Genomic DNA, 71,136 nt, shown 5'->3' on the forward strand with positions numbered 1-71,136 from the left:
GATGGGTCATGAAGAAGCCTCTTCATCAAGCAAAGGCAAAGCTCTCACATGTGATGAGCACAAGAAGATGAAGTGCAAGAAAGTTGAGACAAGTTCAAGCTCCTCAAGTGAAGAAGAAGAAGATGAGGATGATGATGATGATGATGAATCAAGTGATGATCAATCTTCCTCCTCTACCTCTAACCTTGATGAAGAATCAATCAAACTTATCAACAAGGTGGAGAAGATAATCCAAAGGCTCAATGTCAAGGGTGTGCCCATCCAAATTCCATATTTCATCTTCACTAATCAAAGAACTGAGCAAAGAAAGAAAGGATGCTATGGATGCAACGAGTTGGGGCACTTCGTAGAAGTTAGTCCAAACAAGCCCACAACGAAGACAAAGAAGAAGGCATGTGAACAGTCCTAATATGGCTAGAGGGGGTGAATAGCCTATTTTAAAAATTCTACAAAGGACTAAAGCAATTGATTAGTACGACAAACGGCTTAATGAAATTTTGCTCTAGCTCTACAAGGGTTGCAAGCCACCTATCCCAACAATTCTAGTTTCTATAATCACTAGGCACACAACAAGCTAGGTCACTATTCACTAAGCTAGTGTGCTCTCAAAGACTAACTAAAGAGATACACTAACCAAACTAACAAGCTCTCAAAGACTAACTACACTAAAGAGCTTGACAACTAGTTTGTAAGGAATGTAAAGGAGTGAGTAGGGTGATTATACCAATGTGTCGAGGAATAAACCAATCACTATTTGATGACAACCAATCACAGGGAGAAATCCAATCACAAGAATGACACATGATTTTTCTCTCGAGGTTCACGTGCTTGCCGGCACGCTAGTCCCTATTGTGTCGACCAACACTTGGTGGTTCGGCAGCTAAGAGGTGTTGCACAAACCTCATCCAACAAATGGACACCATAAGAACCTATACACAAGTGAGGTAACTCAATGACATGAGGAATCCACTAGAGTTACCTTTTGGCTCTCCACCGGGGAAGGTACAAGACCCCTCACAATCACTGGAGCCAGTCACTAACAATCACCAACACGTGCCAAAGCTCCTCCGCTGCTCCAAGCCATCTAAGTGGTAGCAACCACCAAGAGTAACAAGAACTCCATAGCCACAATGATCCCCAAGTGCCACTAGATGCAATCACTCAAGCAAATGCACTTAGAATCACTCCCAATCTCACTATGATGATGAATTAATGATTGAGATGAGTGGGAGGTGTTTGCTTAGGCTCACAAGGTTGTCAAGTATGTCAAAGTGCCAAAAGAGTGAGCCCCAAGCTGGTACCTTCCTATTTATAAAGCCCTAAAGCTCAGAGAGCCATTAGGAGCTCTCGGGCTGACCAGACGCACTGACTGGACAACCCAGTGCCCAGTCGGCTAGTGTCTGATCGCCTTTGGCTGTCCACATGTCAGAACTTTGAACCTTAGCCGCCAGATTCCAATGGTCAAATCTTAGAGCTAGCGTTGTTAAAGATCGACCAGACGCGCTGCTCAAACCAACCTGACATGGCTCAACGTAGAGTCCGGTCAGGAACAGAAACTACCCCATGAGGTATTTCTATGATCAGACGCTTCCACTCGTGGTTGACTAGAGTCAAGCCAGAGTTCGGTCCTCTCTATCTCACGTGTTGAGATGCTGATGCCAGCATACGTCAGCGTGGACCTGACTCACCCCCTGTGCGTCTGGTCACGCGCTGCTGCTAGCGTCCGATCACCAATCCAAGCTACTCCTTCTCTAGAACCACTAACCAAACCCATGCCCTATGTCCGGTCCCAGCATCCGGTCAAGCCAGCGTGGCTGACCGAGACCTAGGGTTAGGCATCGGACATGCAGGTCCACCTCAAAGCTTGTGTCCGGTCCTACCCCAACTCCACCTTTTCTTTTTCTAACCCCTCAACCTCTTCACCCTTGCTTCCAAGTTGCTAACCACAAAGTGTAGAACTTATGTGCTCATGTGTTAGCATTTTTCAAAGCATTTTATAAGTGTCAAGGTTAGCACACTAGGTTCCTAAATGCATATGCAAGAATCATGTCACCTAGTGGCACTCGATAAACCATTTAGCCAAAGAATTCCCCTCTTTATAGTACGGCTATCGATCCTAAATGCACTTACACCCTTTATGGTGTCTTAAGTGCCAAAACAAAAACCTATCTTATACCTTTGCCTTGATCTCCTTGGTTTTTGTTTTTCTCTTTTTTCTTTTCCAAGTTGGAGCCCTTGATCTTCAAGTTTGGTCTTCACCATCACCATGACCATCATCTAGCTCCACCACTTGGCATAGGACCATCCTTTTGTGTCTACACACTTAGTACAAGGATTACTCTCTAGGTTTCATCAATTATCCAAAACCAAACTAGGGCTTTCAATCTCCTTATTTTTGGTAATTGATGACAACCCTTCACAAAGATATTTAATAAAATCTTTTTGGATTCATGTTGCTTGCCCAAGCATATTACCATGTGTAAAGGTTATGGACAAGTTTCATAAACCCAACTTGGTAGCATTAGCTCCCCCTATATATGTGCTAAGAGTTTGGATTTGAAAGCTTGCACATATGTATGGATTGGAAAGTGTGGGGAAGTAATGTCTACCAAATGATGCTAAGGTGTAAAGACACCTTTGAAGTGTGATACCAATCGGAGTTGCCATTTGAACACCATCCTTAGCACCCTGATTTGCTAGATATCACTTGAAAACTACAACCACTAGATACCTCGTGAGATCAACATTAGAAAGAACACTACTACACTTGCACCTTTCACAGCCATGTCGTAACCCCCATCGCAGTCCAATTTTGGCCTCGGTAGTAAGCTGTCGATAATGATAGTCATAGTCATCACCATCCCTATCTAAGACCATCTACGGTGTACACCCACACCGCCGTATTGGCTTGTGATCCATCTGTGATAAGGTCCTTACTTCCGTCGCATTGGAGCACGACCTGACTATGTTGGTATACACTAACACCGCCATGTTGGCTTATGATCCTCCATGATAGGTCATTGTTTTTGTCATGTTGTACCATGGCCCGCCTGTGTGGGTGTACACTAACACTGCCGTTTTGACCAATGATCAGGATCACAGTTGGCTTGCACAATGACCTGATTGTGTGTAGTGCGTGTTCACCGTCGCTTTGGCGCCCGACGTGTCTGTGTCGAGGTGGACATCATCGTCACTTTAGCGTATGAACCGTCTAATCATTGAAAATGGTCACCATCGCATTGTAGTACATTTTGGTGGTGATACACTATTGACCCCTACCGCATGAGATGAATAGCGACGGTGTTGGTCGTCTGCTTCACCAACGGTGAGTGTTACGGCGGTGATGACAAAACAGTCAATGGCCCTTACATCTGATGGTGATAGAATTACATCCGGTTTTCAGAATTTATTTACTAATTTAGATGGGTCATAATAACTTACTGAACACACACCATACAAATATAATCATTACACACCATTCATCATGTCCACAACAAAGAGTACTTTTTATAATAGGAAGCAACACTAATATTACAACTGTTTCAACTCAAGAATTAACACAAGTGGTACATAGATAGGAGAATAAAGGTTTTGCTCCCTATAGACTTACATAACAAAAATGAGGTAGATGTGCTCCCCTCCATTAGATTGGCACTCCTGCTTGCAAGGCAAAGCTTCCTTCAGCTTGGTAGCCAGTGCACCATGGAACCCCCCTTATTCCTCCCTTAGCCATTACAAGAAAATCATTCAAATGCACTCAGACTCCACAACCTACACAAAGTAGCAACATTAATAATATTCAACATACAATTGCTTTAGTTACCAAGGCAAAATTGGACTATATATAGAATCAAAACAACTCCCTACCTAAAGAAAGAACAGCATATGCAACTTTACTGTTCTCCTACAGACTCCATGAACAAGGGAACATAAGGAAGATAGTGAGGTCCCTCTAGACATAGCCTCCAGGTAGGTCTATGATACCATATGACCTGGGTAGGGAGGACAAGAACTTTTCTAAGGTTCATGTCATATGCGATCAGTTTTTTGTCCTCGCCCACAAGGAAAATCAAATTCCATTCCAGGTGAACTACAATCACTCTATAGTCCACATCACAAACATCATAACCAAAATGAATATTGTCCCATCCAAATATCTCCAGCGTGGTCACCGTATGCTTTAGTGTCCAGTTATCAATACCATAGTCTTCTAGGATTCAGAATGAAAGTTGATACTTCCTGAACATACTAGCAGTACATAAACACAACTGATCCTAAGCTTCATGGATGGAGATTGCTTCACCACGTGGCCTATGAATTTTCCTCCATGTCTTTCCCTATATATCAACAACAACTATCTAGGATAACTCCATCCAGTGCATAGAACCATTAAGAAACACACTTGTCGAATATGTGCATACAACACCCTTGCCCCATTCAGATTTCTTAAACATCCATGCTGCACTCTTAGATGAGTAGATGCTCACACCTACAGACTCACCTGCCCTCTTCTTCCCATATTCAATCACATGGAAGTGCGAGGAGACTATCAGATCAAACCCCAAGCGAGCTAAACCAAAAGAATGGTTGTTATCCGGCAGTAACCACCATTTGTTAGTCACCGGATTGCAGACAACATAGTAAAACCCAACGCACCAGCATAGGATGAGCCCACGGCAGCAATCTAAGATCACAACATCCTTAATGGGGAAGGGCAAGGAGGTCAAGGAGGGGTATTCACCATTGATGCTGATGAACTTGCGTTTGCCTTTCCAGCTACGATAGAAGAATCTGGCAACAATCTGGGGCAGCTCCTTACGGTACTCGGATTCGGAGATGAGGCAGTTCCAGGAGTGATAGACACACTTGTAGCTACACAAGGTGTGGGCGGTGAGGCATTGGATGATGAGGATGAAGACATGGTCTATGAGGATGGCCACTTCGTTCCTCTTGTTGGGGGCCTCCTCCTCCATCTTTAGTTCTTGACTAGGATCTGGTGGAGCGAGGCTAGCAATGGAAGTGGTTGCACTGTCACCTAAATCAGAGAAGGAGCGCCTACGGAGATTGGATTGTGAGCTCCTTAGTAAACAAATGGAAGCTTGTTTCATACTCAAATGAGTGAAGAGGGGAATAAAAATCTAAGAAAGATGGATGGAAGTGCGAAAGAATTACCATTGCCTTTGGATCTTGCAGGATTGGCAGCCACGGTGGTGACGAGTAACAACCTGATCACCGATGGATCCTTATGGACCTTGCCAGTAAGGCATACCGTCGTGGCATACTAGCTTGTCGGTGGTGAGTGGCGGCTTGCACCCCGCTGAGTAGGGACGGTCGCTCAGTTCAGCACTAGGGAGCAAGGAGCGGCGGTGAGTGGCGGCTTGCACCACGCTGAGTAGGGGCAGTCATGCAGTTCAGCACTTAGGAGCAAGGAGCAGCAATGAGGAACAAAAGCTATGGGCGATGAGAAAGACACAGGGTGGGGAGCATGCTTTGTAAGCAACCCTTTCAGACGTGGGAATGGAAATGGTGCACTACTTTGTAAAAACGCATGGGCTTGCAAATTAACGAAAGTATTACCAACCAGACCGTATGCAGGTGATCGTGAAGGCTACCAGTGGTGGTGAATGGGTCCTACGAAGGTGTTCTAGGAGCCACCATGCCACTGTCGCTGCGGATGGTGGTGACTACTGCCTGGTTGAGGGCATCACTCGTTCTACCTGATTGTAAACCATCACTTGTTCTACCCGACTATAACTAGAAAAATGTTAGACTAAGGGCCTGTTTGGTTTCCTCCTACTAAAGTTTAGAATGAAACTCTCCATTGAGAAGGGGTGTTTCATCCATATTTCATTTTATTCTACATGACATGGCCGTCTTGGAAACAACATAATGAAACTCTCAACTAAGACTGGCCTATCTATTTTTTTGGAAATAGTGTAGAAGAGTTTCATCCCCTACATACAATCCATGGGTCCAAGAATTGAAATACGTCATTCCAATGATCCTCATAACTTGCTTTGCTTTGGATAAGGGTCATTTGCATCTATCTCCTTAATACATTCAATCAATGATGGTGCTAGATGCAACAACATTCTTCTATTTGCAAAGACCTTACAAGTATGGGGGTAACCCATACCCGACTAAATTAAATAGGAGAATAGAGATGGGGAACAGCCTCATAAAACTTCCTCTAACACCCCCTAGAAGCAGTGGGAGGAAGAGGAGAAACAGAGCAATGAGGATATCTATTCCCATATCTAGATTGCATTCGTGAGCCAGAACTGCTCTGGCTCACGAAACCAATCCAGATGATGCTCGGGCCCTTGCTCCAATGAAAGTTCCAAAAGATCCACCGGCGCTAGGGCCCTTGCTCTAATGAAAGCTCTCCATGGTTTCGATTCTACATGCTCTAACCATGGATGGTGATCAGTAGTGGGACCGTACCATGGAGGCATTCCTCCCTACCTTCGTGAAACATCCTCTAACACCCAGGATGAGTGGACATAGCCATGCCTAGGTGATCGCAAAAGCTGATCTTGAAGGCCTTCTCCCAGCGGTGCCAGAGTCGATGTAGGTCTAGGGTAGCCATGGTGATGGGAGACTAGGAGCAACTAAAGGGTTTCTCTAGTTTATCCGATGGCAAGGGAGGTAGAAGTTTGGGATCGGAGTGTGCATAAGAGGCTCATCTTACCTTTGCTTAAATAGCCCCACCTCAAGACACGAGCAGGGAAGGAACCATCAAGATCCATGACTTGCGTGGTCACCCACGTGGGTCATGAACGATAGCGTGGCGAAGATGACGGGAAGTGGAAAATGAGGCGGTTTACATTCACCTGCACATTTCAAACTATCCCCGCTCATTAGATCTCGAGCGATCTTAGTGGAACTTTCATTTTCATGAAATAGGTCGCGTCTCAGTGGGACTTTCATTTTCATTAAATAGGTCGTGTCTCCCACGTGATCTAAGTGGAGCACGCTTCTCCTAGAATGACGTTGGAAGTTGGATGGAGAAAATTGACTGCACCATGAGGCTAGTTGTGAGTTCCCATGCCACTTCGCAGATGGTATTTTGCCCCCCGCTCGGCCGCCTCCCCCACCTACTCCTCAATCAACGCACTACATCAATCGCTTTGCTCTACCTCTCTAGCCCTCGGGCTCACTATTGTCCACACGCCATAGCTCCATCACACCGCCACGTGAGCCCTTGGTTGGCCTCATCGTGCTCCACAGCGCGTGATGTCGACACCGGCGATCATGGCGGTGAAGCGGCACCACACGTCGCTAACGGCGCTCCCTACTGACCTAGCCATTGTGATCGTCGGCCCCTCATTGTGACCTCAGAGTGGCCCATGGACGACCTCTACAGCCTACAAGTGACCTGCTTGTCCATGCGTAGCATCTGCGGCAACCCCACCGTCGATCAGCGTCTGTCACTGGTTCAGTTCAGATGTGGGATGACGTGGGATGACCCCATCGACTATGAAGCCCTCCTTGCTAGCCTGTTGTCCACATGCCATAGCTCCATCACACCGCCACGTGAGCCCTTGGTTGGCCTCATCGCGCTCCATAGCGCGTGACATCGACACCGACGATCATGGCGATGAAGCGGCACCACACGTCGCTAACGGCGCTCCCTACTGACCTAGCCATTGTGATCGTCGGCCACCTCATTGTGACCTCAGAGTGGCCCATGGATGACCTCTATAGCCCATGAGCGACCTGCTTGTCCATGCACAGCATCTGCAGCAACCCCACCGTCGATCAGCGTCTGTCACTAGTTTAGTTCAGATGCGGGATGACATGGGACGACCCCATCGACTACGAAGCCCTCCTTGCTAGCCTGACCCAACTTGGCAACCCAGAGGCTTGCTTCTTCATCAGGATATGAACCTTATTCATGGAAAACCAAAGCCCCTAGTGATGCCTCGAGGATCTCACCCACATCACCAAAGGCAGGCACAATCTGGCGGCCTATCTAGTCGCCCTATTGCTCTATAGGCACAATGGCGTTGTCGACGACGACGACACTGTGAGACAGTACATGAGATGGGTCAAGGGCAAGGAAGGATCACGGGCGGCGGCGGTAGGTGGTGGCGGTGGACCAACTAGTAGGTGGCTAAGTAACAATGAGTGTGTGCTGTGCCACCGCTCGGCCATCAAGCTGATCTACCAATCAACGTGGGGCATGTTGTCGTTGCCACCGCTGGCACAGTTAAGCAGCGATCTTCCATGCGCAGGCGGTGTCTATGGTAATATCATAGATTAATTGGAACTTAGGGCTCTGTATTGTAGCGAGGACTGTAGGCTTCGCCAAGAAATCCATTTTTTAATGCGAATTTTGATTAAGAGACTAGTGATATAATTCACTCTTTAGTGTATTCTAGCATTTGAAATTTGTCCTCAAATATAGTGTATTCTATAGCTTTTGATTTCCTATTGCTTTTTCTTAATTAATGCATAGAATAAAAATAGGAATGTGAGTTGCATGAAAATAGCAACTATTAAAAACTAAAATGATACACGCGGGACTCACGCGCGGGCTTGGAAATTGACATGAAAGTGTTACCAACTACACCGTCTGCAGGCGGTGGTGAAGGCTACCGGTGGTGGTGAATGGGTGCTACGAAGATGTTACCACCACCTAATAATGATGGTCGTGTCACATGGTGTCATATGTGTCAAAGGCGCACAAATAGAACGTTCTAGGCAACAGTAAACACAGATATGTTCAAAGTTCAAACTCATAGTAAATAGTAGTAGTATGAACAATTTTTATATAGGATGCAGATGTAGATTACAATCCAACTACTCATGGGGAGTGTTAAGAATGATGTTTGGTACATCCATCATGGTCGAGACGACCATGGCCGTGGGCTGAAAGTAGACGACAAGGTCCGTTCGATCGTGAAAGGATGACCGTGGCAGGAACCCTAGCTCCAGCCCACGTAGGCCCCCCACGCCAAAGCTAGGCGGTGGCCAGGGCCCCCGTGTCACCATGGCGATGCCGTAGTACATTGGTCACCTCCACGACCCACGCTGGCAAGGCACAGAGATGCTCCTCTGCTGTGGGTCATTTTGTGCATAGATTCGGCGACCGATTGGCCTCGCCAGTCACATCATGGCATAATGGCGCCCACCCACGAGCAGTCGTGCACCGTAGAATGCGGGCTTAATGCATAAGGCTTCATACCGGTGCGTGGGCAACTATCGCTCCGCCTTCCCTCTGATTGCTTCACCTGCCTAGGTGTCCATCACTGTTATAAATACGCTAGAGTGGTACGGCGGGGGAGGCATTCACTTCAGGTCGCCTGCTCCACCACTTCCTCATTCATGTTCTTGCATGCTTGGAGCCTCTTCTTCGCCCGCTAAGATGGATCACGGCAAGCATCCCCAAGAGGAGTCACCGGAGGCCAGAGGGCCGCCGCCACGTCTCCAACCCTACCTACGCGGATCGGTCAAGCTAGTCAATGATGAACACAATGATTTTTTACCAAGGTTCACTTGCTTGTCGGCAAGCTAGTCCTTGTTGTGGCGATTCACTCACTTGGAGGTTCACGCGCTAATTGGCTTCACATGCCAAACCCCCAATAGGGTACCGCACAACCAACACAAGATGAGGATTACACAAGCCACGAGCAATCCACTAGAGTACCTTTTGGCTCTCCACCGAGAGAAAGGTCAAGAAACCCTCACAATCACCACGATCGGAGCCAGAGACAATCACCACCCTCCGCTCAATGATCCTCGCTGCTCCAAGCCATCTAGGTGGCGGCAACCACCAAGAGTAACAAGCGAAATCCATAGCGAAACACGAACACCAAGTGCCTCTAGATGCAAACACTCAAGCAATGCACTTAGATTCACTCCCAATCTCACAAAGATGATGAATCAATGATGGAGATGAGTGGGAGGGCTTTGGCTAAGCTCACAAGGTTGCTATGTCAATGAAAATGGCCAAAGGTGTGAGCTTCAACCGGCCATGGGGCTTAAATAGAAAGCCCCCATGAAATAGAGCCATTATACCCTTTCACTGGGCACAACGTGGGGTGACCGGACGCTCCGGTCCAATCGACCGGACTTAGGACCCAGCATCCGGTCGCTCGATGTTAGCCACGTGTCACACTGCGTTCAACAACAGTCGTATGATCTCAATGGTCATCTGTTGACCGGACGCTCCGCTACAACTGACCAGACTCTGAGCCTCCAGCGTCCGGTCATTTCCAGTAAGGTTCCAAAAACATATTTTGCCAACCGGACTCATCCGGTCATGCTTGACCGGACCCTACCAGCATCCGGTTAGATGACGTCTCCTCTATGCGCCTCACGTCAGCATATGTCAGCACTGACTGGATGCACCCTGCCAGCGTCCGGTCATTTGACCGACGCCAACGTCTTCGCTGTTACACCTGACCGGACGCGCCGGTCCAACCGAGGCCAGCGTCCGGTCACTTCTAGTGACCTCCATTTTCTGTTTAGGGCGCTGGTGGCACCATCGGACTGTCCACACTCTACGGGCGGATACTCCGCCGGTGGAGTTACTTACCCTTGCACCTAAACTTCACCACCCTTGATCAAATGTGCCAACCACCAAGTGTATCACCTTGTGCACATGTGTTAGCATATTTTCACAAACATTTTCAAGGGTGTTAGACTCCACTAGATCCTAAATGCATATGCAATGAGTTAGAGCATCTAGTGGCACTTTGATAACTGCATTCCGATATGAGTTTCACCCCTCTTAATAGTATGGCTATCAATCCTAAATGTGATCACACTCTCTAAGTGTCTTGATCACCAAAACAAAATAGCTCCTATGGTTTATACCTTTGCCTTGAGCTTTTTGTTTTTCTCTTTCTTCTTTCCAAGTCCAAGCACTTGATCATCATCATGGTATCATCATCATCATGCTATGATCTTCATTTGCTTTATTACTTGGAGTGTGCTACCTATCTCATGATCACTTGATAAACTAGGTTAGCACTTAGGGTTTCATCAATTCACCAAAACCAAACTAGAGCTTTCAAGGGGCCAAACACATTTTGGTGCCAAAGGAAATTATTTCAACTATGAAGAGCACCAAGATGATTTGGATCCTGAAGGGGAAGTGAGAAGTCTAATGGACTTTGGGGAATTTGGAGACTTGGCGAAGTGTGGGTGCATTTCATGTGGTGCATCAAGATGGATAAGGTAATTGCCAAGTAAATTAGTGAATAATTTGGACCCAAATTCCCCTTCCCATGTTAGGTAACTAGATTTAAATTTTTGCAATTTCAATTAGCATCTAATTCCTTTTCATGCCTAGGTTTGCATTTGCATGTTTAATCTTTTGTCATGCATTCACTAGGTAAATCATATGGTAGGGTTGCTCGGTATCACTCTTACCCTTGGAGCAAACCTACATGGTTTAAATTATTTAGGAGCATGGCACATAGCTTTTTCTACAAGTGTGTATCTAATATGTGCCAAAGTCCAAATTATAGATAACCTTCCCGAATGTCATCTTTCAAAGTGATATTTTGATTTTTAAATCAATGTGCATGTCTCCCACAAGTATTCCATGCTTATATGCACACATTTAGGGGGAGGAAAATCTACAAGTTAGATGCTTTAAGACTAACACCTTTTTAAGCTTATCATGTGTGTAGTAGTCTCATTGCAAGGAAAATGGAGTCCCCGGAGATAAGCATCATGCTTCAAATATCCACCACTCATTTCAAGTGGTGTCAATCAAATTGGTTTCTACACGTGGTATTCCTAAACCGATATCACTATGTTGAATTCAAGTTGGCATTTTATATGCTTTCTCCATGCATTATATAGATTAAACTCCCTTGCCCATTAATTTGCTAATTATGCATATGCTTCACCCTCCACCATATGTATGCATATATTTAGGGGGAGCTTAGTCTATGTAATGTGAGAGTCAAGTTTTATGATCTATTCAACTCCACTTACAAAGGATCACAAAATTTGACCCTCCCTTGTGCTATTAATGCCTTCCTTTTCGGTGTTTGATTCCAAAGGAGAAGAGTTTGTAGGACCAAAAGCAAGCCAAATTCAATGATCAAAGGGGAGATCCCTATTTGAAATTGGTCCGAGAAAGGGAGTATAGTAGATTATGGAGTTAGAGGGAGGCTTAAGTCCATAATGCTACTTGGGGTCATTTACAAAGGCAAGATAAGCATTTCTTGAATTTACATGTGGTATCTTTTAGCATCATACAACCTTGCCCTTTTGCATTGCATCCTAGCAAGTAGATAGTTTTTAAATTCTGAAATTTTTATTATTATTTGCTTGCTTTGGTCATACTATCATCAATCACCAAAAAGAGGAAGATTGTAAGGAAAATAGACCCTTGGCCCATTTACTTCGGATTTTGGTATTTGATGATCAACAAAACCAAATTGGACTAATGTGTTTGCGAGTGTTTGTTTTGTAATCCAATAGGGTGCAAACGTGACTTGGATAAAGGCGATAAGGTGATTCGATGATCAACACCTCAAGCAAGACCTAAGAAGCACAATGGAAGACATACAAGATCAGGCAAACTCTAAGGCACGAAGTTGCAACCAAGCCAGACGTAAGACCATGAAGGAACGAGCTCAGCAGAGGCGACTGAACGTGCCCTTTGTAAGGACTGGACGCATCTGATGGGTAGTTCTAGGTAGTAGCGAGCATTAGTAGGCAACTAGACGCTGAGCGAAGCTGTGACTGGATACATAGGTGACACTGTTCACTAGCATGGTAGTTTCTCAACAATGACCGGACACGACGGTGGGACGACCGGACGCACCCGAGAGCAGCGTCTGATCGTATCTAGAGAGGTTCTAGAGCGGCGCAGACACGACTGGACGCGTTCAATTAGTGATGACCGGACTCGGTGGTGAGTCCGATCAGCACATGCGCTCCAACAGTCGGTAATGGTCGCTTTGACCATTGTGAGAGATCGGACGCGTCCGGTCAGGACAACGACAGCGTCCGGTCACTAGCAGAAACATTGGTTTTGATTCCAACCGACCAAGACATGTGTGGAGAGTTGAGGAGACATACCAAGGGTGTTGATACACCATTTTAGTTATCTCCACTTGCATAGTGCTTAGCGAAATATTAGTTGATTAGCGTAGGCGCTTTGTAAAGTGCTTAGATTGATTAGACCACCACTTATGCGCTTGCTCTAGGTTTAGGCCTAGCGTTTAGTGAGGTTTGCACACCTCTTAACCCAAGGTGCTTGTGTGCGCCATGATGTACATCGGAGGGGCTTATAGTCTTGTGAGATCACACCAACCATGTTTATGGTGTGACTACCATTGTGTACCAAAAGGAACAAGGCCCATGTCGGTTCGGTCGAAAGCTTGATAGTGAAGACGACCGGAAGCGATCCGAGAGAGGCTTGTCAGAAGGCACACCAGAGACCCACTTACGCGTGGGAAAAGCCTAGGGCTATCCACGGAGTTACCCGACCAGGAGCTTGGCCCTTGTGAGGTACTCCAACGAGAACTAGGGGGAAGCTTGAGCGCTTCTTGATACCTCGGTAAAAATACCAGAGTCATCAACGGGAGTTTGCATCTCTACCTCATCTTTACCTTCCGCATTTACATTGCTACCTTGGTTGTGTGATTTACTTTTCTAGCTTAGTTGATACACTAGTTGATAGAATTAGAACCTAGGTTGCATAACTCTTTTATGGTAGAGATAGCAACACACTTAACAAAATCATAGTTGCACATTTAGATAGATTACTTTCTTGCATAGGTTTTACTAAGGTGGAAATTAGAGGCCATAGTGAGAAGTAGAATTTTAAGTTGCATAATTCACTCCCTCTTTTAGACGTCACAGTCTCTTACAAGTGGTATCAGAGCAGGTATTCTCAATTTGGACTTTTGGCTTTATCACCATTGAGTCGACGCTATTTAGAGTGGTTGGGATGGATATCTCTAGGTCTCCGCACTTTGATAGCACTAACTTCCCCTACTATAAAGTTATAATGGCTTGTCACCTTGAGGTGGTTGATTTAGGTGTTTAGAGAGTCACTTGTAACGGGATGAAACCCATTAAGAATCCCGATAAACTTGTGTTTTGTAGGGGGAATGCCTTGAAGTTTTGTCATGGTGGGAATGGCCACGTGTGCTGTATGGAATGTATTGTGCCAAGGATATTCACGAAGGCTAAAGACACCTTAGAAGCGAGTGTAGGCTACAGTCATGGGGACATTTGCTAAGTAATGTATGGCACTCTATGGAATGTATGTCATTCCTGCTAAGGAGATCTGCGTGCACGGCTCCTACGCTAGCACCAAGCACATCAATACCGATGATAGCAACAATTTATGACTTGCAATCTAAAGATGGCTTTGTCGATGTTGAGGGTCGAGAGAGAGAGGAATCGAGGTCAGTCATCGATAGCGGCGCAAACTCTTATTTAAGTCATAACCCACCACTCTCAATGTGATCTATTTTACTTTCCCACGATCCAAACAAAGGACATAATTTCCACCCTCTTATATTTCCATCCCAACCTCCATATGTCATAGTCCAAATGCCAACTCTCCTTTGTGGCCGTTTTAAAGTCGCACCGCACACACATGGCTCTTCCCCACGCGCACGCGTCTCCCTACCCCTCTCTCTCCCCATGTGCACACGAGTTCTGGCAGCGGCAGCGTCCGCGAGGTGTGTCCTCCTCCTCCTCCTCCTCCTCCTCCTCCTGTGTTCAAGCATATGTGAGTTAGGGTTCGGACAGGCTTCTCCTTTCTTTCCCTCTCATCTTTCTCAATTCCGGTGGGGTTAGAAGAGGAGTTTGGGGAGGAAGGCCGGCTAGATGGTGGGGACAACAAGAGGATGGTTTAGGGGCCCTGGCGGTGGTGGGAGACGGTCGAGTCAGGTCAGGGCAAGGGACCTCTATAGCCATGGCGTTGGCGGGAGGGGAGTAGAAGGTGTCCATCACAAGCGTGCGTGCAATGCCGTGGTGGACAGCGGTGGAGGCGAAGGGCGCCGGAGAAGGAGAAAACATCAAGGAAAAAGATGAGCCGCCGAGGCGCGGGCCAAATCGGCCGACCGTAGGGCTGTCCTAAGCCCTCGTCCTATTATATCCCATCTATTCTCCTTTTCGTGTCCCAGTACTGATGCAAACGTGCCGCAAGGGAGGCGCGACTATTTCTAGTATCTCTGATTCGACAGTATGGCAATATAGTAGAATTGATAAAAGCTTAGGGCCCGTTTGGTAGGGCTCCGGCTCCTCCAAAAATAGCTCTGGCTCTGGATCTTATGCTGGAGCAGATTCTCTGATGGAGCTGGAGCTGTTTTGGGAAATCGTTTGGCTGAACAGCTCCTCATGTCTGTTATGAATTACTAAGATAGGGACAATGTCCAAAATACCCCTGGCTGGACAGCTTCTCGTGTTTGTTATATGCTTGCAGATTCAGAGTGAAATCTCCGTAATACTCTTATTCCTTTTCTTTTCTTTTCTTTCCTCTTTTCTTTTTTTTTTTCTTTCCCTATACCTTATCCGGTAGCTCACGTTGCAACCGCACGGCCGCACGCGTCCGCTCGCGTCTTCAACCTCTGGAGGCCGCGCTCCCATCCCGCTGCCGCCTGCGCCTGGGAGCGCTCCTGGCCACGGTTCACCGGCGGCGCCGCGTCCTCCCTCACGCTAGCTCCCTCCTCCGCGCGCCCTCCGTACCACACCTCCCCGCGCTCCTCCGTCCACAACGCTGTGCCTCCGCCCGGCAGCCTCCACGAACCCGCGCCGCCCGCCCTCGACGGCCTCGCGCACAGAGCTCCGGCAACCTCGCGCCCGCGCGGCGGCGGTGGCTCGCGCGCCCGCCTGACTCGGTCGGGGGCAAAAACGCCCATCGCCCTGCGCAGCCATGACAACCGGGCGGAGCTAGAAGAAGCTTGTTTTTCCGGCTCCAGTTTTCTCTCTCCTCTCAGCGGGTTTTCCGTGGCTCTTGACGCGGAGCCGATCCATTTTCTCCCGTTTGGTTGGTGGAGCTGCGGAACTGCTCCTGGAGCTGGTCCAGGAGCCGTACCAAACGGCCCTGACACGGATCAAGCAGTAGTCACCAAACCACATTTGATGGCCACGAGGCCCCTGAGCAGCCTCTCCGTGCGTCCCAGATCTCCGGGCACCGCCGTGTGGTTCCTTCCGGCCGCCGCCCTCCTCCTCCTCGTCCTCCTCCGCTGGTCGCCCATGGGCTCCTACCCTCCTGTCTCCCCTCGTAACGAACCACCACCTCTTAACCCATCCATTCGCTTGCAGTTTCTTGATTTCTACCAATAATTTGTTCGAGTCGTAAGATCTCGCCCCCTTTTTCTGGTTTTTGCGTCAGGCGGCTCCGGCTCGGTCCCGGCCCGGCGCGCCGAGCTTTACTCGAAGATGGCGCGCGACCTCGACGAGCGCGGTGCGGCGTTCCTCAAGGGCGGCGAGACGTCGCAGTCGCTCACGCTCTCGGACCTCTTCGACACCGCAGATGACGGCGCCGTCGTGCCCAGGCTCAAGGTGCGGGCTTTCTTCACCAACCCCGTGCTCGTGCTCGGCTGCTCACGTTGGTTGACGGTTGACATGTGCTTCGCTGGGATGGTGTCGCTGAACTGAAATGTGCTTGGCAGGCCGCTGACCCGCCAGTGCGCGCGAATGTGCTCTATATGGACCCCAAGTTCACTGCTGTGATCTCGTGAGTGATGTGCTTTGCCCAAATCATAGGCAACTTGCAATTCTATTAATTGTCCCTGAAATATGACGCTCTCTCTCCCTGCAAGAGAGAACTAGTTAGCCTATAGTTGGTCAGTTCTGCAAGAGAGAACTAATTCAGTATGTTTGGGTTTGCAGGAAAGCTGTCAAGGACGTGTTTCTTCCTTATTTTGACCAAGGTACGGCTTCTGTTATGCTATGGCATCCCATACATGTAGAACTGTAGAATTTCATCTACTGAATTCAGTTGGCCTGACATTTGAATGCTGCTAAATAGAGTTATCACTTATCAGTTCAGTTGCCTGCTGATTGCTTGGTTAGCGTCACAGAAACCGACAACTTTGTTGAAGCATTTGATCTTGAACACTTTGCTTGGTTGATTTGTTTTGCAGCTATCTGGTTCCAAAATACGAGCATGTACCACTTCAGCTTGTTTCACGCATCCCATCACTTGGAGCCCATTGTAGCAACTGAGGATGAGGTGAGCACACCCTCTGATTAACTTCTTTGAGCATGGCAGTTGGAGTTTTTATTGACATATCTATATGTGATGTCCTTGAGATTGAAGCCGAAGTGAAGGCAGTAAAAAGAGTCGCCGATAATTTTTGCCCGCTTAAAATTGTATTGGACAGAGTGGTTTTGACCTCAACCGGTGTGCTTCTTGGCCTGTGGCAGGTTTGGATCTCAAGAGACCCTGTTCTGTCTGATTTTTTCTGATTGATATTAAACTCACGTAACCTTAGTATGCAATCCTCTATCCTGAATTCCTGAGAAGTATTCGAACTGAAATATAGGTAATTATATTGAGAAAAATTCTTATTTGGCCCTGGTTGAAACTTGTCTTTCTTTCTTGGCCCCGAAACAAATTTTCTTACCTATTTGGCCTCTCTTGAAGTTTTGATTCCCAATATGGCCTTACTGTGAGGATCTCTGTCAACTTTACGTCTTTACCATGACTGAGTTAGAAGTTTTTACTGAAGAGACGAAAATACCCCTAGGCTAACTAAGACCATCCTCTCAGTTAAAAAAAAAGACCGAATCCTCTGTTTCCCTTCTCTGTCGGTCTCGTCTCCCTCCCACAGCCTCCCTCACATGGACCAAGATCCTATGCAGTTGTAACTTCTACTGCAACTTAAGCAGTAGTACATCTGAGCCATTCAAGCAATGCCTTGGATGAGAGCTATCCTTTCTGTGGCACGTCGCCTTCCACGGCAGCTCACGCTCGTGAGCCCAGCTGCCTGCGCTGCCACCGTAGCCTGCCGTGTAGTCGCTCTGTGCCGCGAGCCTGGCCGCTGGCATGGCCCTCCGCGGCAGCTCACGCCCGCGAAGCCTGGCTGCCCACGCCGCCGCCGCAGCCTGCCGTGCAGTCTCACGGTCTTGCCACACTGCGAGCCCATTCGCGTGTGGCAACACTGCCGTGGAGCTTGCAAGCCTGGCCGCCTCGCCGCCGCACCTAGCACTCACCGTCCTCCATGCTAGCCTGCTGTACTGCACGAACGGAAGAACACCGAAGAGGAGACGACATGATGGAGAACAGGTCCATGGGCACAAAGCACATATGACTGAAGACGTATCTAAATTGTGCGAGGAACTAACTAGCAAAGAGGATTGGCACAGGCACACAAGATTGAGAACAACAATTTGTTCGAAGGGTGCTCAAAATTACGTTGGTATGCTACCTGGGTTCCCTTTGGTTTCTCATAATGTCTCAGGATAAATTGGTCATTTCATGTACCACTTAACACCGCTAGAGGCAGCAGATGACGGTAAGGCCAGATTGGAAATCAAAACTTCAGGTGAGGCCAAATAGATAAGAAAATTTGTTTCAGGGCTAAGGAAGAAAAGCAAGTTTCAACCAGGGCCAAATAAGAAATTTTCTCATATTGAGATTTTCTCAATTATATTTGGTGTTTTTAGGTTCAATCTGGTACTGATCCTGCAGAAATCCGCTCAAGATTGAGAGAAGCTCTTCCTCGAGCACCTCAAAAGCAACTGGTATGAGCAGTTCAAGATTTGATAGAACTGTTAAGTGATTTTTATTCCATTGCCAAGAGATAGCATTATCTTGATAAAGAAACATCAACAAAAGAACAACATTTGCCTAACAAATTGATTTTGGTTCTGGATAAATTTAATGTTCAAATATAGTGGTGCAGTATGTAGTTATTGGTACGGATGGCTATTTACATAATATCTTGAAATTTCAATTAATCTGTCACCTAACACCTGATTTTTGGATTTGACAGTACGATCCTGTTCTGCTTCACACCTCCTTTGCACGAATTCTAGGACATCCCAAGCTCCCAGAAGAGGTATCCCACTTATAATTTGAGTTTTACGTTGCAATTTGCACAGTTCTATCTTTCCATCAATGTAAGGTGTGTTTTAATTTTTGACAGTTGAACTTGCAAGCTTTGACCAAGAATTTGTTAAATTATATTATATATGTTAGTGTACAAAAATTGCATCGAGAAATTTGTGTTCAAACTTCAAAATATTGTTAGGATGGTGTTGATTTTGCCACAATTGACAATATATTGTTATTTAAGAGACAATAGAGGTACAAATGTACTTTTAAAGACTCCCACCTTCCAAAATATGCTTTACACTTGCCAATATGGAGTATTTGATTCCATTTTGGTCCTTAAAAGATGTTGATAAACGCACAGACTGGGATGCAGGGTCTGCTCGGAATGCACTCATATCCTCTGCACAACTGCAGAGACATTATGAGTTACTGATATGTGGGTCTGCTCTCCCTTCTGGCCCACATGCCTGTGACTCTTAATGCCTCTGCAGTACGCCTTCACTGCAGGGGATATGAGTCTGTTTGGAACTGCTGTGGCTTATAGAGGATGTTGCCTCTTTATTTCGCTACTTAAGGATGTGTAACCAAACAAAAACTTTAAATACTTCACCTTTTTAGCGCATCTTTTCGTCATCTAATTTTATCTACATGATAGTGCATGGGTACAGTAATCCTAGAGCAGATAATGCAGTCATAGTTTTTGAATGTTTGCTTTGGTTACATCATTTAATTCTTTATTATTTAATCTCATGTGACACTACATTTTCTGTATGCTCTTTTAGCAAAGTGCATCATCTTTTGATCATGTCAAGTTCTTCCATGATCTGGTTCTTCAAGTTAATGAGAAAATCCGTGGCTTCAAGGTAGGCTTCTTTTTACTCATACCCATGTGTTGGTTGACTGCAAACATAGCATGCATGGTTACCTATTTATCATCACTGTTTTCAGGCGACGATATTGGAGCTATGGTACGTCGAAGAGTATGATGTTCTTGCGCTGGCACTTAATGGAAAGATGAAAGTGCGGAGGCTCCACCTTGGCTGCAATCGTCAGGGCAATTAAAGTTATAGAGAGGTCAAGAAAACGGGAAAGGATTAGGAGATGCACACCGTGGCCGGCCAAGCAGAATTTTGCTTGCATGTCTCGCCTAAAGGGCCCCACCTCAAGCTTGGTTCTGCCGAGCTGAAAGAGATGCTCTACAGTCTGAAACTGGACGTACAAGTAACTGACAAGCTATATTGACGAATGATTATGTAGGAACTGTAGGCATATTTTAGTGGTATATGTAATGTAATACTTTTTTTGGATGCATGTAATGTAATTTTTTAGCACAAAAACTGCAAAGTCAAAATGCACACTATGTAATGAAATGCAACTTATTCCCACCGTCCCTAAATATCTGTTTTTTCACTTCCTGAGAAACAACTTTAACTAAATACATATAAAAGAATATTAATATTTATTTATATAATTGATATCATTAGTTAGATATTTAAATATAGTTTTTTAATAAATTTATTTATAGATACAAATGTTGTATGTTTTTTCTATAAATTGAGATTAAACTTTTGGCACGGGACGTATACAGTTAATTGGGGACAAAGGGAGTATGTTAACATGGATGAATGAAGAACTGAATTTCTTGTATGTGCTGCAGCATAATTGTGCCACAGCTTTAAGCTCAAAAACCAATACGCCTATTCACATAAGGTGTGGTGTCTTTTCACATTGGCTCGTCTTTAAACGTTGTGTGCGGTTTGAAGACAAGGCCACAAGGTGCATGTTTGGTTCTTTTAATAATCGGCATGTTCGCTGGTTGGTTTTTGGGCTAATAAGCTCAGCTACTGGTGCTGATTTGTTGTAAGAGAAAAACACTGTTGGTTGACTGATAAGCCCTGGCTGAAACCAACAAGCGAACAGGCTGAATTTTGCCTTGCTTTGCTTGTTTGGGCAAGGTTTGCCTTGTCAGATTAGGGAAGCCATTTCCACTCTCTTGCTTTTGCAAGGAAAAAACTAGCCAGCATAAGCTCCAAGGTACTCTACCCAGATATTTAAACTAACATCACCCTTCCATAACCTTGCTTGGTGAGTTTACACAGTGTCTGACAAAGCAACCAAACTTGCCCGAAAGATAAGATGAGATCATTCCATATCTGTATTTCGTTAAGGGGACAGAGACTCCGTCCCTCTCCATCCCTGGTGTCCCCAACTATACACTAGGGCTCGACTCCATCCCTCTGTCCCTGATGTTCCCGAACTAAACATCCAGACTTGTATGGCTTCACCCATCCTAGCTTAAAATTTTATAATGTTCTGCACAGGCGTTCATCTTGAAAAAACAAAATTATATGACAGAACTACCTTGGTTCAAATCTATTAACGTTATTTTTAAATGGCCAATCTCACTATTGGGTGTCAAATCAAAAGTTTTAAGACTGCACCCAATCTAAATGTCATTCTCTTATGATTGGAGGCACACCACTCTTAGTGACTGGAGTAATTGCAATCAGCCCATGTTCCCTGAAACTCAGAACAATGGAGCTATCATGTTATTTGGTATTTGCAGACTTGCAGTACAACATTTCAAAGTCTGAATGTTTAGCCTTGAACAGTAGTGTAAGTCCATGGAAAGGACAGTAAAAACCACCGCCCAACCAGGGACGACAATGTGACTTGTAGTAACATCAAAGGTTAGTAAGACCTTTCTGTGAGGCCAAAATACATCACATTGTCCTTTCGAGCCGAGTAAATACTGGCTTGACAAGGCAAGGAGAGAACTCACAAAAGGGGAAAAAAGGGTACAAGGAATACCAAAAGGAGAGAAAAACATGACAACAAAAGAAATGAAACAGAAACTAATTTACAAGCTATTCTAGTATCTACTGTCCAGCGAGCTTCATAACCTCCGATGGACCATCCAGCTTCGCCACCTCTGACAGGCCTTCTAGTTTTCTCAAACCAACTTCACAGTAGTTACTAATGTCAAAATTGGTAACAGCATGAACACCACGAAGCTCAATTGCTGCTAGGTCATAAGCTTCTGCCGCCTCTTCTTCAGTTTCTGCAAACCAGTCAGTTTCAAATAAGGATAATTGCGGCAGTAGCTTTCTAGCTGATAGAAAACCTTTGGGAGCTCCACAAGGTATAAGTAGTAAATTACAAAACTTCACTCACCAAAGGTCCCAAGGTAAATGTCTTTGGTGTCTCTACTCTCACCAATCCTACCAATTCTTGCTTGCCACTTACCATCCTTCCGTCTGTTGGTAAAACATTGATTAGAGAAAGTTGCAAACTTGCAGCAGACAACTAAAACTTCCCTAGTCAAGCAAAACAAAAAAATTGCTCCGTTCAAAGGAAACCAAATGATTATCAGTTCATTGAGCAAAGCAGGAATAGCACCTGGTTACACCCCGGTATGATGAGGTACCTCTCGAGAAACAACTGCTTTGCCTATAATAATAAACCATAACAATCAAAAAATAGTCAGCACATAACTACTACAATATATTTTTTTTTACTGTATCACTGACCTCCTTATGTAGGCCACAAATTCATCTTGAGACATGGTCTTCATAACCTCAATTTCTTTCTCATAATCAGAAATCTGGTAACACGTAATAGTTATTAATGCAATTTACTTTTCAGTTCTTGAACAAGGAATGCCAGTTCCTAGCATATCAGTAAGTGCCAAACAACATGTGATTCTTACATTGAAGTTCAGTTTGGTGTTTGGTCCTGTGCCCCAATATTTAAGGGCAGCCAAATCATGTGCCTTTGCAGCCTGCTCTTCAGTAACATAGCTGCCTGTAATGGCAGAAAAGCAGTTAAAACTTGAGCAGTTTTTGTGTTCCAAATGAGCCCCCTTCGATGAATAGCAACACTCACCTAAGTATACTGAAGACCACGATAGCAGCCAAGAATGGAAGCCCAGGTTCAATGAACAACAATAAATGAAGGATCAGCTAAAGAGAGGAAATTTTGAGGACTACTGGACAAGTAAGCTTTCAGGTGCAAATATTTACATGGGCAACAGCTAAAATCATGAACCATAATGGGCCTGTTCATCTGGGATTAAAGCCGCAGCGGCTGTGGCTTTTCTAGGTCTATCCACAGTATTTTATAGAAGGCAAGCTGCAGCTGCAGCGGCTGCAGCAAACACCCCCAAATGCAATTTTTAAGCATAACACTCGTCTTGATAATCAATTCACTAATACAAGATTGATGGGTACATGATGCATCCATAGGTACTAACTTTTTTTTTTTGCGACGCATAGGTACTAACTTTGTTAACCCGATATCAGTACTATCCTAGTCCCATGATCTATCCCCATTTATTCAACTACAAGTATTATAGGGAATACTAGGTGACTTACTGACCATTGGTTTGTGTATTGAAGTCATGAAGTGTCAATTAAGACACCCTGAAAACAGGCCAGGAATAGGATTGTAGTTATATTTCACTGAATATCTACTCTAAAAAAAAGGGCGTACCCAGTGCAGAGAGCTCCCGCTCCGCTCTGTGCGGGGTCTGGGGAAGGGTGTCAGTGGCAAGCCTTACCCTCGCCTGTGCAATGCGAGGAGACCGCGACTCAAACCCGGGACCTTCCAGTCACAGACGGTAAGACTCTACCGCTTGCACCAAGCCCGCCCTTCACACTGAATATCTACTCTGCTGCAAAAAAAAAGAAACATAATTCTGGACAGCTGAGAACTCCGCCTATGTTGTCTCAACATAGCAGGTCCCAAGCCTTGGTAAAGGAGGAGGGTTGTGATAGGCGTGGTGAGCCAACGTTAAATCTAGCCATTCTAATGGAGATGAAACCCGATAGCCTACCCCAACTTGTTTGGGACTTAAAGGCTTTGTTGTTGTTGTAATTCTGGACAGCTAATCTTGCAGTTTGGTATTAAGTGTACTTGTGTCGCCGATTACCAAAGGCTATGGAAAAAAAATTATGTGACACCGTCGCACAGCACCCAGTGTGCGGACACCCTGTGATCCCACAATGTTATGTGGGGCCAAGGCTACGTCAGGCGCCGGCGCAACCGCGACGTACGCCGCGCCGAGGAACGCGCGAACCGCGCGGGCCAGGCCGTTCCAGCGAGCAGTGGCTAGATGGAAAATTAGGACTGTTAGTTTGTTAAGTCCCTAGAATCAAGGAGTGATTAGTTTCCCTTTCGGTTGGCCGCATGGCTATATGTATCAAGTGACAAGAAGTTTAGGAATTAAGCAATGAATTATCCCTAAACTCTCCTCTCTCTCTCGTTCAACTAAGCCTGCGGCGGAGGGGTAAACCTCGCCGGAGAAGACGGATCGCGACTACGAGTTACGTAGTCGGGGTTGTGCTATCCTAGGGTTTGAGGTCCTTGACAACCTGGTATCACGGTCACATCGATCCTCTTCACCATCCGCTGCCGCACCACCAGCCCCGCCGCCAGCCGCCGCCCCTCCAGCACCACCACCATCCGCCGCTGCCGCATCCCCAACCCCATCGTCCGTCGCCTCCTGCTCCGATGATGACATGGGTGACGACCTCAAGGCATCCATCGCAGCGCTCACCAAGAACATGGCCTTGATGCAACAATCAATCGAGGCCAACGCCAAGGCGATCCATGATCTCTCCATCGCGAGCTCTTCGGCATCCGGTGGGCGACCGGGCACCGGCGAGCACCACCAAGATCGGCCGCCGAAACACTGGCGTCCCGAATTCCCGCACTACGACGGCAAGGGTGACCCGCTGATCTTCATCAACAAATGCGAGTCCTTCTTCTTGCAGCAGCGGATCATGCCAGAGGAGCGCGTTTGGATGGTGTCGTACAACCTCCAAGATGGGGCGCAACTGTGGTACATGCAGGTCCAGGAGGACGAAGGCACGTCGACGTGGCCGCGCTTCAAGGACCTCCTCAACCTTCGCTACGGGCCCCCGCTCAGATCGGCGCCCCTCTTCGAGCTATCGTCCTGCCGCCGCACGAGAACGGTGGAAGACTACCAGGACCGCTTTCAAGCGCTGCTCCCCCGCGCCGGTCGTCTCGATGAGGCCCAACGGGTGCAGCTCTTCACGGGGGGTCTCTTGCCGCCGCTCAGTCTCCAGGTCCAGACACAGAACCCGCAAACCCTAGCGGCCGCCATGAGCCTCGCCCGCCAATTCGAGCTCATGGAGCAGTACACTGCCGCCCTGGCCAAGGCTCCTGCACGGGGCGTTCTGCCCACGCCGGGAACGCGCCCGGTCCTGCCCCAGCCTCAGGCGCCCAAGGCGGCTACACCCACTACTACGGTCGAAGGGCGGCCCGTGCGACGGCTCACCCAGGCCGAGCAGGAGGAACGACGCCGCCTTGGGCTGTGCTTCAACTACGATGAGAAGTACAGCCGCGGCCACAACAAGGTGTGCAAACGCCTCTTCCTCCTGGACTGCGCCGCGGACGACGACGACGCTTCCGCGGCTGAGGACTCGGCGGACACAGAGTCCCCGGTGTTCTCCCTCCATGCCGTCGCGGGCGTCCCCATCGCTGACACGATCCAGGTCACGGTGTCAGTTGGGGGCGCGTCCTTCCTCGCCCTGCTCGACAGCGGGTCGACTCACAACTTCATCGGCGAGGACGCGGCGCGCCGCACAGGGCTGCCGGTCCAGGCCCGCCCGCGTATGACCGCGACGGTCGCCAACGGCGAACGCATGGCCTGCCCTGGCGTCATCCAGAACGCCCCGTTCTCCATCGCCGACACGATGTTCCACACCGATCTGTTTGTGATGCCTCTCGCAGGGTATGACGTGGTGCTCGGTACACGGTGGCTGGGGACGTTGGGACCCATCGTCTGGGACTTCGCCACAAGATCCATGTCGTTCCAGCATCAAGGGCGCTCCATCTGCTGGTCGGGCGTGCCCTCGTCCTCCGCCGCGTGCCTGCGCACCATCGCCGCGGCCAGTGGGACGCTCCTGGACGAGCTCCTGACCGCCTACGGGGACATCTTCACCGAGCCGAAGGGCCTTCCACCCCAGCGCACCCGCGACCACGCGATCATCCACAAGTCAGGCTCCGCTCCCGTCGCAGTTCGCCCGTACCGGTACCCGGCGGCCCACAAGGATGAACTGGAATGCCAGTGCGCCGCGATGATCGAGCAGGGCGTCGTCCGACGCAGCGACTCGCCCTTCTCCTCACCGGTCCTCCTCGTCAAGAAGGCCACGGCTCGTGGCGGTTCTGCGTCGACTACCGCGCCCTCAACACCCTCACTGTCAAGGATGCCTTCCCGATCCCCGTCGTCGACGAACTCCTCGACGAGCTCCACGGCGCGCGCTTCTTCACCAAGCTGGACTTGCGTTCGGGGTACCACCAAGTGCGGATGCGCCCGGAGGACATCCACAAGACGACGTTCCGCACCCACGATGGCCTCTACGAGTTCCTGGTGATGCCGTTCGGGCTTTGCAACGCCCCGGCAATGTTCCAGGCACTAATGAACGACATCCTCCGTGCCTACCTCCGGCGGTTTGTACTCGTCTTCTTTGATGACATTTTGATCTACAGCACCACATGGGCAGATCACCTCCGGCACCTCCGCATCGTCCTCTCACTACTGCGCCAGCACCGCCTGTTCGTGAAGCGGTCCAAGTGCTCCTTTGGTGTGGACTCCGTCGCCTACCTCGGCCACACCATCTCCGCGGCCGGCGTCGCCATGGTCCAGGCCATCCACGACTGGCCCCGCCCCCGATTGGCTCGGGCGGTGCGCAACTTCCTCGGCTTGGCAGGCTACTACAGGAAGTTCGTCCACAACTACGGTGCCATTGCGGCGCCCCTCACGGCGCTCCTCAAGAAGGAAGGGTTCGCATGGAACCCTGGCGCGGAGACAGCGTTCGGCACCCTCAAAGGGGCCGTGACCTCGGCGCCGGTACTGGCCTTGCCAGACTTCACCAGGTCCTTCGTCGTCGAGTGTGACGCGTCCACACACGGCTTTGGCGCCGTCCTGCTCCAGGAGGGCCACCCGGTCGCATTCTTCAGCCGCCCCGTCGCGCCCAGGCACCACTCCCTCGCGGCGTATGAGCGGGAGCTCATCGGTCTCGTGCTCGCGGTGCGGCACTGGAGGCCATATCTGTGGGGCTGCCGCTTCCTCGTTAAGACGGACCACCACAGCCTCAAGTTCCTGCTAGACCAGCGCCTCACCACCATACCGCAGCACCACTGGGTCGGCAAGCTGCTCGGCTTTGACTTCACCGTCGAGTACAAGTCCGAGGCAACCAACACTGTGGCGGACGCCCTCTCCCGTCGCGATGCTGAGGAGGACAGCATGGGCGGCCTCCGCGTAGTCTCAGCCCCGCGCTTCGACTTCATCGCCCGTCTTCGCCACGCTCAGGCCGTCGACCCCGCCTTGGTCGCCATCCACGACGACGTACGGGCAGGCACGCGCGCCGCGCCTTGGACGATGGTCGATGACATGGTGCTGTACAATGGGCGCCTGTACATACCGCCCGCGTCGTCCCTGCTCCTGGAGATCGTCGCGGCGGTCCATGACGATGGCCACGAGGGCGTTCAGCGCACCCTGCACCGACTTCGTCGTGACTTTCACTTCCCCAACATGCGTCGTGTTGTGCAGGATTTCGTGCGGGACTGCGTCACGTGCCAACGCTACAAGTCTGAGCACCTCAACCCGGCGGGACTTCTCATGCCCTTGCCCGTTCCCACCGTCGTATGGGCGGACATCGGTCTCGACTTCATCGAAGCTCTTCCCCGGGTCAACGGCAAGTCGGTCATCCTCTCCGTCGTCGACCGCTTCAGCAAGTACTGCCACTTCATCGCCCTCGCCCACCCGTACACCGCCGAGTCCGTGGCCCAAGCATTCTTTGCCGACATCGTCCGCCTCCACGGTGTGCCGCGGTCCATGGTCTCCGACCGTGACCCGGTGTTTACCTCCACGTTTTGGCGCGAGCTCATGCGCCTGATGGGGACCAAGCTGCACATGTCCTCCGCCTTCCACCCACAGTCGGATGGCCAGACCGAGGTGGCGAACAGGGTCATCGTCATGTACTTGCGCTGCTTCACCGGCGATCGCCCCCGCCAATGGCTCCGATGGCTACCGTGGGCCGAGTACGTCTACAACACGGCCTACCAGTCGTCCCTTCGGGAGACACTGTTCCGCGTGGTGTACGGCCGCGACCCGCCCACCATCCGCTCGTACGAGCCCGGCGAGACTCGGGTCGCCGCTGTCGCCCGGGACATGGAGGAGCGCGACGACTTCCTCGCCGACGTACGCCATCGCTTGGAGCAAGCCTAGGCGGTCCAGAAGCTGCACTACGACAAGCATCATCGGCAGGTGTCTTACTCCGTCGGGGACTGGGCCCTCCTTCGCCTCCGCCAGCGTGCCGCGTCGTCCCTGCCTCAAGCGCCGACGGGCAAGCTGAAGGCCCGCTTCCTCGGCCCGTACCGCGTCATCAAGCTCATCAACGATGTCGCGGTGCGCCTGGAGCTACCCCCGCAGGCTCGCATCCACGACGTGTTCCACGTGGGCACCCTCAAGAAGTTCATCGGAACACCGCCGACGACTCCCCCGCCCCTACCTGACATCAAGCATGGCTCGGTCGTCCCTGCACCAGACCGCGTGACTCAGGCTCGTTTGGCCCGTGGAGTCCGTCAGGTCTTGGTCTACTGGCGCGGCGAGCCGGCATCATCAGCCACCTGGGAGGACCTCGACGAGTTTCGTGCCACATATCCAGAATTTCAGCTCGAGGACGAGCTGGATCTCGAGGGGGGGAGAGATGTTATGTGGGGCCAAGGCTACGTCAGGCGCCGGCGCAACCGCGACATATGCCGCGCCGAGGAACGCGCGAACCACGCGGGCCAGGCCGTTCCAGCGAGCAGTGGCTAGATGGAAAATTAGGACTGTTAGTTTGTTAAGTCCCTAGAATCAAGGAGTGATTAGTTTCCCTTTCGGTTGGCCGCATGGCTATATGTATCTAGTGACAAGAAGTTTAGGAATTAAGCAATGAATTATCCCTAAACTCTCCTCTCTCTCTCGTTCAACTAAGCCTGCGGCGGAGGGGTAAACCTCGCCGGAGAAGACGGATCGCGACTACGAGTTACGTAGTCGGGGTCGTGCTATCCTAGGGTTTGAGGTCCTTGACACACAACACGTGTACTACTCGCTCCATTCGGTCGTTTGGATTCACACGGGCTTCGCAGGAATCACGTGCTGTGCTACTCGCTCCATTCGGGGTTGCCTTACTTGTTGGGACCTGGATACGTGTCAAACAATCACAGGGTGTCACACGCAGGGTGTTGTGCGGCGGTGTCGCATATAACCGTCGCATATAATTTCTTTCCAAAGACAATCGTGTGCACATGGCATTGGCATTCCTAACAAAACTGCAGCAATGTTGTAGCTGAAATATTCAGACGATTTTACAGTGAGCTAGAGCTCGGTAGAGTGCATACCGTGCTTGCCCTTGCGCTTGCGGCCCTTGACCTGGCTGGTGTTGTCCCATAGGTGCGCCTCGTACTTGCCGCTCCACTTGAGCCTGCCCCGGATCAGAGCAGCAGCAAACCACCCAAATCAAACCAGAGCACAACCTCAAAGCCACTGACTGACAGGCGGGCAGCACAGCACACCGCCGTGCTCATACCTGGTGACGCCGTGGAACCGCGACGACCGCGGGGCGGCGTACTTGCGCATGGCCTCCGCCACCAGCTTCCCTCCCCCGCCTGTGCTAGCGGCCCCGGCCCCGGACCCGGACCCGGCCGGCCTCCTCTCCTCAACGCCGCCGACGACGACGGCGAGCTGCTTGTCGAGCGCGGCGATCTCGCCGCCCGCCTCCGCTCCGGCCGCGGCGGCGGCGGCGGGTTCGCCGGAGACGGCGGGCGGGTCCGGGGCGTCCCCGTGTCGCTTCTCCTGCGGAAGAGGGGTGGTGGGGCCCGCCGGCGATTGGGGGTGGATGGTGGCCATCGCCGCGGTAGGTTGCGCTGGCTTTCGCGAATCTTCAAGTGCTCGCGTCACGATTTCACAAACCCTAGCAGAGGTGGAGTGGAGTGGAGTGGAGGTGGAGGTCAGGTCGGGACGAGAGCTCAGCGCGGAGCACGGGGCGCGACCCGACTGGAGGTCTGGAGCGGACCCGGATCGTCACGTGTCGGGTCGACGTGGAGGCCCCTGAAGGCGGCGCGCGGCTGCCCAGGCTTGGTCAGGGCCGGATCTAGTGGGCCTGCTTGCTCGGTAGGCCATGCGCTAACTTTGCAGTAGCGGGCTGTCATTTTTTATGCACCGTATCGGGCTTTCTTATGGCCTGGAGGTATAGGCGCGCTTTGGCCCATGAGCTCTACGGCTGCTGGCATTCTTGTGTTGTGCGCTACCGGGAAAAGATGGGGGGAAAAAAAATCTTATTTTGCCTTTCTCTCAACTATTGTGGTTGTTCGATTTGGCTAACTGAACTGTAAATAAGTTTTTTATTCATCTTAACTTTTAAAACTATTTATTTTTAGACCTTGAATGGTTTTAATGATGTGACACCATTCAAGGGTGGTAAGTCGGACTAAATTGAAAGTTCACAGACTAAAAATAATTTAAAAGATATATCTGAAATTCAGAAAATAAGTTTTCATAAAAATACCCAAATATTTTTACATAAAAGTAATGCAATTAAAATCCAAAAACCTAGATTAATCTTAGAAAATTTATAAAAAAATAACCTCGGAAATTATGAAACTAGTTTAATATTTTTTTAAAAAAAATCATGGTCTATCTTATGGTGCCTAGCTTGAAACTGTTTGAACTTTTATGTACTTATTATTTTGGTGCTTATTTTCTATTAGAAGCCTCATTATCTAATATAATAGACTCGATGTTGATCATCCAGACTATATAGAAAGCACTAGTGGAGCATTGTCAACATCTTATTGGGCGCTGCTGGATAAATTTTTTAAAATAGTTGTGTTAGCTTACATGGTTGCATGCACCCTAATGGAGTGGCAATGATGTCGAGAGATGGCCAGTGTGGGCTCGAGATGCCAGCGACAGAAGGAAGATGAAAGGAGATTGAGAAAAAGTGGTGATAGATTACCTTCATTTGAGGGGTTAAGGTGTGATTGAGGGATTGAGAAAAGAAATTAGGGAAAAAGGATTGAAAAGAGAATCTAGTGGAGCTTGTATTTTGGCTTCAATCCTCTTTATTGCGCGATATAGGGAAAGGGAATGACTTTAACCAATCCGGTGGAGATGCTCTTGTACTGTATACTTTTCTCTTTTTTTAGTTGAGGAATAGAACTTCCAACCAAATAAAATTCAACTTTGACAACATAAATTGGCTATCAACTTGAACCATCCAAACCTTCTTATAAAAAACATTTCTCAACTCAACCAATAAAGATCTCAATAGGTCAAACCATGCATCTTTCCATTCATTAAAAAGAACTTTCAAAAAGTTGTAAGAAATCTTTCAACTTCAATCTGTCAGTAAAACTCATCCTCTTTCTCCCTACCCCACCTCAAAACATTTGTAGGAGGATGGAGGCATGGAGCTATATATACCAGCATATCTTCAAAGTTCTACCACACATAGACAAACATAGAGTTTGGCGCCAAAAAGCTAGTAATATTTTTTTATATAACTTAAAAAAGTTAGTAATGTTGACCACACAATAAGAATATCACTTAATTTTTCACCATCTTTTCCATGTATCATATACATGTCTTTTCACGAACCCCTGGATTAAGACACACCAAATAATACTGATTCAATCCCTACGGAAGGAGTTGGAATTAAAGTCAAATTCCTAGCCGAGGCTTCCACCAATTTTCAAACGTGAGATGTAGTCGTCTTAAACATGAGTTGTAGTAGTCTTAATTTCTACTCTATGCAAAATTGCAAATGTACTCAAGAGAGACAAATAAGGTGGGGAGAGAGAGCGATGGATAGGGAAGAGGAATGAACATGAGAGTAGGATGGGGACAGATCATGTGAAAAATATGAAGACCACGGGCCCATGAAACTGAATCGTAAGGAAAAAAAATCCTAAGCCCTAAGCTTATTATGGATATATTGGCTATATGTTAGCACATATTTTCATCATGAAGGCCCATTTGGTTGGGTTCTATAGGTTGTCTTAGAAATGTTTTAGAGCAAAGTTAATAATGCAGCATTCAGCTGAATATTTACAGCCCACACCCATCAGCCCATTCATATAGTACTTTTTCCATTCCAAATTATCATATATTTTGGCTTTTTTAGATACGTAGTTTTTGTTATACACCTAGATATACACTATGTCTAGATACATAACAAAAACAATGTATCCAGAAAGCTAAAACATCACATTTCTCTCTCATAAAGTTTATTGACTCTTTTGAACCCGCTTCTCTTATTTCTCCTCCTAGCATTCAGTCTACCTACAGCCCTCTATTATACTTGCTCTTACACATGGCTTCTCTTTGAAAACGTTTCTTTGTGAATCAGAAACACTTTTGTGAAACCGTTTTGGCTCGTTGGTTGATTTCTGATTCAATGGTAGTTGGAAGGTGAGGGAAATGATTCAGAATAACTAAAAACTGCATGTACCTGATTTTCATCCTAGTGGCCCGTGTAAAAAGGGGAAAATGTTTCTCTGGTTTGATTATTATTCGATCACTTGCCATAAGTTTGGCAGGGACTCCTATTTTTTATAACAGATTTGAGAAACATAATCTAAATCCTCGCAAAACGGTACTCAACATATATGCACAATCCAAAATCCATAAGATTTTGCCATGCATATACGCGAGATAAACATTTGCATGTGAAGTGTTTCCCGATAGTAAAGAGCAACTGGAACTGGAAAGAGTAAAAGGAGACTAAACAGGAACCTGCAATTTCACATATCTAGAGTACCTTCTCACAGTAGCTCTAATTTTACACCCAAGATTGAGATTCTGATCACCAGCTACGAACAAGCAACCTGACAAACACTGCAAAAATCTGCATTCCAGTACCATTTTCCTTTCAGATTACAACACTGCAATCTACTCCAAGAGTGTCGTTTTTTACTTTCAGACATCTTGTTTGACCATCCGTTTTATTCAAATTTTTTAGACTGAGGCTAGATCCAACAGTCATCAGTAACAACACACGGGGCATCGGATGAGCCCGTTCTCGTTGCAGTCCGGGCACTGACGGAAGAAGAAGCCGGCCAGGCGCAGGCGGCACCTCTCGTCGTCGACGAAGACCTTGCAGCTGCCGTGGCACGTCTCGCAGGGCAGGAACCGAGCGTCGCCGCACGCCGCGCACGCTCCGGCGCCAGCGGGCTGCGCGGCCTCGCACCCGGCCAGCGCGCACGCGAGCTCGCCGGCCTCGTGCAGCGCGCGCAATTCCTCGGCGCCGCCGAGGTCGTGGCGGCCGTCTACGAACACGCGCGGGAGCGCGGGCCCCTCGAAGCCGTCGCCGAGGAGGTCGCGCAGCTCCGACCTGAAAGGCGGCGTGCATGGACACGTCGCGCTCGTCCAGGCGTACGCGGTAGCACCGCAGGATGGCGCGCACGGCGCGGCAGTCCTCGAACGTCCGCCGCACGCTGCGGAGGCTGGTCAGGTACAGCATCACGGGCTTCCCGGCGCGCGTCAGCCGGCGCCTTGGCGCCGTCGCGTCGTCGCCGTAGATGACGACGTCAGGGGCTTCCTCCTCCGCCACCGCCTCCGCCTTCTTCTTCTCCAGCTTTTCATGGAACTCGTCGTCGACGCGCGCGCAGACGAAGTCAGTGACCTCCGGTATGTCGCGGGCGGGCCGGCGTCCCCATGTCAACGTCGTCGTCGCAGGCCTCCTGCGGAGCCGGGTTCTCTTGCTCCGGGTAGAGAAGCGCCGGGTGCGACGGCGAAGGTACCACCTGCACGGGCTGCCGGAAGCCAGGCAAGACCGCCGGGTCAAGGTCGAGCGCAGGCAGCTGTTCCGGAGGCAGCGACGACGACGGCGCAGATTCTGCGCTCCATCGCGCCGTCCACGACGATGCGGCATCCTCGAGGCTGGCCATGACCGCCGCCGCCATGCTGGGCACGTCACGCCGCCGCTTCTCTTCCGTCGCCGCACCCTCGCCGGGGAGCGCCTCCTCAGCCGCGGCCGGATCACGGGCACCCTTCACTGGTTCCTCGAACGGCAGCGCGGTGTACGCGTGCACGCTGTCGTGCCCGCCGCGGCACATGCCGAGGGAGCGCGAGCGCAGGCCCTGCCTTCGCTCCACCGGCCGCCGGGGACGGCGAAACCACGCCGCCGCCCACCTCCCTCGAGCTTGAGCACCCCATCGCCGGACGTGCACCCACAGTCCCACACGTGCAGGGTTAATTTGGTTTGATGGAATGGGAGTATGGGAGGGCAAATATAGGAGGTGATCAACCGGTAAATGATGGATTATGATAAGGATTTGCCTGTAGTATTTAATAACACCACCAAACACAGTGATTAGGTGGATGCATTTAAATTTTTACATTTTTGGAATGAGCTGGTACAATTTTTTTAGGAGAGATGTAAGTATATAGAGCTGTGATTAGGTGGATGTATTTAAATTTTTACATTTTTGGAGCATAGGAGAACTTAGTGGAATATTGGATGGGCTAATTTGAATTCGAGAAAAGGAAATTCAAATGGTTTTGCTTATAAAGTTTTAATGGCATTGCTTAGTATAGTTATACACTGCCGAAAGTTAGTTCATTTGTTTCACCATAAACCACCAAACACACATCAATTTTAGTGAGGTTATGTAATATTCTGCAGCTCATCCAGGAAAAAACATCAGAAGACAACTATGCAGTTCAAGAAAATAACTATGTAATTGATTTACCTTTTTTACAAGCTAGGGTGTGAGGAGAAACAAAAAGTTGTTCAAAATGTATTCAACTAGAAAGTGTGTTCGTCATTGAGTTGAGAATTAGCTGACTCGAGTCACTACTTATAGGTTCCCCCGACCGCATGTTGGTTAGATGGGAAAATAATAAATCCTCAATGAGTGACCGCCGCAAACGAAGACTGTCCAAGTCACTCACTAGAAATAAAAGAGTATTGACGTCACTTGTGTCCACAATTTCAAAAAACAACCATCCCTCTAGATGAGGGTACCGCGTATTCTTAACTTCGCTAAATTTCAAAGAAAATTTTGGATTCTAGAACTCATAAATGAAAAACAATCTTTTAGTTCAAACATTTTAGAGGAAATGATTCATTTATAGGTGATATACTTAACACACTTCAAGTTGAAATCCATGATACCTCAGTTGAATCCTAATAAAGTTTCAAATTTAGGACCTTCAACCTACTGATTGAAAGCAGGTGATTCATATTCTCAAAAAAAAGCAATTGATTCATATGCAAAGCTTCAAACTAGAAACCTATTGATTCATCATAAGCAAAGGGAACATACCTTGGATCTATCATAATATTGGATACCATATCCAATAAAGCACAGGTACCATAGTCAAATCTGCATAATAGGTGTCCACAAGAAATAGGACTTACCCAACTCTGAACCCTAAAAGCTAAAATTTCACATATATAATTACATATTGTTGGTGGAGGTGCTGGGATATAAAGTACATATATTTAAGGATAGCTAATAATATGGGATGGAATATGAGAACCGTTCGAATATAGTTTAGATTGCTAAATTAAATTGTACATTTTTTCTGATGGGTGGGTAGGTGGGGGATGTATAGAATGATTGTTTACAAGGATGTGCTTAATTTTGTGATGCTTGTAAGCACCAAGAATATAATAGTATTTTATTGGTTAATTTGTATTTTTAGAAAAGGAACCAATATATTTTATTGACCAAGGTCAATTGTATTGTTTAATATTTAGACATTGCTAGAATAGTGGGATGACTGATAGATCATCTAGAGACTAGAAGAACAACTATGCTAGTTGGGAAAATGACAATAATGTATTTGACCTACATTTTTACAAGAGTGTAGAGAGAGAATGTAGTACAATATATATTTAATCACTCACACTGAGAATCCCGGATTTAAGTTACATTGATAAAAAGTGACCATTATTTTAATTTACCACTTACAAGAATTGTAAAAGGTAAAAATAGAGATGCAAAATTTCATCAACAAGTTGAGATCTACTACTCTAGTCTCACTAACATCATGTACATCTTTCACCATATGCACTAAATCCTCACAACATGTCTACCACAAAACGAGAAGACCATGGAGTCACTTATGAGCTATGACAAAATTTCAAAACCAACTTCCCTCTAGATCTAGATAATTAACTATCCTTGACATCGTTAGAGTTTAATGAAAGATTCAATTCTATGACTCCTAAATGAGTCGAAAACAACATTTATGCTCATATCCATGCTATAGAGCAAAAGATTTATTTTATGATATCCGTGCTATAGAGCAAAAGATTCATTTTATGGTATTCATGATGTAGAGCAAAAGATTCATTTTATGTTTGGATATTTATCATACTTCTAATTCAGATATATGATAATAACAAGCTAGTTGAAATCATAGTAAATTATTAAATTTAATACCTTCAATTCCTATGCAAAGCTTAAATTAGGAAACATGTCTATTCTTTTTTTTCTTGAAACATGTACATACGCAAATGCCTATACAAGTAATATAAACCCTAACCCTATGAGCGCCTAGGGAAATTGGACTAATAAATCTTGGGATTGATGAAGTCATGCACATCATACCAATGTGAAACACCTATGTGAGCTTGGACCAACAAATCTTGATATTGACAATGACACCACAAACACCTCGTTGTTCGCTAGCACGTCCTTGTACTACTAAAAGAAATAGTCACAATAATGAGACATGTACAACGTTAAACTTGAGGTTCAATACCTAGTGGGTAGGAAGTACATCCATCTCTGCTAACCATGAAACCAATGGTTCTTATAAACTTGTCGATTCTTATAGAAATGAACCATATATCTTAGGTTCACCTCTTTTATTGGATGTAAGATCCAACAAAATAATATCAACCCTAGTCGAATCCTTACAAGAGATGTCCACAACCAATTTTTTCTAGGCAAATACATATTATTTGGGAGGAGGTAGAGACTAGTATAAGCAAAATTTCACTAAGTTCATGTTGAATGGGTTTGGAAAACTAGTCCTTTTAGGTCTTCATTCATGCATTCAAGAATGTAACTGGGGCATTCTATATTTCAGTTTACATTCATTCATTCAACACCAAAATTCTATTCCCTATGTAGTAGAAGTGAAGTAAGTTTTGGAACACATGCAATTAAATTTCTGAAGCATTGGCTATCAAGTGTCTATAAATATTTGGGTTGGATATATGCAAATGATGAACAATGATGCCCTAGAGAAGTAATTCTCTAATATTAAAATTGTAGTAAGTTTCACAAAATTGGGTAAATAGTGATATAAGTTAATTGTCGAACCATAATAATACCTAAAAGAGATAAATCATACTTGTTAGTGGCTAGTTTATGGGATGAAGCTGATAACAAGTACATGCATTCATCTTCAAAGCAAAGCTGCTCAATCGCACACTAGTGCTATCAACAATTTTGTTCATCGGAGGCTTTCTTATGTTTGTGGCTATGCGTGTTTCACATGCATAATCCTTATAATGAAAAAATACCAACTACACAACTAATCCCTATTTCTCGGACATAACCATTACATTGCCCATGAAATATATGTCACCATATCTACTTGCACGAAAGTTAGATATTACTGAAAGATAAGTAAATCCTGGTTTGTTTGATAAAACGTGGCTTCTACTACTTGTAGATGCAATATAAAAGGCATGCAAAATTAGAGCACTATTTAAAAAAAATTGATCTAGCTATTAGGACTCTTATAAGAGAAAGAAACAAGCTTTCAAATCATATTCATGATTTTTTTTAAAAATACTAATTTGTATGTGCAAGTTAACTATCTACTAATTTGAATCGATGAGACCTTACTTGAAGACATAGCAAAGATTCAATCTAGGACCTCTAATCTAATATAAAAATAAACCATTTAAGCAATATACCTATCAATTTATATGTAAAGCAATCGTACCATTAATTATTCCTTCATGGAGGGGAGCGAAAGAGAGCTTTTAATAGCACCTATGAGTAGACAAAGAGAGTCCTGCCAACCATGGTGGTCAAACATGACGTCTTCATCATTGATGTGTAGTGCTTGTTTTTTTTGGATGTGTGTGTGTGTGGCGGTGTGGGGGTGGAGCATGTGGGAATGTAAGGAAGGAAATAACTGAATTCACCTTAAACATAAATAAATAATGTTTATGTGAAACCTATTTGTGTACTCAACATATACCACATACTCTTTTGCATATGTGAGGTGGGAGGGGGAAACTATTTTAGATCCATTTGCCCAGGCAAACTATGCAATGCATTTTCTCCTCCAATGACATTTGCAATATATTTAGACCTTCAATCTTAAAATGAACACAAAGTAGGGAAATTATTTATGCATATGCAAATGAATCTTACCTTGGAGCATATCTGACAACATCAAATAGACAAAGAGGGGGGCGGCTTGAATTGGCCTCTAAAAATTTTAAAGCCTAACTTAAAACCTTAGCCTAATCTCTACTTAATCCATCTTCCAAGCCTTAACCTAAGCTAATACTTGTGAAACACACACACTAAGGTGATGTCCTTAGGGCCAACACGCTAAGCCATGTCCTTAAGCAAAGCTCACTAGCAAAGAGTCTTTAATTGCAAGAAAGGAAACCTACAAAAGGTAGTTGAGGACACACTATCAGTGTATATGAACTCACACCAACCATTTACTTCTAGCACAAGTGCATCATGAAGACACAAGATTCCAAGAATGCAAGTGTAAAAAAGTAATAGAGAGGATGACACTTGATACTTTTCCATGGTGTTGAGGTGTTTCTGCATCCCCTAGTCGACATTGGAGCACCCACTAAGGGCTATGCTCCATTGAATCTCCAAGGTTCAAGATCTATTAAGAGTACCCTTTCTCCATCTCCGGGTTAGTGCGTACAAACTAGGCACAAAGCAATATTAGGCATTCCATCAATAGCCTCTAATGGAAGATCATAAAGGACTCAATCACCAAACCTTCTAGGTGATGACAATTACCGAGAGTAACAACCTTCGATCTTCTTCACTTCATCAATAATCTAGCCAAGAGCTTCAAATGATGCACACTTGCTACTATTCACACTAGCAAGTCTTAACCTTCTATCCGAACACTCAACTATAAATATGCTTTCCTATAGCAAAGGAGCTTGCAAGATGTGTCTATCCAGGCCATGGATTAGAGAGAGCTCAAAATGAACTATAGAGCACATGTATATAAGGTGTGTTAGGTTCTAAACCTAGAAAAGGTGCCTGACCCAGGCCGGTTGACTTGTAGCCCAGGTGAGTGCCCCTATGCAATGCTCCCAACCAAACACACTCATATTCCACCAACTATTGGTCAGATTTTTGCAGATGCATGCAACACATGATAGTATGCTGATTCTATAATACCCTAAAATGATTTTCCTAATTATTAATTAATTTTATCTGATTTGTTGATTTTTTCCATGAATTTACCTAGGCCAAAAATATTTTTTATGAAATTAAAATCAAATATAAGTCTTAGAAACATGTGTGTTGCATTCATGCTAGTGCATTGGTTTTATTTTATTTGTAGGGCTAGAGTTGTTTGAGTTGAATTCAAATTTCATTTGGATTTAACCTTTTTAGGGAACATTTGAATTTAACTAAGTTTGAAAAGGTTAGAATAAGAAAACCCTATCTTTTTCTTTCTTTCAGCCTAGCAAACCAGGAGCCCAACTCGGCCCTTCTTTTTTTCTTCCCCGTGCCCCAACTCGGACCGTTCAACGGCCCGCAGCCACGTTCGCTCTCTCCCGCTGACGGATGGGGCCTGCCCAGCAGCGTCTCCAGCCCTTCGTCTTCCTCGAGTTGAAAAAACTGCCGCCGCCGCCACCGTTTCCCTCCGCCTTGTACCTGCCGGCGTAGTAGCCATCAAGGGCCGCCCTAATGAATGCGGTGGTAACCGCCGAGCCCTTCCTCTTCCCTTTAAAATGAGCCCCACGTGCAGCCGAGCTGTCCCCTTCCGAAAAATCCTAGCAGCGCCGTCGCCCTTGCAATCCCCCGCACCGGAGCGCAATCGTCGTCGATACCTTGTCCAGGAACTTCGCTAGGTTGTGTTGCGTTGGCATACATCAACACCGTCGTTTTTCCTTGAGTTTTGAGCTTGTTCGAGCTCACCGGAGTTCTTCTCTCTTTGTAGATCACCGCCGCCTACAAACATCCGCGTCGGTGAGCCTTCCCTCGATGTGAACCTCCTCGTTGATTTTCTTCTGATCAATGAATCACGCACTCCCAGGCTGCAGGAACTGAAATTCCTGCCTCGCCACATCACAAACAAGAATACCAAATGCCATTTCACAACCCTGAAGAAAACATGCCCCCATGAATCACAGTACCTGAGTCTTATACCTAACTAAATTCCCAGAAAATCCACCCTGAATCACGTTATCAACCAGTGCCTGAGACTTGTTACCTAATTACCAAATACCCAGAAAATCATGCCACAAAAATTGCAGGTTTCTTGTCTTTTTTCAACTCCTTGTAGCTTAGGCTGCGGGGAGTAGCGCCACTCGCGCATGTAATGACCGTTGCTATCCTCTATTTATTATAAATCAAAGCTGGGCAACCAGGTCTTTCAAAAAAAAAATTACAGGTTTCAACATCAGCCCATAAATGGCTCGACTTCAATCACCAATATCTTCACCACGTCGATCCTGCTCGTGAGCGCTGTGCGTACGGCTTTGAGCTCGTCGAGGATCATCTTGGTGTTGGGATCCATGGTGCTCAGCTGTTTGTGGAATCGGGTGAAGTGATCGTGTTCGATTTGGTGGGGTTCCAGGGTGAACGAACTCGTGCCTCAGCCGTCGACCGAATCCACCTCGGCATGGACCTACGGGACCTCAAGTTCGACACCGCAAGAGTGAAGAACAGAGATCAACCCGCCGTGGGGGATCACTATTCGGGGTCAAGACGAAAGAGACGAGAGCAATGCGGGGGAATCGAATGGATATGATACACCAATTTTGTTAGCAGCTCAATAGAATTGGGAATTTGGGAAGGATAGCAAGAAGGGGATAGGGCAAGACGAGGTCTGCTATATTAGTTCATAGGAGAGTTTGTTATATAATTGTTCTTAACCCCTTACGCAAGAAGCTATTACATACTTATAGGGTCTGTTTGGTTGCCTATATAACCCCTTATCCAGGCCCTCACAGTGCAGTTTGGTCATGCTTGGTTCCTTGCATAGGCTCATATGCATGCTAGCGCTATCCTCGAAGCAAGCCCAACCTACATCCCACTGTTCGATCAAATCCTGCGTATCTAGCTATGCACCCTTTCTCTTGCACCCACTTTGCAGCCCAAGATATGGTCTAGCCATTTATGCAGGAAACCAATCACACACGACACTATAATATCTAATGCAATACAATACTAACGCAATTAATCAATCAGGCCCATAGGGACGACACCACGCTGCGCAAGGCACGACGTCGAGAGTCACTTGTTCTGCCAGTCCGGGCCGAAGACGCGTGGGTTCAAGGTCCTGAGCCTGCGCAGCCTTTCTTCCTGTAGGCCATCTTGCCACGCGCATGTTGTCGGACGATCGTCAGGCGTAGGCGATGCTGAGCCTGACGCTGGTGCTGCTGTAGTGGTAGTAGTAACACCACCCTGAATCACATTATCAACCAGTGCTGAGACTAATTACCAAATACCCAAAAAATCGTTACCGCGAAAATTGCAGGTTTCAACATCAGCCCATAAATGGTTCGATTTCAATCACCAATATCTTCCTAGGCAACAAAGTTGCAAATGTATGTAGTCTACGGTCGACTTCAATCACCAATATCCTAGGCAACGAAGTTGCAAATGCATGTAGTCTACGGTTTCAAAAAGAGACGGCTGATGAAATGGCATGGCGTTCTAGCGGACCTCGGTGTCAAACTTGAGGCAGATGCCCATGCTGAAGAGCTCCTGGTACAGCAGCTTGGAGCCGTAGGGCACGTTGACCCGGACGATGCGCTCCGCGGAGCAGCAGAACATGCAGTAGGGGCTGTGCACCTTCTTGCTGCCGCCCTCGGCAGGCCTCATGATCACGTTGGCCACCCGCTCGCAGGCCTGGCAGATGTGCATCTGGGAGAAGTCGCTGAGCGTGAAGAGCCGCTCGTGGAGGTTGCCGGCGGCGCCATGGGCGAGCATGCAGTCGCGCTCCATCTCCCCGAACTTGACACCCCCAAACCACTTCTTGTCCTCCACCGGCTGCCGCGTGACCGGGTGCACCGGCCCTGTGTTCCGGAACTTCACCTTGTCCTCCGCCATGTGCACCAGCCGCTGGTAGAAGGTCGGCCCCATGAACATCAGGGACTTCATCCGCTCGCTGGTCTGCCCGTTCAGGACGCTCTCCTCACCCCACCTTGAAAACCCAGCCCTGCAAAGCAAACCCACAAGGTATAGAAACATGAGAAAAAGCTGTGCCATACGAATGGCCGAATGGCTAACCAGCCTCACATATATATGCATCTTTATTAATCAGTGCATCTACTGATCTACACCATGGGAATGCATCATTGAACATGTTCCTATAGCCTCACAATGAGAGGGCAAAATGAGCACTTGCAAAAGCCATAACAAAGAACCTTGACATGAGATGCCATGTGCTACAATTCAGTTACCAGTATCCTGTCTAGTTTCCCCACATGTGTGCAAGGGCGAATTAAAGTACAAAGGTGAGAAAGGAATCCGTCATGTAAATAGAACTTACTTGTGCAGCTGTTCGGTGATCACGTCCACGGTTGGAGTGGTGAACAGTATTGCATACCTGACCTTCCCACCCATGGCAATCCCCTTCCCCAGAGCAGCTTCAAGCAACTGACCAGGGGTCTGACGAGTTGGAAAACCGTGTGGGTTTATGACGATGTCTGGAACTATCCCTTGGCAAGTAAATGGGAAATTCTCCTGGGAATCCAATAGGCCAACCACTCCTTTCTGCCCATGCATGCTAGCAAACTTGTCTCTGACGCATGGTGAGCGAGACTGAAACGATTATTAGATTAATCACTAGGGAGATTGACAAGTGGGCATACAGCACTTGTAGCAAGCAAGAAAAGTAAGAGAATAAGTATTGTTATGAAATGGTGCAGATTAGAAAACTAAATCTTCTATATATCATTGACACCTAAGGTGATATCAGAGCACTAAATATTCAAGACAAAAATGTAGATCATCTATCATTTCCAAAATCATAAGGAGAACATACATACACAAGTTGAGCAAAACATGCCAAATATCTGAGAATAATGCCATGCCCTACTGTACTATGTAAGGCTATCTCCAACAATAACACCCAAAATACAAGACCCATTCGTCCTTTGAGTAGCGCTACAGGCAAAAGATTCAATACCTATTAGGCATCTTCTCCAATAACAAGACCCAAAAGAGAATCTTTTCTGCAAATGGGTTTCTAGGAGAGAGGATGCCCATATTTGGGTTGTGCCTCTTGGGCAAACCAAAATAGGTCTCCCGCATAGGTACTCTGTTGGAGGCTGATTTTGGGTCTCTTGCTACCTATTTTGGGTTTGTGTGCCCATATGGCTTCCTTGTTGGAGACAGTCTAAGGAGAATGCCACTGCATGCAAGCATGGGCCACGAAAAACAATGCAGAATAATCTTGAAAAGATTTATTAGTCACCTGTCTTAGAGTAACAGTTGCAAAGTTCACCTCATCATCATTCGCTGAAAGAACTACCTTGGCCACCATCCCTTGCTCAGTATGCATCAGTTTGGCACTATGATCTTCACCAGACTCAGAGACCTTTCCAATGACAATGTCACCACTTTGAAGACTTGCTCCAACATAGGGTAAACCCTCACATTCCAGACTGTCAACCTTCCCTCTCTTGCTTTGCACTTTATCAAAATTGATACTTTCCCTGTGTTTGAGACGCCTTGTGATCTCTTTGTTTTCGACCTGTGCTTTATAGCTCTTGAAATGTAGTGTACGAAACATGCCACGCTCTAAAGAGGCCCTATTCAGCACCTGAGAATCTTCTTGGTTGAATCCCTGATGTACGTTGACTGAGACTATTGTATTTTGGCCATTGAAATATTCTGGTGTATTAAAGTCATCTTTTTGTCCAAAGCTGTAGGCTGTCTCTGCCATTCCAAGACCATAGGACACCACAGTTTTAAACAAGGGTCTTTGTGGATAGAAGATTTAATGTGAAAGGGTGTCAAGTCTAGTGTGAGAATTTGTGGGAGAGTAGCCAATAGTCTGCTGGGATATCTTTTGAGCTTGCATGAGAACCCTCCTAGCGTTATCATGGTTGGCAAAGGGAATGAGACTGCAACTCAACCCTAGCAAGAAAGAAGGATCAAGTTCACAATGAGTAGAGCCAGAAGACTCGTCTTCTTTCTCCCCTGCGAATAGATGTCTAATTCCAGATGCACATCGGATGTCCTCCTCTTCTTCAACACCAATCAACTCAACTATGTTTTGATCCATAAGTTCCTGAAAAGAGTATAGTCCATCTTTTGGTCTTGTGATTCTTCTTAGATTTTCAACTACAAGAAGTGGTCTTAGAATTCTGCCTGGATCAGAAAATACACGAACTTCTTTATGGTGCTTGTCCATTTTGATTTCAACCTAATCAAATTAAAAATAGGAAAAATAACAGTATTACTACCAGCTTGTTGCAACATATGTACTTAAGTATTCCACTGAAGCAGAAATAGTACATGTAACAAAACAATCATATTCCACCTCGTGGCAAAAATATATATTGAATATTCCTAAACATACACCAAATGCATAAGGAAATAAAGCAAGTTCAGTTCAGAATTCCATTAGCATGAAATTTCAGATCCACCATAAAGTTTTTTTTTTTCTTTTTGAGATTATGAAAAGGAATACTAGTTTTTTTTTTGGAACGAATTAAAGGAAAACTAGTAATAAGCAAGAGAAGATTAGAATGGTATCGACTCATCACAAGATAATTAAAGTGAGTCCGATGTTAAAGGTTGGTGGGTAATTGCTATGAAATTTTTTAAACCAGTAGATACATGAGCACAGCTATACTGAAGAAACAACTTTCAGTAATCAAGAACTTATTAAGCAGCAAAATCTATCACGATATCATGAAGGCATCAGGACTCATGATGGTACAAGGTAAAATATATCCAAAAAATTGAAAGTATGAATAATGGTTTATTAGAGTTTTCAGAGACCACGAACGGTAGTAAGACACTATCCTGGATCTGAAAACTGAGGTTCATGACAACGGAGTGTTAATTTGACAGATACGGAAACTGAGCAAACCTGAGGATCAATTAGCTTGCTACGCCTCAAGCTTCTTAAACGCGAAGTCAATTCGTGTGGGTCTGCACATACTCCAAGCAAGCCTCCATTCAAGAAGATCCTGAATTTCCCAGAAATATCTTGTAGAGAAATATCATTCAGTTTCTTCATTCCAGAAGAAACAAATGTATCAATCAACGGTTTCCTCACTACAGAGCTAACCACAGCAGTCACAGCAAGTTTTTTTTCACAAATCCACATTTTTCACCATCAGTGGTGGACAAAAAAACATAATTTTCCCCAGTAGGATGGATTCCTGCAAAAGGAAAGTCAGTTTGCACATGGATATTGGAAAAGGAAGAGAGTAGGCATGCATCATTTTTTTGGTAGAAAGGAACAGGGAACTTACGGGTATCTTGCATCTCCAACCGTTCCAGAATACGCAAACCACTGTCGCGTCCTCCTCAGATCAGACATCATTTGAAGTGGATTTGTTCTCCGAAGGGTTGCTACAACCCCTGAACACCTTTCTTTTTTAAAAGGATGCTGCCAAGAACCAGTGGAGAAGGCCCGGTTCAATCCATTGGTAATAATTGATGCATCCACATAACGCCTAAGGTCATGCAAGCTGCCATCATTGCTCAAATCTCTCTGCACGAGCTTAACCATGCGTCTTTCTGCTCTCTTAATATGAGTCCAGAGTTCTCTCCGAAGCAATTGGCAGGCAAGATCTAGCCTCTTGTTACGGAAATCATCCTTATTATCACATTTTCGGTTGCCAGAGTATGCCATTAGCAGACATTTGACCATGTAACCCAAGAAAAGTGCCTTGCTCCTCACCCCATTGACACTAGGAAACATATACCTACAAACATACTCATCAAAGGATTCTTTGGGTGGAAACTTTGATTTTCTGATCAGCTCATCAACATATTGACGGGCTCTACCTGGAGTGCGGAAGCCTTCAAATTCTTCATGAGATTCTTTAATAGTTGATGATATTATGTTGACTATGGAAGCACCACAGTCTAGGATATCAATCATATCAAAAGCTTCCTTGTCTGACGATACACCAAGTGCAAAAAATACTACCCAAATTGGCAGAATCGTACCCATGAAGTAAATGTTTATGACTTTGCAGATTTCATTGCGTTTGGATGGAACGAGTTTTATATCGATCTTTTCTCGTCTGATTTGAGACGTGTAACTTGTATTCCAGCTAGGGCGGTCTGTGACCCAAATCCTTGATAAAAACCTTTGCTCTTCAGCAATGAATACCTACAGAATTTAAAGCAATCATAATGAGATGTTCTTCACCCAGACATGGTGTCAAACATGTTCAATATCAAAAAGGTAAAACTTTCTTAACTTCAGTGATAATTTGTTAACTGCAGAATTTCTTGACAACGTTACAGAACAATTTCCATGCATATTTATGAAGCACCATCGTCCTACTATATAAATATTTGATTTGAACTTTGACCACATGCATATAGTACTTATCACAGCACTTGCCAAGCTAAAATTTGTAAACTCCATTTGATTTAACCTGAAATTTCACAAAACATATGTTTGGCAGTGCCAGGATAGTCTCCCTCATCTATCTCTCTCTCCCTTAAGTATTGGGCAAGGTAAGTAACACAGTAATACTTCCCTCATGGCACCCTCCAGCCTAAGGCGTGCACTAGAAGTGAGCCGCAGTCACCCTTTGTGAAACTTGCGATAGCCAGGACTCAACTCAAAACCTTTGTCTCTGACAACATATTGAGTTTCATGCACTAATTAGTTTTTTTTATCAACATGCACTAATTAGTTTGCCAAAGGCCAAAGCTTAAACTATTGAGAAAGGTGGGCGATATAGCAAGCATGTAGGGCAATTGCATAGCAGTGCCATATAGAGTCGTCGCATATATTTGAACCATAAAACTCGCCCTCTCCAAAAAAAAAAAAAAACATAAAACCTAATTTGTTCTGACTAAATATCTATTACATGCCCCACTTGATACATAATATATTTACAGCACCATCAAAATCTATAAGAATGCACAATGCAATGATCTTTGTGAAATACATTTGCTGAGAATTGAATGAGCAGGCATGAATCATGTCAGGCAGTACCTTTTCTGTTCCTTTGATCACAAAGTAGCCACCAAAATCAAACTGGCAATCACTTTCTTGAAGTTTATGCAGCCAGCACAAATTTGACTTCACCATCACAGGTAACAATCCCATGCTGACTTGTTTAGTTTCTGTCATTATATCTCTTCTATGAACATGTGTATCCTTACCTGTTTTGGCTTTGTCACTTTTGTCGAGTATATAAACCTGATAAAGCCAAAACACTAGTTGATCAGGTGGTAAAATATCAGTATAAATCTTGTTGATACAAAGATCAAGGTCATAACTTGATTACAGATGCCAGAGTAATTTTAAATCACATATGCTGCTCAATATACAGGGAGAAGGCAATACTACAAGCAGAATGCCAAGGCACAGTGCAATAGCTACATTCAAAGTCTACATGAGTTTTGAAGGCTGAGTAAGGGGGAAAACATCAGTGACATCATTATGGCTATTGTGCCATGAAAAGTAAAGTTAAAAATGAACTCGAGAAGGAGCTTAATCTAACTAACTTCCATGTCATTTATGAAATATAAGAAAAGACTGAAATGGTCACATTAACATCCATACTAGTTAAGAGAATAAGAAAGCTTTTCTGGAATATCTGAAACATTTTTTTATTTTTTTCCATTTATATTATATATAGTTTAGTCTTTCTTAACAGGTACAATATATTTTACCCCTACTGTTTACTTGATATGTAACATAAATTAGGACATCCTGACCTGAACAGTCATTTCTACATTCATCCTGGACGCATATGTCATCTTCTGGAGGTGAGCATGTCTAGGCTTAAATTTGAGATCTTGCTGTTCGAGATCAGAGTTGTCAACCATAAACACTGGCTCACCAAGCTTAACCCTACCAAATTTAACAGTTGCATGTTTCCAAGCACCATCTTTATTTGAAGGGTCATAATCAAGCTCCACAGTGATCTCTCCAAAAGAATCAAAGAGCTCTTGGAGTCCATGGGAGACAAAATGATTGTATGAGTTTATCTGATGGCTAACCAGTCCAGTTTCACTGAAAAATGATCTTGATGCTTCTTTGCAAAACTTCTCGAGGCTTGCAACATCAAAATCAACTGGTACATGTGAGGGTAGGTCTGAAGAAGCCTTTCCTTTCCCTTCATCTTCCTTAGGCAGTATTTCTTTCAAATCCACATCCATAGCATTCTGCTTTTCATTCCCTTCATCTTCCACAGATATTACACCTGTCAAATCCACATCCATAGTAGACTGCAGTTCATCAACTTTGCCAGAAGGCTGCCGCTCCCCTTTTGCACCGTCCTTGTGGGGATCTTCAACATCTCCATAGCCATCCAAATTCAGGCAATCCATCATATCAGTATCTGAGATAACAGGTGACTGATCACCATCCATTTGTGGTTCCCCCATTGGTAAACAAAAGGCAGCTGGTACTCGGTATCAACAAAATCTCTGCCTTTACAATAGAACAGGGAAACAACATAATCAGCACAGTCATCATAGAAATGCACAACTTTGAAATCAGAAAATCAGAAAGCAGAACATGTGCATCCACATGGCATTCAGCGACAAACACTGAAATCTCACACAATTTGTGCAACAACGCAACTTTTCAACTTCTTAACCAAAAGATAAATCAGTATACGATGTGCACCCAGGGCTCCACGTAGCATTCCACAAAAAGAAGAGCAATCAGATAATTTATCAGGCAGATGCATGCGCAAAGATGCTGCCTTTATAAAAAAATTGACACATCAGACATCCATTTCACTGAATTCTACCTAAATGGAGCACCTTACAGGCATAGCAGTACCAATCACGACAAAAAAAAAAAAAAAAGATTTTCAACAAAATCCACCATTTTACTCCCCCAGTCTCCCTCTCTGGTCCTTTTCTAATGGCGATTTGGGCAGGCAGGCCCACCACACCATCAAGTATGGCAAGTTCGCGCAACCTTGCATCATTTTGGGATTTAGAAATCAGAAGAGGGCTCGCCACCACCATGCGTCCCGATCAACGATCACGGGGCACCACCAAAAAACCCCCAGAATTCAGCACCGCACTAGCAGCACAAAACCCCACCCCGGCCATGAGACGCACACAAAGTCACAAACAACAAGAACAGGGGCGGGGTGCCCACCTGAGGCCACGTCAATGCTCGAAGCGCCAAAACCACGCGCTGCCGGCGGCGAGGGGGCACGGGCTCCGAAGCCCTCGCCGCCGAACGAAACAAAGAAACGAAAAAAAAGCGGCCTTTTTTTTTCGAGAGAGACGCGTGCACCAGTCCAGGCCGCGAGCTAGCGACCCAGTCCTGCAGTCCAGGCCCAGGAGCAGAGGAAACGCCGCATTGCGCCACGCGCCGCGGCCGGCGGCGCGGAACGGGGCGGGCGCGAGATGGTCGTGGAAACGAGGCGCGGAAATGGGCGGAGGGCGGAGGGCGGAGGGCGGAGGGCGGAGGGCGGAGAGGCGTACCTTGCGCGCCAGCGATCGCCGGCAGCGAGGCGAGGAGAAACCCTACGGCGCGCCGGCGCGACGCAGGCGCCGGCGCCGGTTGGGGTTTTCCTCGCTGCGTTGCGACCGAGAGGACAGAGGAGAGGAGAAGACTGCGAGTCGAGTGTGCTTTTGCTCTGCTTTATGGTACCGTAGGAGGAGGCAGGCAACCAGAACCAAGCGAGGAGGATCAGCACAGTGGACGGCAGCACGGAGGCCCGCGCTGTGCCTCTCTCTGCTCGCCGTGGCCGGACCAGGGCCGTGGCTTCCTCCGTTTCTCGCCAACCACTGCCCCGCTGGGCCGCTGGTGCTTCGGCACGCTTTGCGGCTCTCTGTTCTCTCCTGTTCTGCCGGGCCTTTCCCTTTAGCTGGGTCCCACCGGTTAGTGTCTCTTTCACTGCTCGGGGCTGGATAGGCATCCCACGGAGGCACGGAGCCACTCGGCATACGAAAAGCTTGGCGATGGGGGATTAGGGGCAGTATTATCAATTTATCATAAACTGTAAACAGTGGGTCAGTTGTTGTTTAACCATTATTTGGTCTAAATGGCCACTTAACAGTCATTTAAACAGGCTAAACTCTCATTTAAACGGAAACGATGTAGCTATGTGTAGGGTTTAAATGGTGTATGAACTGGCTAAACGACCGTTCGGGTGGTGGAAAGAAGAGGGTTTATGGCCTTTATGGGGGGTGTGATGAGATGTGATGCATAGAAGATCATGCGACGGCGGTGAAAAATTTTGGATGCAAATGTATTGTTAGCGCGAGTTGCCGTTTCGGTTCTTTCGATATGTGGCTAAACGACCATTTAGACGAACATTATCTAGGAGTGGTGGAAAGAAAGAGAGTTATAGGGGTGTGATGAGATGTGATACATAGAAGATCAAGTGACCAGTGGTGAAAAGTTTTGGACGCACATTAGTTGCTCCTAAACGCGTAATGGAACGCAAGCCTCCCAAGGCCTCCGCATCAATCTGGCCAACACACGCATGCCGCGTGGGTGGGTGGTGCCGAGCGTTCGATTCCAGTTAGCGTGGGTTGCGTTTCGGTTCTTTTGGTAGGTGGTTGTGACTTATACAAATAAAAAAGTTAGGTATTATTTGGCTGCACTCTAATCCACATTAATATACTATGATTAAGGTAGATTACAGTGCAGTCAAATAACAACCTACGTCTTATTTTGCAAATATTAAGGTTATATGGTTTTGGTTCTACTTGAGAGGAGGTGAAAAACAGTGTGGAGCTACAAGCTAGGCCATGTGAGTTTTAGTTGCTCTTTACTCTACTTTTAGGCGCACATGAGAAGGCATGCCCGCACAAAAAAAATGGCCCTCTTAGTAAAGCGTGGCACACAGAAGATACTTGATATACTTGCACAGTCCTGCTGCTTGATTTTGAGCATTCATGAGATGGACTAGGGCTAGCATGGCCACACGTTCTTTTCTTTCATGTTATTACTCATGGTTTTCTATCTATATATTTATGAATTATTAAGACTTTGACCCACGCTCAGGCCAGTGACGACGACATTGGTGTATTGACATGTAGTTACTTTCTCTTTGACGCACATATTACTAGTGGTTTCTTACAAGACCAAATCTTTTATATAGAATGCAAGATGCAAGCGGCAACTCATTACGTTTGGCATGAATGCTCTAGAAGATCATAACTATCTCATTCCTTTATATGGGCTTTATTAGTATTTTAATTAGAAAATTTAAATTCTCATAAAATTTTGCCAACAATTAGTTAGATTATTATATAAAAATCGTTTCTATATACTGGGTCAAGCGTGATTGATTATTGACTTTCTTAGAGCTTTGGATCCTATTTTGGCACTTGATTATCGGAGATTCTAACAAATTGAATGAAGACCCACTTATTCTCCTTCCTAAGGAGGATCCAAACGAGTTTAATGGCAACCATTCTATATATTAGTCTTATCCATACTCATGGGAAACATTTTCCAAGGCGCAGATCCTAGCCAAGGTAGCGATTTGTGTTGGTATGTTTCACGTAGTCCTGGCCTGAAACTCTGGATCACTCACTTCCCTCCAGCCTGCAGGTTCCGGACATGATGTTGGACACCAAGGGCGTGTTTGTTTGCCTCGACTAGGGTGGCCTGTGGGTACCAGCCCAGCCTGGCCAAGTGGAGGCAGCCCCAAGTGGTGCAACTGGACCTGTTTATTTGCCTGACCCAAGCAGGGGCTGGCTAGAGGTGGGATGATGTTTGTTTGCATGGACAAAAGTGTACGAGTACCTTGCATCAGAAAATTTGTAGCCTTACCACCCCACCCCACACCTTCTTCTTCCTGCTCCTGCTCGCTCTCTTCCTCTCATTGTAGTCGCAGGGAGGCGGGCTGTCGCGCCACGGTGGAGGGGGCCGTGCGGAGGTGGAGGAGGTTGTCGCACCGGGAGGCTCGCGGCGGTGGCGGGGACTGCTCGCGGCAGCGGGGAGGTGGGCCGCTGGCCGGGTCTAGGCGGCCGCTCCGGTACAAGCTTGCCGCGCCGACCTGGGTGACAGGTGGCGTGGCCCAGATCCGCGCGCCGCCGCCAATCCAGATCCATGGCCCACCCTGGCGCGCTCCTCCTCCTTGCCGTCGCGGCGGCCGCGCTGCTTGTCGTGGCGGTGCTTGGCGCCCATGGGTTCTACCTCCCCTTCTGCGAGCCGCAAGACGGGGTAAAGGACAGTGCCGAGAACCTTGGCGAGCTCCACATGGGTGACCGCATCGAGAACTCGCCCTACAGTTCAACGTCATCCTCGACAACCTCTAATTCACCGTCCTCATCGGGATCCGGGGCAAGGCAATGCGCCCACGCTCGACCTTGCCGGCAACCGCCTCACCGATGGGGAGGGGGCTGCACGGAGGAGGGAGATGGCGGAGGCGCGGGAGGAGAGGTGGCCGGAGGTGAGGAGGATGGCGTCGGGATCCTAATAAAGAGAAGGGAGGTGACGAGATCCTCCACCGTGGACAGCCAACGGCCCACTTGAGCCGGGCTCCTGAGAAATGAATTTTTTTTTGTTTTCCTAGGGCCAGGCCTAGGGTGCTTTAAGGGCCGTGCTAGCCGGGCTCGTGACCACCTCCAGGCAAACAAACAGCTCAGGTTGTACCCTAGAGCGCAGTGGCTTATTTGGGCCGGGCAAACAATCGCACCCCAAATTCCCTTGATTCTGCCCCCGAAAGAAGTTGCAGGGGTACTGGAACGTAGAGCGTCGTGTGGGAAAATTTGGCTTGCTTTTGTGTGGTTGTATTGGCAATTTGTCATCGCTGGAGCAAATGTCCACGTGGCTTGGCACCGGTGCTTTTCTTGGTGTAAGTGTGATTGATGGAAGTCGATAACTAGGTACGCTGCACGTAGTACAGATTCTAAGAAGCCACGCATACAAGTTCTCTACTCGGAGGATTTCCCGGTTGAATGCACAAGCTCTGTAAGCTAGTACGACATCATTGCTCCACTGTCCTCATACAAGTACTGTGTTTTTACAGGCAAACTTAATGATGGATTGGTTGCACAATAATCGAATGAAGTAGAATTTGTTGCAAAAAGGTGGCATGGCATCGCGAGCTACTCCAGCAATCGTCGTTTCGTCGTAAACGATCGTTGATTATTTACTGCTGGCTGGTTTGGTGTGAGAGAAAAATAATATTCCAGCTTATAATCCACGATCGTATACGAGCAAGCGAACAGGCTGAATATCAGCATACAATGAGGACACATCTATATTTTTTGTTTGGTAGAATGGAACGAGGGTTAAAAAGTATGGAATGGATTGAGCTTCTCCCACCGTTAGGCCATGTCCAACGTAGGCAGGCATAAAGTAATAGTGGTTTTAGCCAAATGTAGTAGGTTTATGTAAAAATGAAAACTACTATCCATCTAACCTAAGAGCATATCCACCAGATTGAGTAAAACAATCTCCTTTCCCTAAAAGGTGAAAAAACTCTGCTCCACCAAATCCTCTTTATTTCTCAATCCTCCTCTTTCCTATATTTTTCTCAATCCCTCAAAAACTCTCATCGGTCCCTCAAATGGAGGGCATGTGGCACACATTTTTCTCAATCCCCTTTCCACCTCCTTCTAATACTGACATGTGGGTCCCCAGGGTGGAAGATGCCGTGATAGAGGAAGAAGAAAGAGAGAGCCACTGACCTATGGGTCCCATGTGACAATAGATGGAAAGAGGATGACTGTTTTCTCAATCTGCTGCAAAGCATCTCTCCTATCCCCTTTATTTTTGTTTTCTCAATCTCCTATACTGGCATTTTAGGGAAAGAGGATTCTCAATCTGATGGAGATGATCTAAGCATATTTTTTTATCCCTACAACTCTCTCCTTTCCACTTTTTTCCACACAATTTCTATGGTCTGCCATCTTCTCTTTATTGAGGCTATTGTATCTTCTGCATATACCACTACCACCTATAGGGCACCTACTTTTTTCAAGCCTAGTTACACTGACGAAGCACATACAAAAATGTTATATGTTGGAGGTGCTCTTAGTCACCATCCGCCATGGGGCCCACATATTAGCCACTCAGATTGTACAAGATAAGATACGGCCTACTCCCTCTGCCCAAAGTAAGACCCTATTTGGCACAACTCCACTTCACCACTAGAGTTGTTTTTGGGGCTTAAGATCCACAAATAGCTCTACCGACGGAACTAGAGCTGTTTTCATGGACTGTTTGACAAAACAACTCATCCACATAGAAGAAATGCCAAAATGTCTATAATAACCAAGGCGGTTGCCTTAAGGTGTCTGCCTCCGTTAATAGGTTAACCGAGGCGGGCATAGCAACCGCCTCTGTAGGTCCGGATTAGCAGTGACCTTTGATTGGAGGCGGCTGCTTTGCCTGCCTCCATTAACCTAAAACACCCACCTCCATTAAGCCTATAGTAGTAGTGACCCTTGCTTATAGATGGGCAACGGGCCGGCCTGGCTCGGCACTGCACGAGCTGATGCCAGGCACGGCCTGGTAGGTCCCGGCATGCCACCGGGCCGTGTCGCCCTGGGCTTCATGCCTAGCTGATGGCCCAAGCATGGCCTGTTGGGTCCTTTTCCGTGCCGGTCTGGCCCAGAAAGCATGGTCCTTTTTGCAGGCCAGGCCGACCCGAGGCCCTCCAAATGACTACAGAGAGATGAGGGTAAGTTGTGGAGGTGGCGGCGACGCCGGCGAGCTTTTCCCCAGGGCGCTTGATGTCGTGGATCCAACGAAGTAGTTGGCAGAGGAGGGAAGGACGCAAGGGCGTGGAGGAGGGTGGCTGCCTACGCACTCGAGGCCGGTGCTGGGAGCGTGGAGGAGGCGCCCGGTGGTGCGGGAGGCGCAGAGGAGTTGGCCTCTGATGCCCGACGGTTCAGGGGGCCATGCCAGCGCAGAGGAGGTGTGGGGGACAGGGGAGGAGCGAGTGTGTCCACTATACCACAGCCTATCTACAGCGTCCTACGGTAGGTCGCTATAAGTCAGTACAGCGACCTACGGTAGGTCGCTATATACATATAGCGTCCGACTTGACACGTGGGTACAAGTGGCGTCGCTATAAGTTATAGCGTCCGACCTTAATTATAGCGACCGACCGTTCGACGGTACGTTAAAGATATACCGACCGACTGTTCGACGCCAAGTACATACTTATAGCGACTATTGGTCAGACGCTATATATTATATAGCGTCCAACTATCTGACACTATCAATACAAAAAATTAACATCATAATTATTCATTAACCTCAAATTATTCATTAACCTCAGTATCAGTACTAATCATACAATCAATGAACCATATATAAAATCATCAATTCCATTTTGGACAATATACACAATTATGACAATGAAGCTCATCATAGCTCACAATTATATCATTATATCATATCCATAAGCTCAACTTGGAGAAACAAGTTACATAAGGCAGTTTGGCCACCAAGATAGAATAATGCATAGCTCATATATAGATGTTTGCACTAGTTGCACAGTTTACATCTCATGGTTTGCTCGCACTCATTACAATTCATCACTTAAACAAAAGCATTCATCTCTAGTTAGAATGTCCAAAAGCATTCATATCTAGTTAGAATGTCCAAAAGCATTCATATCTAGTTAGAATGTCCAAAATAATGCATTGGCCATGTGAAATTCCATCCAATTGCTTCCTGCATGCATCAGCCCCCCCTAGCCATTACCTCCCACCTGCAAATAAAAGATATAATAAACTGATAGTTCCAATCCAAATAGCAGCTGAGATGTAATTCGGCTAAGTAACATGCTTTTGATTTGGCTACCTAAATAGTCCTTCTCCGGGCACACAAATACAGAGGTAAAAGTGACAAGAGCCCTGTTCTCTCCAACATGCTACATTGTGCTTAAGTGTTGATAACAAGAACCCTTTGATTTTTCTACTAGCAGGCAAATCACAAAAGAAGGAACCTCAGAAGAGAATACATGGCAAGAGTTCTAATTTTTTTTACTTCTTCCATAAAACTTACATTTATCAATATAGTATTAATGCCCTTGATGCTTTACATGCCACTAGTATAATGCCCGTGCTAACGCCACGACTTTATTTCAAGGTGCACATGAAAACAACCAAACAACGACAATTTTCTATAGTTTTCCGGATTATATACAGTTTTCCAAATTATATACATGGTCATATATAAAATTTCATAACCATCCTCAAATGTTTGAATTGACTGATGGATTGAAGTAACAAATTTTCGAATCATAACTTTCCTAAACTCCTTCCATGAATCGATCATTTCATCCATGTTACTGCAAGTGCCTGGAGACAAAGAACACTCCCAAGATCGTTCCCATCCTGAATTTGAAACCAAAGAACCAACATAAGTTTTTTTTCGTTTCTTTTTTTCGTTAAGAACCCCATCAGTTTACCAGGTATAAATAGGTTCAAATAACTTATTATTTCATTACAATGGTATTTTGTTCCGGAACCATTTTGTCCAAACGTAGGCAATTTCTTCATCACCAATGCCCGTGCTAATGCTACGGCGGCGTTTGAACATCCAAAAATATGAGCCAACAAAACTTAAATTTCATCAAAGAACAAAAAAAAAAAACTCATGTCTCGCTACATAAAAAATATTTCACAACTAATAACTATCTGCAGTTGATCTGTCCTAATTTCCATCCATTCATTCATGTACTACTGCAATGTAACCTCTAATTCACACTTTCTTTTTGTAACTGTAGTCTGTGTATAGCATGCAAATATAGATCAAATGAGTCAACTCATCTACGCTACTTCTCTCTGGTCTCTATTTAATTCAGAAGACAGCCATGTCACTTGCTATTTGCTCATCTCAAGTAGCAAAATATGTCTCCTGGCTAGCAGTCACCTATAGACAATCAAGTGGACAAATATATTGATCAAAGGAAAACAGTGCTCCCTAGTTGCGCCTGCGTGAACAATCATCTCATACTGTAAATGCAAGAAACAAGATAATAGGAAAGTGAAGTATTCCATCCAGTGATCAGTGAAATATAACGGTTAGTTAGCTAGACCTATCTAGTACACGTACCACAAATTCAGTAAAGCTATTTACTCAACCAAAAAAACATTATGCAAGCAAACAGGATATGACATCAATGTTCAGCTGGTCAATGTCGACAAAAAAAAATCTAATGAAATAAGGGCCATAGGTGTACCTTGAGCTGGTCAATGTCGACACCGTCTTGTTGAAGGTCAACTCATGGAGCTGCCAGACCTACCATACAAATTCCATCATAAAAAGCTGAACAAATAGTGCAATTTTCAGTACATCAAAAATAAAATTGATCTGGATACCATAATAATTCCATCAGCAATCAGCAATCCAACAGGAACCTTCCCACTATTTTAGAGGGACGCCTTCAAACACGAACTCTAGGCTAGCATGCAGATGACTCACCCTTCATTAATATCGATAGGTTTCCTGTCATATAACCATAGCATGAGGAGCAAACTATCTTGCATGCCTACCTACATTTTTGCAGTATAAAAAAAGGTTACCCACCTCGTCATGGATCCAGACCAAGTAAAGCAGAAATTCCGTGTGGTCCTCATGAGTAGCCTTCATGAGATCTGTAATGAAATTAGCACCATTAGTAAATAAAAGGCTGCTCTTGTTTGAAAAAAGGAAAATTCTTGTAGCAAGTTAGAAGCAGCTAAATTAAATTCTGGCATTAACTTTCCTATAACCATATGTCACCGCACTGTTGTTCCAATTCACCATTCACCAACTATCTCAGGACACCAGCAGAAAACCACTTAGCTGATACTAAATATATAGTTATGTGAAAGAGATGTTTTATGATAGGCTTAAATTGGAACTGATCGTGAGTACATTAACAATAAAAAAATCAAGTCCAGCTGGAAGCAATCATAAGTTCATGCTAGGATTAAGTAAATTGGAGATAGCATATTGTATCACAGCAACAGATTCTGAAATTACCTTAACTGCTGTGCTCTCAGCAACAACCACAGCAGTATCACTGGCGTTGGCGAAGCGATTAACCCAACCTGCAAGGTTAGACAGAATAATAAAAGAGTAAGTTCATGGCATTTGAAACCTATGTAACACAATCATGCTAGGCTGCTAGTGCTAGCAACATAGACAAAAATTCAATGATTAAACATTATGATCAGAAATGATTAGCAACGACTTGACCTACAGGAATCTTCAGCCTCTTCAAATTGTCACACAAGTAGGCGCATTAGGACATGAATCATGAAGCAAACATAAAAGAGCCTTTGTCTCAAATGGAAACTAAACGATTTTGCTAAGGTAATGAAATAATTAAGCTAATTACTGTTCTTGGGAGACATCCGTCTCGCACGTAAGTTTCAAGGCATGCATCAAAAACCTCGTCAAGTGGCAATGCCCAGTCACCCACACATGAGCTTGTGCTCAGGTCCACAGTGGCAAGGAAAACAATGAAACTGCCTCTAAGAGCCTGCTAAACGTCTGTGTTGTACTTGGTCTTATGCTCCAAAGTTGAGTCTTAGAGCTAGCAGCACTCAGTTTCATACATTTGCTCAATACTTCAGTGGTAGCAAACACATGCTTTATTTGCAATGTTCAGTTCACACATTTGCAATGATGAACTCTATTTTTAGCCCTACACCAAAAGATGAACTGTCCCTGCAATACTTACACTACTATGTTTCGACCAAGCTCGTACCAATGATTATTGGAATAGTAAATGCAATAGTGAAAGTTGTCTTAAATGGATATTGTCATTTAGAATAAGGGGAACCACCAAAATCACTCAAAGTTACTTATACTATACTTCATTAACTTTATGTCATCTATGGTGCAGTGAGAGGCATCCACACTAAGAGACCTTCAGGTCCACTAAAGCTAGTGACACCGCCAAATGAAATACCCACCTAGAATTGGAAAGTAAGATCATCTTCAACCAATGATCGACAACTAATATTATATCAACTACATGTACCAACTCTTAATAACGGTGGGCAATGAAAACATGGGAATGGTAAAATAAAAATTAGCTGTACAGGGAATGGGCTTGATTTCTTTTATGTGGGGTCATGAACACTTATTTGTCTAACTAACAACTGGTCTAGCTTTATGCTGCTTTCGTGTTTGTTGGCTGCAAAAAAACTAAATTGCCAAACTAAAACTCTTATGCATAACATGACCGGAAAAATGTGTCTGATATAGCATGCGCACAATAAGCAGGGGTAGGGAAGTGACCTGCATAGCAGAAGTTGATTAGAACAATGGGTCCTCCCAAACTGCTATATAGCACGATCTGCACTCTAAGGGAGTTCAAGAGTTATGTGTACTCTTCTTCTCTGAAATTCAGTTCAATTCAATTCAGTCTCAGTCGTACTGACAGGCAGGCAAGCAAGCAAGAAAAAGAACACATGCATATTAACTTTAACAAGAATAAACATTGCAAAATAGGGTGATCAGTTTGGAGGGGGAGGGGGCCCTGTCTTATAAGTAAACTTTCCATATTTCTCATGAGCTACACTCGGTTTTCAATTAAGCTATAGATTCTCTTGAACTATCCACAGGAAGCAAAAAAAAATAGGAAAAAAATAATCTTAAGCCACAGTAACTGAATGTGGAGTAAATGAAGATCAAACTAAACCACAGTCCATACTGATGATCAAACTAAAGCCACAGCCCACACTGAGTAAATTTAAAGGCAACTGCTATATTTCCTACAATAAATCTGGATGACACATTGAAGCTCTGCATGAACTATGTATTCATTTTTGCCATATGCCAAATCGACTAAGCAACATCTGGGATGCATAGAGCACACTTAGTTTCTATGCCACATGTACTTGTTGATTTGGCCCAGTTAAGCAAATAAGCAACAACAAATGTGTCCACTATAATAAATAGAAGGCACAGTTAGTAGCAGAAATAGAGATCCATATCACTACATGGAGAATCTTTACTAGGAATCAGAAAAGACAAGCAGCAACAATGGTAGCGAAGTGGTAGAGAGCACTTTACCTGATACTCGTGAGTCTAATCCACGAGCTGGTTCCTAGTGCTTGCTGAGGCCTGATGAGACGCCTGTAGATGCTGCGGCTTTTCTTAGGGCAGAGGTCCAAGGAGCACCTTCTTCTTGTACGCTTCTGGCAACCACGAATACAACATGCACAGATCCATGATTTAGTTAGTAAGGAGGTGACGCAGTCAACAGCAGCAAACACAGTGTAGAGGGACACTGTGGCTCCCTTACTTTGGATCTGGCCATGCGGAGGGAGATAGGGGGAGAGCTGGCTGTGGCGCCAGTGCAGAAGAATGGAGGACCCTGGAGGGGGTGGGGATGGGGGTGCGGGTGCAGAGCAACTTGGAGGGGGTGGGGGCGCCGTATGTGGTGGTGGGGGGAGGGGGACCTAAGGTCACTGACGGGGGGCGGAGGGAGGGGTGAGCTGAGTTCACTGACTGTGCTGACCTGGAGATGGCGTCGAGCTGAGGTCGTCAGCGTGGAGCGGCCGGACTAAGGTCGCTGCCGGCAGGGGTGACCTGAGGTTGCCAGCCTGCTGACTGAGCATGCGGAGGAGGCTAGGGGGCCACCGGTGAGGGTGGCCAGCCGACGGCGGCGAGCAGTTCTCAGGGGGTGGCTCCGTGTGCAGGACCGGTGGTGGCCACGGGTTTTTTTCTTCGATTGGAGCCAGCGGTGGCGGGGTGCTGCGCTGGGTTTGGGGAAAGAGACCATGGGTTACTGGGGTGAGCGCCCAGGGGAGACGGGAAATGGGCTGATGTGGTGTTGTGCCTTGGCGGGGCTGGAATGGTGGGCTCCAATTTTTTTTTCTGACAGGTGTGTCCACATTAAAAAGTTAGGCGGGATCTACAGCGACGAGCGGTGGGTCATTAAAAGTATGATATAATGATCGATCGTTCAACGTCGAAGTGAAATAGAATTAACGACCGACAGTCTGTAGCCAAAACAAGATATAGCGTCTGACCGTAAGCCACTAAGTTATACCGTCCGACCGTCCCAACAGCATTTCGACATTTTTACCGACCCTTGGTTGGACGCTAGTATGGGCTGTGGTATAGTGGTCGCAGCGCGGGCCGTGGCTCTTGTGTGGCTCGGGGAGGGTAAAATCCACGAGGCGAGCGGCTCTTGCAAAGCGCAAAAGAAAGACACCGGGCAGGGACCTATGGTTTTGTGGAATAGGGAGCATGGGCCTTTAGCAGGCCATGGCAAGCAAGGACTTTGGCCTTTTAGTCTAGTAGCGGGCCTTGTACCGGGCCATGCCAGGCCGACACATCGTGCCTGGGGTTCCGCCTTGCATGGCTTGCTCCATCGGGCCGGGCCAGCCTGGGCCCGCTTGCCATCATGCCATGCCATGCTCGTGCTAGGCCAAAATGTGGGCTTCATGCCAGGCCATCGGGCCATGGGTTGCATGCCCATATATACCCTTGCTCCTCTTAGGCTCTCACTTTTCTTCTTCTTTCTTTCTTTCTTCCAATGCCATTCTCTTTCTCCCGAGTTCCACTGCCCTCGCACACCCCACAACCTCGCCCTCACACGCCCTGATGTCTGTGACCTTGCCTACCCTCATGTGCCTAGGCCTCGTCTTCATGTGCTCGAACAACAAGTGACCTTGCCCACCTTGGCCCAATGACCTCACCTGCCTCGGCCCAATGGCTGCATCCCCATGCCATGACCTTGTCCAGCCTAATGGCTCGAGCCCCACTAGTTGCGCACACCTTGGTAGTTGTGTCCATGACCGTGCACCCTAACGGTCATGCCTACGCCTGGTGGTGGCCAAGCCCTCCCTCCCCAGCAACCGCGCCAATGCTAGGCAACTGTGCACATCCTCCCCGCACCATCGCTCTGTTGGGGGCAAATTAGGCCTCTACCCTTGCTGGGCCTACCAGGGTGAAGTAGAGCTGGGTGAAGTAGAGCTGAGTGAAGCTACTATATTAAGCTCCAACCCCTAGTCCACGTGAGAAACTGGTTGGGGGGCTCGTTAGTGGGTTATTTCCTTGTGCCCTGTTTGGCACAGAACAACTCCAGGAGTAGGGGGGGGCGCTGTCGAACAACCCGTCTCGGGACCCTCTTGCACCTCGAGGCGTCCACCCTCTTCAAGTTTGACCAAAGAAGAAAAAAGAGGTAGGCGGGGGGAGACCAGACGAGGACAGGCGAAGAGGAAGGCACAGAACAGACGGGGAGAGGACCGAGGGAGAGAGACAAAGGGGAAAGCGGAGGGCGAGAAAGCGAGGCAAACAACAACTCTCAAGATCAAGCATGTGAGAGAGGGAGAGAAATGATGCTTCACAGAGGTATGGCTGTGCTCAGCCATAAAAAGGGAGCGAGCCAGTGAAAGATTGAGGGAATATTCCCTATTGGAATTGCTCCACCCCTAATGACTAGGAACCAACACACTGGAAATCAAAACGAAATCATTCCGCTTTGATCTAGTTTCCAAACATAGCCTAAGTGGCTCAAAAATACAATTCGAAAGTTCATTAGTTGGCTAAAGTTAAGGACTAAACTTTATCAAGTAAACTTTAGCAACTAAACTTTACACTAAAAATACTGCAATATATGTGTGTTTGGACATCCTCTTATCTTCCTTACTCATTATTTCTAGAACTGCTTTGGCCATAGTATCAAATGATAAATCCCCTAGTTGACAATGCTGAAGAATCACCTTAGCTTCATCTTCATTCATGCTTGCTGCCAAAGTAGCACAAAAAACTTACCATCTTCCTTCCTGTCTAGGTACCATAATCCACCATGGCTAGTACCAATTCCAATAATCTCCTTTCCTATCCTCTTGTCTTTAATCAGATAGTGCTCTTGATCAAAAGAGACTCGATAGTCCATTTGATCAACTAATGCACTTAGTGATACTAGATTAACAGTAAAAGAAGAGACATGCAAAACTGATGATAGAGTAATTGATGGGGTGCACTTGACAGTACTAATGCCTTTGATAGGTTGACATGTCCTGTCATTAGTTTGAATGGTCTCCTTATATTAGCTGGATACGGTGTGTACGATATAAACTCATCAGGGGCACCAGTAACATGTTTGGAAGCACAAGAGTCCAATATCCATCCATGTTGAGCTCTCTTCATACTTGAGAGCTTCAGCATGAATGTCTCCCAACTTGGTACCCGGGGCATCAGCACCACCTTCTATATCATCTCCATTTTCTTCATTGTTTCCTTACTTGAGGATGACATCTCACTGATTTTCATAAAGAGTAACTTTACCAATTTTTTTAGTTCAGATAATCCCCCAAGAACTTCCATGATTTCTTGATTCTCCCCTGTCTTCTACTTTCTCCCTTCATAGAAACCTATAAGCTCCACATCACAATATCTCTCCTTACGAGCAGCAGCACGCTGCTCCACCTTCACAATCACCTCCTCTGCTCAAGCCTATGGTTCCCTACTGAACCCAACACTAACACACTCAAGAGACCAACAACGAGCAACAATTCCTATTTTTTTAAGCTTCTCCTTGCCACTTGCACTCATGCACCAGATGGCTAACAACCCTTCCTTGCTTCTACCAATCAGCTCACCACTCACCCTGCTTGCCCCAAGCAAGCTAAAGAAGCAAAGGATTGAGTTATTGCCTCCCATTGTACTGCTGGTGGAGGTGGAGGGGAAGGCGCGGAGGGGGGGGAATACATCTAGACGCCATCAAGACGACTAGTATGTATTGTACAATAGTTATTGTCAGTTTCTAGTAATGACAAAAACCAATATACTAAAAATGCCTCTAGTAATTATAAGCCATGGTGGGCTAGTGAAAGGTCCTTGTTTAATTTTGGTAATTGAGTGACAACCTAGGTGGACTAATTGTGTTTAATGTGAGATACATAAGTGATTAGTCCACAGGTACATGTGTGTGAGCAACATATGCCATGGAGGATGAAAATGGCTCAGAGATGTTGCAAAGCTCACACATGTGATGAAGAGCTCATTGCACAAGAGGCATGACATTGAGTCATGTGATCAAGGTGAAGAAGATCAAGACAAGGCTTAGCTTGATGGACCGGTTGCAAGCATGAAGGGCAAGTTGGAGGCTTTGGAGCGATGGACTGCATGGCGGTGAAGCTTGAGCAAGACTTGACACCGACGGATGGAGGCAACGGTGAAGAGCAAGTGAAGTCAAGATCGATGAACCAATATGGTCACTGATGATATGGAGTGGATCATATCATTTGTGATTGGTTGGTGCATGTGTTGCATCGACATCGAAGGAGATGGAAATGGAATGCGCAAGGCAAAGGTATAACCTAGGGCATTTCATTTCACCGGTCATAGGCGTGTAGAGAAGTTGATGACGGGTTTAGGATAGATGGCTTTACTATTAAGAGGAGCAAACTTGTTTGCATATCGGTCATCTAGTGCCACTTGAGTGATCTAACCTTGTATATGTGTTAGGATCGAGTGGCGTTGAGAAAAGAGTGCTAATCCTTTAGAAAAATATTTGTGAAAAGCTAACACATGTGCACAAGGTGGTGATCACTTGGTGGTGTTGGCACATTTACAAAGGAGAAGAAGTTGGAGTTGAAACGGATCAACTCGGCAAAGAAACAGAGGCAAGAAGTGGTCACTGGAGGTGACCGGACGTAGGCCTTGGGAGGACCTACGCGTCCAGTCATTTTTATCCGTGGCATGCTGGCTGGCCGAAGGCAAGGAGTTGGGACTGGATGCTGACCCTGGTTTCATCGGTGTGTCCGGTCACCTTTTGAAGGGCGATGTGTTGGCACGAACGGACACGTAGTGGCTGAGTTCGGTCGGCCATGATGTTTGATGATAGTGGCGGGGGTGGCAGACGCGTGGTAGGCGAAGAAGGAGGACGTAGGTGCTGAGTCCGGTTAGGTTGGACTGACGCATTCGGTCATCGTTTGGCCCTCTCTGGACCTCTCTAGAAACGATCGGACGCTAATAGCAGTGCGTCGATCATCGGTTCGGTGGCGAGCGCGTGCACGGGATCTAAAGCAGTGTGGGTGCGTCTGGTCAGTGCCTGGTGCGTTCGGTCGTTTCTTGACCATTGAGAGGAGGTGTCAGTGACTGTTGAGATCGGGCGGCTCTGGTTTGTAACACCCTTGGTGTTACGTCCTAACAAACTACTAAATCATGTCATGAGCATCATGTTTATGTAATAATGCATGTGATAGAAAGTGTTGATAAATTTCTTGTAGCCTAAAATGACCAATAAAAATGTTAAATGGAAATTTATTCGATAGCTCATGGTATGTCAAGTAGGGTGGAAAACCAATTTTTATTGAGCAAAGGTATTATAGAACATGTGTGTGACACCTAAATATGGTTTGAAGGACAAACTTTATAGATGACAATGCAACTCTTGCTGTAGAAAAATAAAATGACAAGCTAGTATTTCTAATGGCTTGGAAATGGAACTTGAAGTCAAATTTAGCTCAAGACTTGGAAGAAATTTTAAGTTTGAAAATAGTGTGATAATGCCATGTTGGTGAATTAATTCTAGAAAATCTAGCTAAAGGTCAATGCTGTGTTTTTGCTCCTTATGGTAGATTGATGTCCGCTCGTTAGCATGGTCGAGGTAGTTTAGCTTCAACTGTGTTAGGTTAGTTTTTAGGACGTGCACTTTAAAATTTGTGCACGTCGTATGCCTGGCTCGTGCGCACGGTCACCTCGCATGGCTGCTCGCCGTAGTGCGGCTGGCAGCATTTCACGCGCCGTGGTGCCGAGCCTGGTCGGCCTGTCTTAGCCATGGGTTGGCCGTGGCTAGCCCCAGCGGGCCGCTGTCATCGCCCTGAGCTGCTAGCCGTCGCGTTGCTGCCCTACCGCGCTGCCGCGCTACTGCCCCCACTACGCCGTGCCAGAGGGGCTACCATGCTCGCTATGCCGGTGTAGGTCATTGTGTGGTCACATGGCGTGGCATCATCACGATGCTATTGTCAGGTGCCCCCGCTATCGCTGCAGGCGCGCGCCATCTGGATTCATTGATCCGCGCGTGGGGTCGGGCCGAGGTCGGGGCCATTGTTGCCATGGCTACGTGGCAGTCGCCCTGCCCTATGATTCACCTACAGCGAGTCTATGTCACCGCTCGCCACGTCTGGGTCAACTGACCCCAACTTTGGGGTGACGATGACGCCTCCCTGCTTCGCCCTGTCCCGCTAGCCAACGTCGGTGAGCCCCGCTCAGGTTTTGCCGGCTCCATTCAAAGCGGTCGTGCCAAGCCCTTTGAACCGCACCGGTGTGCACATGTTTCATGCTACCACCATTGAATGGAGCCCCCCCCGTCTTAATCCGCGTCGCCCTCGCTCGGGTGTCCTCTCCATCGGCAATTCGCCTAGCTCAGGGCTTCATAGTTCGATTCATGATTCCATCACACCAGTAAGTGGCATAAGAAGGCAAACTAGGCGCCCATCTTCCCCACATGCCCGGCCAAGCGCTACCGACTGCCAATTTAGCATTTCAAAACGCTAGCCGTGCTGAGAGGTTTGGGGGTAAGGCTTGTAGGGTCAATAGCAGTTCAATTGCTCATAACCCCGAACTCGCCTTGACTCCCTCCATCCGGTGCTCCGCTGCTATTTTGGCCAGGGTGGCTCGATGACGGTGGGTGAGTGCGACGATGTCCATCATGGAGCGCCGCCGCCCCGCTCGGTCGCATGTGGCCAGCTCTGCTCGGGCCGCCGCTGACTGGACCATCAACTCGAACGAGCTCGCTGTAAGCTCCTTATGCTCACCCCGCTTACTCGTTAGTCTTCTAGCTGCTCTAGCTCATTGGAACAATCACGCCACAGCTATGGATAGCCGCTCGCCACTGCAAACTCGCGCCAATGCGTCTCTGAGCCCCTAACCACCACCCATCCTTACGCGTTTAGCCGTAGATGGTGATCGGCCCCTTACTTCCGTCGTAGCGAGCCTAGTTTTGCCCGACGTAACCACCTTATGCCGTCGGCCACCGCGCCGCCACGCGCGGGGGTTCTAGGGATCTTCCCGTGGTAAAGCTGAAACATATGAGAGTTTGGTTGTAAGATTACTGACGGTAGGAATAGTGCGCATAGTGCCACGAAATAAGTTGATAGATCAAGATCTTTTCTGCAAAATAGCCAGTGAGCACGAGGGATCCCATGTTGGGCCGCTTGCTAGGCTGGCTTGCTACGCGCGCCCGTATCCCGCGTTGGGCCAAGCTGGGCTGCTGGGCTGAATGCTTGCCACCGGCCCTTTTGTTTTCTAAAGTATTTTTCTAATTTAGTTTCTAAGGCAAATTTGTAAATGCAATATAAATTTGTGTAGTTGGCCAAAATTATGAAACTAATTTTGTTAAGTTCCTAAAATCATGATCTATCTGCTAGTATATTTTGTTCACATTGTTTTATAATATTTTCAGGAGTGATCTAATTAATTTGAGATGCTTAATATTGTTCAGATATAAACTTGAAGGAATTTTTGTGAAAAATTGGTGATAGTGTTGGCTCTAAAACTTTTATAGTAAATTCTTAACATTATTAGATGCTCACTGTAAATTTTGTAGCTTGATAATAATTGTTTGCTAAGGTAGCTAAATGAGCCATAGTTTGAAAATATATATTTAATCAATAAAATGCCAAAACACCTTGAGATTTTAGAACTAAAACATTTTTCTGGAGACAAAGCCTTACTTGATGACGTAGATAAGTAGATTAGTATGTTAGTCATTAAAGCTAGGCTAGCTCGTTAGCTTGCATAGCGTAATCGTATTTTAGAGTTGTAGTTGCCGTTGATTATTTACGTCTCTGCGTTGTATCCACGTATATCATAATAGGAACAACGATGGATCATGGAGTTGACCAAAGTAGCAGAAAAGATGGTGCCTTGATGATCGTGTTACTATGATGTAATGCTAACTTTTGGTTATATCTTACCTAGGCAAGCCCCGATGCATAACCCCTATTATTCTGCATTTTAATTTATGCTTGTGCATTAAGTTTTAAGGAGTTGGATGAAAACCACTTGCATATATATATATATATATATATATATATATATATATATATCCTTATCCTATGAGTCCTACTAGTATGTCAGAATCATGTAGATGGCTATGCTATAGGATTCCGTTGAAGTCGAGTGATTACCTGTCACTCGCGAGAGATAGGAAAAATATTATTGTTGTTATTAAATTACTATCACGTGGAATATATATGGATGATAATTGGAGATCAGGCAGAAAGGAACTTTGGATCTAGACTTGGTTAGGCATTCGAGCGAGGCTTGGATTGCATTTGTTCCGCCTGTGTGGATTGAGGACCGTCCATTGCTGTGGATGGTAGTCAGGTCACAGACTTATTATTCTGAGCACATACTTACTTATGGGAGCGGGAAGGCTCGTTACGCTCTTGTTGTGGGTTTCGACTCTTTTCGGACCGACTGATTGGAGGCGGGGAAAGGTGGAGGTCTAAGCACCATACTGAGACTGGGTCTCAAGTGGGAGATTAGAGTCTAAGTTTGGACGGGGACCTGGACCCCTTGACAGGAGTGGAACGGGTTGGTCTTATTTGTTGCTGGTAGGGATGAAAACGGTATGAATATTTTCCGACCATATTCGAAACCAAATCCGTTTAGAGGGGTTGAGATTTGTTCGTATCTGAGTCCGGATATCCAACATCCAATACCGTATCCGTATCCAAATACTCAAATCGCATATTTATGATGTCGATATCCAATCATATTCTATCCGACATAGTTGACACTATCCGTATTCGAATCCGAATCCAGACAGAAATATGAAAACAAATGTAATATCGGTGATATCCGTCCATATCTGATCCATTTTCATCCCTAGTTGCTGTGGTACAAGTGAGGCGTGTGTTTCTAGGTATCCAGCTGTGATACATTGATTCACGAATTGCCGTTTCTATAAGACGGTACAATTTGGCTATGGTCTAGCACCGTAGTAAGAACTGGAACTTGAAAGGTGATAAAATGGTTCTGATTGCTTACCACCTGCTTGAAAGTAGCATAGGTGCTTACATAGAATGGATAGTTAATGAACTAAGGATGACTGTTAATAAAATTTAATAAAAGGACGCACGTTTAGTAATGCTTCCGCAGATGCAATAACCCACAAGCCAAATAAGCCTCGCATATCCTTAGAGTCTTTTGCTCCCAACCAAACACACTCATATTCCCCAACTATTGGTCAGATTTTTGCAGATGCATGCAACACATGATAGTATGCTGATTCTATAATACCCTAAAATGATTTTCCTAATTATTAATTAATTTTATTGATTTGTTGATTTTTCCATGAATTTATCTAGGCCAAAAATATTTTTTATGAAATTAAAATCAAATATAAGTCTTAGAAACATGTGTGTTGCATTCATGCTAGTGCATTGGTTTTATTTTATTTGTAGGGCTAGAGTTGTTTGAGTTGAATTCAAATTTCATTTGGATTTAACTTTTTTAGGGAACATTTGAATTTAACTAAGTTTGAAAAGGTTAGAATAGGAAAACCCTATCTTTTTCTTCTTTCAGCCAGCAAACCAGGAGCCCAACTCGGCCCTTCTTTTTTTCTTCCCCGTGCCCCAACTCGGACCGTTCAACGGCCCGCAGCCACGTTCGCTCTCTCCCGCTGACGGATGGGGCCTGCCCAGCAGCGTCTCCAGCCCTTCGTCTTCCTCGAGTTGAAAAAACGCCGCCGCCGCCACCGTTTCCCTCCGCCTTGTACCTGCCGGCGTAGTAGCCATCAAGGGCCGCCCTAATGAATGCGGTGGTAACCGCCGAGCCCTTCCTTTCCTTTAAAATGAGCCCCACGTGCAGCCGAGCTCCCCTTCCGAAAAATCCTAGCAGCGCCGTCGCCCTTGCAATCCCCCGCACCGGAGCGCAATCGTCGTCGATACCTTGTCCAGGAACTTCGCTAGGTTGTGTTGCGTTGGCATACATCAACACCGTCGTTTTTCCTTGAGTTTTGAGATTGTTCGAGCTCACCGGAGTTCTTCTCTCTTTGTAGATCACCGCCGCCTACAAACATCCGCGTCAGTGAGCCTTCCCTCGATGTGAACCTCCTCGTTGATTTTCTTCTGATCAATGAATCACGCACTCCCAGGCTGCAGGAACTGAAATTCCTGCCTCGCCACATCACAAACAAGAATCAAATGCCATTTCACAACCCTGAAGAAAACATGCCCCCATGAATCACAGTACCTGAGTCTTATACCTAACTAAATTCCCAGAAAATCCACCCTGAATCACGTTATCAACCAGTGCCTGAGACTTGTTACCTAATTACCAAATACCCAGAAAATCATGCCACAAAAATTGCAGGTTTCTTGTCTTTTTTCAACTCCATGTAGCTTAGGCTGCGGGGAGTAGCGCCACTCGCGCATGTAATGACGTTGCTATCCTCTATTTATTATAAATCAAAGCTGGGCAACCAGGTCTTTCAAAAAAAAAATTACAGGTTTCAACATCAGCCCATAAATGGCTCGACTTCAATCACCAATATCTTCACCACGTCGATCCTGCTCGTGAGCGCTGTGCGTACGGCTTTGAGCTCGTCGAGGATCATCTTGGTGTTGGGATCCATGGTGCTCAGCTGTTTGTGGAATCGGGTGAAGTGATCGTGTTCGATTTGGTGGGGTTCCAGGGTGAACGAACTCGTGCCTCAGCCGTCGACCGAATCCACCTCGGCATGGACCTACGGGACCTCAAGTTCGACACCGCAAGAGTGAAGAACAGAGATCAACCCGCGTGGGGGATCACTATTCGGGGTCAAGACGAAAGAGACGAGAGCAATGCGGGGGAATCGAATGGATAT

At 46.3% G+C, this 71,136-nt stretch overlaps 3 protein-coding genes, 1 long non-coding RNA gene and 2 pseudogenes across 5 annotated transcripts; 1 reads left to right on the forward strand and 5 right to left on the reverse strand.

Moving 5' to 3' along the window:
- Positions 1-3,747: 3,747 nt before the first annotated feature.
- On the reverse strand, positions 3,748-4,973 carry LOC136499563 (uncharacterized). Its single transcript, XM_066495170.1, has 3 exons — positions 4,502-4,973; positions 3,993-4,210; positions 3,748-3,771 (listed from the first exon to the last, which is right to left on the reverse strand). Exons 1-3 carry the CDS (start codon positions 4,971-4,973, stop codon positions 3,748-3,750), a joined length of 714 nt encoding a protein of 237 aa, XP_066351267.1.
- A 10,528-nt stretch (positions 4,974-15,501) lies between these two features.
- LOC136500311 (uncharacterized) lies at positions 15,502-20,384 on the forward strand. Its single transcript, XM_066495655.1, has 10 exons — positions 15,502-16,213; positions 16,325-16,494; positions 16,605-16,669; positions 16,825-16,865; positions 17,079-17,167; positions 17,248-17,361; positions 18,604-18,681; positions 18,933-18,998; positions 19,777-19,857; positions 19,943-20,384. The coding sequence occupies exons 1-10, from the start codon at positions 16,072-16,074 to the stop codon at positions 20,054-20,056; spliced, it is 960 nt and encodes a 319-aa protein (XP_066351752.1). The 5' UTR covers positions 15,502-16,071; the 3' UTR covers positions 20,057-20,384.
- A 1,283-nt stretch (positions 20,385-21,667) lies between these two features.
- Positions 21,668-30,069, reverse strand: LOC136501217 (AP2-like ethylene-responsive transcription factor AIL1). 2 transcript variants are annotated; one of them, XM_066496715.1, is made up of 8 exons: positions 29,596-30,069; positions 29,408-29,490; positions 22,880-22,888; positions 22,704-22,798; positions 22,525-22,598; positions 22,394-22,444; positions 22,169-22,251; positions 21,668-22,055 (listed from the first exon to the last, which is right to left on the reverse strand). In XM_066496715.1, exons 1-8 carry the CDS (start codon positions 29,913-29,915, stop codon positions 21,874-21,876), a joined length of 897 nt encoding a protein of 298 aa, XP_066352812.1. In that variant the 5' UTR covers positions 29,916-30,069; the 3' UTR covers positions 21,668-21,873. The 2 variants fall into 2 exon arrangements, with proteins under 2 accessions (XP_066352812.1, XP_066352813.1); XM_066496716.1 differs by lacking the exon at positions 22,880-22,888.
- Positions 30,070-33,050: 2,981 nt separating this feature from the next.
- On the reverse strand, positions 33,051-34,123 carry LOC136499564 (uncharacterized protein At5g39865-like; annotated as a pseudogene).
- Positions 34,124-41,453: 7,330 nt separating this feature from the next.
- Positions 41,454-50,143, reverse strand: LOC136501250 (DNA-directed RNA polymerases IV and V subunit 2-like; annotated as a pseudogene).
- A 6,400-nt stretch (positions 50,144-56,543) lies between these two features.
- Positions 56,544-58,409, reverse strand: LOC136499188 (uncharacterized). The gene is made up of 4 exons (XR_010769935.1): positions 58,332-58,409; positions 57,894-57,961; positions 57,547-57,632; positions 56,544-56,698 (listed from the first exon to the last, which is right to left on the reverse strand). It is a non-coding gene; the product is annotated as an uncharacterized lncRNA (long non-coding RNA).
- Positions 58,410-71,136: the final 12,727 nt, after the last annotated feature.

The sequence above is a fragment of the Miscanthus floridulus genome, chromosome 13, assembly GCF_019320115.1.
Source record: "Miscanthus floridulus cultivar M001 chromosome 13, ASM1932011v1, whole genome shotgun sequence".
Taxonomy (NCBI): Eukaryota; Viridiplantae; Streptophyta; class Magnoliopsida; order Poales; family Poaceae; genus Miscanthus; species Miscanthus floridulus.

What these genes read in the sequence shown, in the direction of transcription:
- LOC136500311 (XM_066495655.1), top strand. Translation starts at nt 16,072, where the DNA reads ATGGCCACGAGGCCCCTGAGCAGCCTCTCCGTGCGTCCCAGATCTCCG. An exon ending in TTGTAGCAACTGAGGATGAG is followed by an intron (nt 17,168 to 17,247) that starts GTGAGCACACCC and finishes GATGTCCTTGAG; the next exon opens with ATTGAAGCCGAAGTGAAGGC. An exon ending in AGAAAATCCGTGGCTTCAAG is followed by an intron (nt 19,858 to 19,942) that starts GTAGGCTTCTTT and finishes CACTGTTTTCAG; the next exon opens with GCGACGATATTGGAGCTATG.
- LOC136499563 (XM_066495170.1), bottom strand. Translation starts at nt 4,973, where the DNA reads ATGGAGGAGGAGGCCCCCAACAAGAGGAACGAAGTGGCCATCCTCATA. An exon ending in ATATGGGAAGAAGAGGGCAG is followed by an intron (nt 4,211 to 4,501) that starts GTGAGTCTGTAG and finishes TCTGAATCCTAG; the next exon opens with AAGACTATGGTATTGATAAC. An exon ending in TTCTTGTCCTCCCTACCCAG is followed by an intron (nt 3,772 to 3,992) that starts GTCATATGGTAT and finishes TACTTTGTGTAG; the next exon opens with GTTGTGGAGTCTGAGTGCAT.
- LOC136501217 (XM_066496715.1), bottom strand. Translation starts at nt 29,915, where the DNA reads ATGGCCACCATCCACCCCCAATCGCCGGCGGGCCCCACCACCCCTCTT. An exon ending in CGGTTCCACGGCGTCACCAG is followed by an intron (nt 29,491 to 29,595) that starts GTATGAGCACGG and finishes GATCCGGGGCAG; the next exon opens with GCTCAAGTGGAGCGGCAAGT. An exon ending in TCATACCGGGGTGTAACCAG is followed by an intron (nt 22,252 to 22,393) that starts GTGCTATTCCTG and finishes TTTTACCAACAG; the next exon opens with ACGGAAGGATGGTAAGTGGC.